Source organism: Solanum pennellii, chromosome 10, assembly GCF_001406875.1.
Source record: "Solanum pennellii chromosome 10, SPENNV200".
Taxonomy (NCBI): domain Eukaryota; kingdom Viridiplantae; phylum Streptophyta; class Magnoliopsida; order Solanales; family Solanaceae; genus Solanum; species Solanum pennellii.
The window spans coordinates 1,819,392-1,887,156 of record NC_028646.1 but is presented as its reverse complement, the minus strand read 5'-3'; the positions used below and the strand labels follow the sequence as shown (position 1 = coordinate 1,887,156).

At 32.6% G+C, this 67,765-nt stretch overlaps 7 protein-coding genes, 1 long non-coding RNA gene and 1 other non-coding gene across 9 annotated transcripts; 6 read left to right on the top strand and 3 right to left on the bottom strand.

Annotated features, from left to right (window-relative positions):
* Window positions 1–9,686: 9,686 nt before the first annotated feature.
* LOC114074466 lies at window positions 9,687–11,579 on the top strand. The gene is made up of 2 exons (XR_003574869.1): window positions 9,687–9,820; window positions 11,534–11,579. It is a non-coding gene; the product is annotated as an uncharacterized LOC114074466 (long non-coding RNA).
* Window positions 11,580–13,112: 1,533 nt separating this feature from the next.
* LOC107002061 lies at window positions 13,113–13,841 on the top strand. The gene is made up of 3 exons (XM_027912189.1): window positions 13,113–13,422; window positions 13,516–13,597; window positions 13,711–13,841. The coding sequence occupies exons 1-2, from the start codon at window positions 13,113–13,115 to the stop codon at window positions 13,593–13,595; spliced, it is 390 nt and encodes a 129-aa protein (XP_027767990.1). The 3' UTR covers window positions 13,596–13,597; window positions 13,711–13,841.
* A 5,211-nt stretch (window positions 13,842–19,052) lies between these two features.
* LOC107002091 lies at window positions 19,053–20,517 on the bottom strand. Its single transcript, XM_027912208.1, has 4 exons — window positions 20,401–20,517; window positions 19,536–20,307; window positions 19,344–19,445; window positions 19,053–19,131 (listed from the first exon to the last, which is right to left on the bottom strand). Exons 1-3 carry the CDS (start codon window positions 20,515–20,517, stop codon window positions 19,360–19,362), a joined length of 975 nt encoding a protein of 324 aa, XP_027768009.1. The 3' UTR covers window positions 19,053–19,131; window positions 19,344–19,359.
* Window positions 20,518–24,346: 3,829 nt separating this feature from the next.
* On the bottom strand, window positions 24,347–27,960 carry LOC107002542 (multiple organellar RNA editing factor 8, chloroplastic/mitochondrial). The gene is made up of 4 exons (XM_015200600.2): window positions 27,547–27,960; window positions 26,248–26,345; window positions 26,059–26,124; window positions 24,347–25,253 (listed from the first exon to the last, which is right to left on the bottom strand). The coding sequence occupies exons 1-4, from the start codon at window positions 27,927–27,929 to the stop codon at window positions 24,595–24,597; spliced, it is 1,206 nt and encodes a 401-aa protein (XP_015056086.1). The 5' UTR covers window positions 27,930–27,960; the 3' UTR covers window positions 24,347–24,594.
* A 411-nt stretch (window positions 27,961–28,371) lies between these two features.
* Window positions 28,372–31,668, bottom strand: LOC107032162. Its single transcript, XM_015233742.2, has 2 exons — window positions 31,354–31,668; window positions 28,372–29,474 (listed from the first exon to the last, which is right to left on the bottom strand). Exons 1-2 carry the CDS (start codon window positions 31,444–31,446, stop codon window positions 28,623–28,625), a joined length of 945 nt encoding a protein of 314 aa, XP_015089228.1. The 5' UTR covers window positions 31,447–31,668; the 3' UTR covers window positions 28,372–28,622.
* Window positions 31,669–32,976: 1,308 nt separating this feature from the next.
* On the top strand, window positions 32,977–38,506 carry LOC107032200 (probable beta-1,3-galactosyltransferase 14). Its single transcript, XM_015233785.2, has 7 exons — window positions 32,977–33,613; window positions 35,117–35,269; window positions 35,343–35,425; window positions 35,545–35,644; window positions 36,482–36,595; window positions 37,361–37,503; window positions 38,164–38,506. Exons 1-7 carry the CDS (start codon window positions 33,249–33,251, stop codon window positions 38,250–38,252), a joined length of 1,047 nt encoding a protein of 348 aa, XP_015089271.1. The 5' UTR covers window positions 32,977–33,248; the 3' UTR covers window positions 38,253–38,506.
* Window positions 38,507–41,327: 2,821 nt separating this feature from the next.
* LOC107001980 (TPR repeat-containing thioredoxin TTL1-like) lies at window positions 41,328–44,851 on the top strand. The gene is made up of 7 exons (XM_015199922.2): window positions 41,328–42,031; window positions 43,082–43,277; window positions 43,349–43,527; window positions 43,599–43,932; window positions 44,010–44,187; window positions 44,264–44,370; window positions 44,463–44,851. Exons 1-7 carry the CDS (start codon window positions 41,655–41,657, stop codon window positions 44,607–44,609), a joined length of 1,518 nt encoding a protein of 505 aa, XP_015055408.1. The 5' UTR covers window positions 41,328–41,654; the 3' UTR covers window positions 44,610–44,851.
* Window positions 44,852–50,815: 5,964 nt separating this feature from the next.
* Window positions 50,816–50,915, top strand: LOC114074554. The gene has a single exon (XR_003574977.1). It is a non-coding gene; the product is annotated as a U6 spliceosomal RNA (small nuclear RNA).
* Window positions 50,916–52,244: 1,329 nt separating this feature from the next.
* LOC107032617 (TPR repeat-containing thioredoxin TTL1-like) lies at window positions 52,245–55,628 on the top strand. The gene is made up of 8 exons (XM_027912452.1): window positions 52,245–52,671; window positions 52,815–53,010; window positions 53,097–53,281; window positions 53,374–53,683; window positions 53,760–53,772; window positions 54,775–54,939; window positions 55,015–55,121; window positions 55,266–55,628. The coding sequence occupies exons 1-8, from the start codon at window positions 52,247–52,249 to the stop codon at window positions 55,410–55,412; spliced, it is 1,548 nt and encodes a 515-aa protein (XP_027768253.1). The 5' UTR covers window positions 52,245–52,246; the 3' UTR covers window positions 55,413–55,628.
* The last annotated feature ends 12,137 nt before the right edge of the window (window positions 55,629–67,765 follow it).

The window sequence follows — 67,765 nt, the reverse complement described above, 5'->3', positions numbered from 1 at the left end:
GGGGGGGGGGGGGGAGTGATGTATTTTAGGATTAAATTTCATAATCAAATAAATCTCGTATAATCCTAAAAGTAAAAGTAGCCTTTTTATGGGTTTAACAAAAAGAAAAATTTCACTACCTGAAAATATTCGTAAGGAATAAATAATATTTTTCCTTCCCAAAAAAAAAAAATTCTTCTACTAATGCATAACTTTTTTTTTTATTGACATACATGTTGAGAAAATAATTCATAAAAAAAAATGAAATTATTGATGCATGTCTTTTTCATAGAAAAGAAAAATTTTGTGATTCAATAGAATCACAAGTGATCATTAATTATCTTTATAGTGGAATAAATTTACAAATAAATATTTAAAAGTATCAAATGAATTTTTTGTGATTATTTCTAGTACAAAATGAGTCAATCATCCACTCTGATATCTTATTAATTAGTAAAATTATTCTTCTATTAATGAATAACTTTAATTTTTTAAGAGTATCACGATTATCCAATAAAAATAACTTGTAAGGTTAAACATATCATCCTACATCATAAATCATAATATTGTATGGCTCTTAATTTACTTTTATAACTAAAATTAAAATAAAAAATTTAAAGTTGACAAGTAATTAACGAGACTTGATCAAGTGGTTCAATATCTTCATCATCAATCGATGGATTAGAAATTCAAATTACGCGGAAAAAAAATGAGAAAATTGTTAATCTTCTTAACTTAAGGACCAGATGAAGAATTAAAAAAGACAAAAAAAGAAGAAGAAGATCTAAAATTAAACTATTTCTTAATATATGAATCTATTATAATAACAAGAACATAATAATAACAATAAATATTTAATATATTTTATTTAAAAAATCTAATAAGAATAAGTGTGTCTCAATATATCCTCAAGTACTCAATAAAAAATTATTTTTAATATATCATCGACTCAAGAATCTACTATGACGCATATAACTTTTAAAGATTGTCTTATTATAAACTCCACAATATTCCACTATATTTAAATAAATAAACGTTGTTTTCTTAAAGGGGAAATGATGCAATTACTAACCAAAAAGTTTTAATTTGATAGGTAATATTAATACAATATATTTTGGTCAATCTTAGTGGGCAATACCAATTTTAGTCCATACATGACCTCTATATTAATTAATTAATGATATGAACAAATAAATATTTTCGATACTAAAATAGTTGTTATATTATATTTTTTAAGAGTTAAATTTTATTAATTTGACTAATATTTTTTTTATATATAATCATATTGACATGAAAAAATTATAACTTGTATTACTTATAAACATAAAAATTTAAAATATTATATTAATTTAATCAAGTTTCAAAAATTAAGCGAATATTGAAAAATAGAAAAGACAATCAATTTGAAATGAAATCAACATGAAACTATTGTTAGGTGTGCAAATTTGGTACAAGACAAACAATAACACATTATATAAAGAGCGTTTCTCAATTGATTTATTCCAATAATATAATATATATATATATATATATATATAAAAAAAAAAATAAAAGTTCATGAATTCTATAATCTTATAAGATACCCTAGTGATTTAATTTTTAGGGTTAGTCCTCTAGGACTTAATCGTTAGACATCGTACTTAATTAATTAGTGCGTGTCTCAATCTTATTTTCATCTCTACCTCCTTTTGCGATTAATGTACCCTAGTGATGCTTAGGGTTAGGTCCACGAGGACTTAGTCGTTTCACGTCATACTTGATTGCATGCCTCATTCTCTCTCGTATAATTTTTCGAGCAGTTTCCATCATCGTTGTCTCCTTTCTCTTCAGAGTAAATAGCCCGAGTGGACGGCTTTCGAAGCGAGGACATGAAAGCAAGATAAGAATGAAGCATAACCAAAACCTAATTGAACTAGCCATTGTTTCTTTGAAGAAAATTAACCTTTTGTTAGGAACTCTTAATAAGGTAATTAATTGCATGAAATGTAAACAATGTTTGGGTTTATATAGACCATTATGATACTAAATTTCATTATATTTAATTAAGGAGGGTCATATTTATCAAGTTGCACAAGTATATATGCGGCGTGAAGAATACCACTTGAAAGAACAACTCAACTTAGTTTTTTATTACTTTCCATTTTGGTGTATTTTGGTAGGTGCAGTTTTACGATTTTTTCATGTTCGATTAGTTAAAATATTTAGAAAATATTCTTGCTAGAAAATAAATTCCATAAAGATGAAGAAATAGACTTTTCTAATGGTCAAGTACGAAAAACAAGTTACACAAGTGACATTCTATACGGATTGTGTCCTCCAAGACCTTCAACACACCTTATTTTCACGTCAAGAGCAAAAAGGGCAAAAGAAAAAAAAATTGAGCCAAATTTCCAAAAGGGCAACAAAAATTGAGGATCAAACCAAAAGGGCAACATCTGAATGGAAGAATAGATGATGTTAAATCGTTGGTTGGAAGTCGCACGCTGACATGCCTTCTTGTAAGGAGCATGTTAGCGTGCACCGTTCAATCAAGGATTTAATGACGTTCATCCTTCCATTTAAATATTGCCTTTTGGTTTGATCCTCAATTTTTATTGCTCTTTTAAAAATTTTGCTCAATTCCCCCGCACAATCTTCACCTCCCACAATATATAGTTATCTAAATTATATACAAATTTATCATATATATATATATATATACACACACAAAACATTTTGAAAAACATTTTTATTTGTACCAAACACTCACTAGCCATTTGAGTATTCAAAAGAAAACAAGTGAATATTTCATGCAACTTTCTATATATATATATACAAAACATTTTGAAAAACATTTTTATTTGTACCAAACACTCACTAGCCATTTGAGTATTCAAAAGAACACAAGTGAATATTTCATGCAACATTATATATATATATATATATATATACAAAACATTTTTGAAAAACATTTTTATTTGTACCAAACACTCACTAGCCATTTGAGTATTCAAAAGAAAACCAGTGAATATTTCATGCAACTTTATATATATATACAAAAAAAAAAGATAAGAAATACATTTATGGTTAGAAAAATATTTTTATTTGTACCAAATACACACTGAAGCCATTTGAATATTCAAAACAAAACAAAAAAGAAATTCAAGTGAATATTCATGCAACTTTTGTGTTTGTATTTGTTTTTGTTTTTATGTGATGGAGTGTGACATACTTTGGTACCGTCTATTATCCATATGATTTGTGATTATACATATTACTAAAGGACATTTACATAAAATTTTAAAGAATTCATATTCACATTATTATTTTATATTATATTATTAATTTATTTATACACATCTAAAATTAATTTAATATGTACCTGCTAATATGTACTCGGTAAGTCTTGTGAAAACGCAAAAAAGATTATATTTGAGTCACATGATTGGCTATCACAATCACTATTTACAATTTCTGAATCAACACTGTTTAAAACTCACCCGATTCTCTCGGGTCACTTAGTGCACATTATCCTCACTAAAATTTAATCTTTAGACATCATGATTCGCTCAACAAATTTATTTTATTACTCATTATTAAGTCACACATTTAAATACAATTTACATCATTTAAAAAAATAATTAGATGAATCTACTTAATAAATATCTATATTAAATGTAGTAAATAGTAGTACATGATCACATGCCAAATTATTTTAATAATGTAAAAATTATATACTTGTCCAAGCCATAATTAACTTATGCTAAGACTTGGACTTTATATTGGCTAGCACACTAATGGAATTACATAACCTTGAAGGGTCAAATGAGTCTTATTATATAGCTTTAGCTCATTTAATTTTCTTCAACAATTATTATTTATTTATTTGGTATCGAATTATTTATTAGCTAAAAGCTAAATTATTCTATTAAAATTGACGTTTGTTTTGTGTTTAGATAAAATATCATCCCCACCACCCACCCATTAGACTATGAGACTATTGGATAACGGATATATATATTTTTGGTAGAGTAATTAAATACATAATTTATGTAAAAAAAAATAAATAATCGAGTATAAGTGTGTGCATATATATATATATACATATATATATATATATCGACCCTCAATTCTACCCTCACAAACAAGATGTTGAGTTAGGAGCCTTTTGCTTGTTAAATTTATTAAATTGTCCTATATAATCGAATAACTAAAATGCGAATAATATAACATAAAAGTTGTTGATTATAAAAGTTACAATTTTTCATAAAAGTCGTAATTTTTTTATAAAAGTTTCATAAATCACAACTTTTCATCAAAGTCACATCTCTTTATAAAAATCACAACTTTTAATAAAAATCACAATTATTCATAAAATCACAACTTTTCATCAGTCATAGCTCTTTATTTTCTATTCAAACGTTTTAACATTCCAACAAAAGTTAGCCCAGCATTGCAAAACACAACAATCAAAAAAAGAAAATCCACTCAATTTTATTATTTTTTTTCATAAAGAAACCTCCCTTTTTCTTCCCAATAAATATTGCTTTCATTGTCATGAAGCCCCATTTGACTTCTTACATTCAATTTTTTTTCCACTTTATTTGACTTATATGTATTCTAAAATATACTCCCTCCGTTCGAAATTGTTTGTCATGATTCATATTTTAGAGTTAAACTATAAAAACTTTGACTAACAATTTAAGATGTATTTTTTCATCTTATTAATATGCAAAAAAAAGTGTAATTTATAGTATTTTTCATATAATTTTAGAATATCTAATTTTTTTGTTTAAAATATCGAATTAATTGTGATCTAATTTACCTTTAAAAATTAGTCAAATTAACTTTCGATAAGCGCAACATGACAAATAATTCTGGACGAATAGAGTACTTTTTACTTTGAAAATTATATTTAAACAAGAATACTTATTTTAAATTTCTTTTATAAAAAGTATAATCAAATATACTTATATATTTAACTCCATCTATATAAATGCCTACCTAATCTCTTCAACCTTATGAGTCAGCAGTCTCCTAATATATAATATTTTCAAATAAAAAAGAATCTTTGTTCCATAAGCCTAATAGTATATAATATTTTCAACCAATAAAATATTTTTGACTCATCATACTGTATTTTGAATGGTATAATGAGCTCATCTAAACATAATAATTTAAAAACACATTTTTATCAATTTTAGTATTTTTGACTCATCATACTATATTTTGAATGGTATAATGAGCTCATCTGAACATAATAATTTAAAAACACATTTTTATTGATTTTAGTATTTTTGACTCATCATACTATATTTTGAATGGTATAATGAGCTCATCTAAACATAATAATTTAAAAACACATTTTTATTAATTTTAGTATATTTGACTCATCATACTATATTTTGAATGGTATAATGAGCTCATCTAAACATAATAATTTAAAAACACATTTTTATTGATTTTAATATTTTTTACTCATCATACTATATTTTGAATGGTATAATGAGCTCATCTGAACATAATAATTTAAAAACACATTTTTATTGATTTTAGTATTTTTGACTCATCATACTATATTTTGAATGGTATAATGAGCTCATCTAAATATAATAATTTAAAAACACATTTTTATTAATTTAATTTGTTTGTCGTCAACACTCTCTCCTTGCATTCTTTCTTATGGGTCCAACATATTAAAAATCTCTTTTCTTAGATAAAATTTTGTATAATATTTCGTTTAGAAAATTTAAATTGATAAAAAATATTTACTTAATTACATCTTCAACATATCGATTATTTAATTATGACCTTTGGGGTTACTCTATTGTCTTCCTTCTGGACTCCACAAGGTTAATTCCACTATGTTTTCTTGTTATTTTATAAATGGAAATATTATCCAACAAACCAAAAAAGTGTTAATTTTGGTATCACTATATTTTGGTCAACCTTATTAGTGCCTACCTCATATAGGTCCACATATGACATAATCCCCACACAAAGATGATATATATATGTGAAAAAAATTATATAGAATTTTTTAAAAGTTTTAATATTAATAAAGAGATCAAGATATTGAATATTGTGTTTTTAAAAAAGCAGAATGATATTCTATGTTCTTGGTGATCAAGTGTATATATCAAAAGAAGATCCTTAATTATCATCATATAATTCGAGCAATACTCTACTAACGAGTAACGACCCTCAAATATAGATAATATTTAACAGCGAAGAATCAAGGAATAAACAGACTGGACTCACAAATGTTCATTAATAAAATCTCTATTTTATAAATTAAAAAAAAAAAAGCTTTTGTTATTTAATTTAAGGAGATTAAATACCTTTATTTATTTATTTGATTCCACCATAACTTTCAAAGTGATGATATAAGATCTTTTAAAGCATATTATAAAGCCAATTATTTTTCTTGATTACACATAGACTTTCCACAAGTATCAAGGGTTTTAAGTATAAATTTTAGTTGACATTTAATCCATTACTAATCCTATATCATGATAATGACAATGCATAATATAAGAAAATCAACTTCATGATGTGGTATTGCATGTCTACTAATTAGTTCCATATATATCCATATGGTATTTTTCTGTATAATAATTACGTAATAACAAAGATTTTTGTAGTACTAATTAATTAATTATCATTTGACTTTCTAAAAGTTTCTTTATCCATATTGTATATATCTAATTTTGCCACTTGATGAAAATCCTACAAAGAAACCTAGTCATCCGTCTATAATTTTTTTATAAATATATTAGTAGTTAACTTTTAACTTATGATTTTTTAGATTATAAATATTTTAAATTTGATCGAAATTTTACTGAAACTAAATAAATATAAATTCAGTCTTCAAACTTAATGATTGTTTCGTTTAAATATTAGAACTAAGAATCGTACCTAAACTCGAACTATATTGTACTCCCTTCGTTTGGAATTGTTTGTCATAGTGCGCTTATTGAAAGTCAATTTGACTGATTTTTAAAGGTAAATTGAATCACTTTAATTCGATATTTTTTTAAAAAAAATAGATATTTTAAAACTATATAAAAGTACTATAAATTTCAATTTTTTTTGCATATTAATATGATGAAAAAATAAATGTTAAAATGTTAGTCAAAGTTTTTGTAGTTTGACTCTAAAAATAGAAACTATGACAAACAATACCGGACGGAGGGAGTATAAATTAAATATATACACTTGCTAAAATAGTACATCATTTTATCATACACTTGCCTTTAAATAGACATCTATAATAAAGTTTTTTTTTTTTTGTAAATTTTCTATAATATAATGGTAGATGTGATTGATTACATGTAGTCATTCTTATACTATTGATTATTCCCCATTCAAAAAAAAAAAATTCTATTTCCGTTAATTCTTCAAAATTAGTGTTTTAGTTATAAAATTTGAAGTTGGATTTTAATTATTTCTTTTTTAAAAATACTTTAATCCGAACTTATTTTTCGAATTTATCTTCATAAATTTAAAATAAAGAATTTTTCATCTCTTGTTACAAAACATACAATCAAACACAATTATATTCTAGTTGAGAAAAATACAATAGAGACTTGAGAATGAAAGATTTCTCATAATTCTTCCTTCGAAACTAACATGTGTCAGTTAGGCCTAAGACCTAATTTCACATGGTATCAGAGAAGGGTCTGTCTCACCCGATGTTGGAGACGGGTGAGTAACGCATAAGAACCTGCCCTTGGAAGGGAAACAACAGCTGGAAACAGCTGGTAATACCCCGTAGGCTGAGGAGCAAAAGGAGGAATCCGCTCAAGGAGGGGTTCGCGTCTGATTAGCTAGTTGGTGAGGCAATAGCTTACCAAGGCGATGATCAGTAGCTGATCCGAGAGGATGATCAGCTACACTGGGACTGAGACACGGCCCAGACTCCTGCGGGGAGGCAGCAGTGGGGAATTTTCCGCAATGAGCGAAAGCCTGACGGAGCAATGCCGCGTGGAGGTAGAAGACCCACGGGTCGTGAACTTCTTTTTCCGGAGAAGAACTTTGAAAACAAAAATGTCTGTTATAGTTGTAATATTTCATTTTAATTGAATAGTTAATATTCAAGCAACAAGAAAAAATTCCCATTTTTTATATTTTTATATAAAGTCAAATAAAATATATGAAATAGAAAATTCGATTAAAAAAAGTCTCATTTCTCTTTCTGCTTTTTGATATTATGCTTACCATCTTGCTGGACTAAAAAAAGAAGCTTTCGAGTATTCCACAATGCATTTTCCGAAAATCAAAATTGCCATTTGCCCACGCACTAGGCGTGAGATGGGGTGTTAAAGAATGACAAAAGTCCCACATCGGTAGTTAATGAGATGGGTGGACTCCTTATATAAGGCTTGGGTAATCCTCCTCCCTTTGGCTAGCTTTTGGGGTGTAAGTTAGGCCTAACACCTAATTTCACTAATTTCACAACATAGAAATGTGATTTGTTGAGTTAGGACAAATATAAAATCGCTCACCAAATATTTCAATATCGATTTATTTTAGATTTATTTTTTTGTTTCAAAAATAGAAATAAATAGACTAAAAAACGATATTTGCATAAGTTAATGACACCAAAAGATTGATGATCATCACTTGCAATTGCAATATATAATAATCTGACTTTATAAATCAATATTAAATAAATCAAAAGTCATTTTAAATTTATGATCAAAACACCTACAAGGTCAAAATTATGGGTGAAAATAATATTCAGATTTTAAAAAAGTTTTGCTTTTTTCAAAATTAATTAATTGAGAATATAATGAATAAAAAAAAATTATCCTTTTTTTATTGTGAAAATGGAGAAATAAAAATAAAAAATTAAACAAATAATTATAAACCGAGGGAGTTATCACATATATCTAATTTACTTTAATGGAAAACTTGTTTCATTAGTAGATAATTTAATCATAATTAAGTAATAAATAGGCATACATAAAAGTCAAAAACACTTATTTTATGTTAATATTGGGAAAAAAAATTCAAACAAAATTAAGAGTGGAAATAATTTTCACGCCAAGATTATTAAAGTATTAAATAGCATAGAAATCTAGAAAATGGACAGAGAATTTAACAGCTACATCACTGTCGGGAAGTGCCATGTCATCTTAAAAGTTGACTGATAATATTTATATAATCAAATTAATATTTTTATTATTACAGAATATAAAAATTATTCTTTGGGATGACTCAGTTTGTTTGGAGGGTGACTGTCCATACGGATGATCCGGGATCGATGACCCCTCAATTTCTTCTGAGTCGAGCATGTCGAATAGGACTTACTTAGTGTGGTTGCCGTTGATGTCATTAGGTTTCAGAAGCCCTAAATGGAGAGCAACCAGTAAAAGTAGTACCTAACACTAATCATTTTGATTATTAAGAAAAAAGATGTGCCCCAAGGTGGAGTAGAAGTGATGGTGTCACGACCCAAAAATGGGCGTGATGGCACTCGTCTTATCCCACCAAGACAAGTCAGCCTAAAATTACAATAAAATGCGGAAAATTTATAAGTTACTTAAAAGTACCCCAAAACCTGGTTGTCACGTGTACAAGCCTCTAAAGTATTACAATTGATTCAAAAGAAAAACTCAAGTCTCTAATGAACTTGTTTCTAGAATAGAACAAGATCATAATTAAGGAGAAGAAAGTCTGCTGCGATGGAAACAGCTACCTGACAAATCTCCAAGAANTTGTTTTAGTTGAGTTTTTTGCACCTTGGTGTGGTCATTGTCAAGCTCTGACACCCGCATGGGAAAAGGCAGCTACCATATTGAAAGGTGTTGCCACGGTTGCAGCTCTTGATGCTGATGCTCACAAATCCCTGGCGCAGGTATTTTTAGTTAATGTTTTCTTAAACATGCATATCCATGTACTTCCTCGGTTATACTATCTTCTGCCTTGTAACCTGAATAAGATCAGATAGGGATATGTGGATGATGAAATGCGATCTTTTAGTGTGATATTTGTTATAGACCAGAGATAACGTGCTGAAAATGGTATGACTCGTGATTTATAACAACCGAAAGAACATGTAAAGATGATTTTTTTGTCATCTTTCTTTGGAAAATGAAAAAGAAGTCAGATGCATGTTGCCTTGTGTCACTGAAATCATTCAACTAAAAATCACTCATATTAGTTGACGTATCATATTGGTGGGACATAGGTATGACCACTTTGTGCAAATTCTTCACTACACACTAAAATTAACTGTACATACTCACCTGGACGACCGTGGAGGCCTGGAACCAAGACAGACCGGAAATGAGCTTTTTGGCAACACGCTTTTGAGAATAGAATAAACTAGAGATGGCTGTGATTGACAAGGTCCATACCCCTATCTTTATCAAGCTAGTTTACGAGAGTTAAACCCCCTTATTTGTATGTTTATATTTGGTCGTACCCAGCAGAGACTTACACTTAAACAAATACATATCCATGCCCTAGATTCATGTAACATCGATAGGTGTTGCTCGACTTATGGCCAATCACTCAGTTTTTGGCTTATAAGCCTTGGAAATTATTTAGGAACTATAATTGAGGCATTTGGTGCAATGTTAACATGCTAAGGAAGTTCCTCGGATGTATAGAATATGGTTGTATATCTAAAATAAAGGTGAGGAGAAAATTAGCTAAACAATTCTATCCAGCTCACTTAGGTTAAATTTGTCAAACATGCTGCTTTTTTGAAATGTGTAAATCTATAAAATCTTTGGCTGATTAGCATGGTTAAAGAAATATTGAAACAATCCAAAAAGTTAAAGAATCACTCAATTTGTGTGCAGTTGCGATGACTTTATCCTCTTTTATTTTGATTTTCACAAAGGCTACTGAAGCTTCTAGGACTTGGTTTCATGTAGTTCCGATACTTACAAGAGAGAATAATTCTAGACTACCAGGAGGATTGTTAACTAATCTAGAATTGCTCCACACTCTAACTTATAGTTTCCCTAGTCTGAGTAAGATTCCGATCTAATAAAATATGGGAAGAAGCTGAGTAGTTCAATGAAATTTGGACGACATGGCTTAGTCTTATTAAAAGGCACTGCCTCATCGCTTAAATCAAGGAAGTAAGGTCTTATTGTCATGCACTTTAGAGAAATTTGTGCTTCAAATAATGGTGCAAAAATCGATTCTTATGTGATTGGTCACTCCTTTCAATATAAGCATTATATTATATTGGATGGCGAGTTATTTTAATCCTCATTACTGTGCGCTTCACTTCAAATAAGCACGTGTCTCACTTCAAGCCCCACGAATCTTGTATTGCACTTTCCGCATATAAAAAACACTGCAGTTTGGTTGGAGTCTTTTGAGTTGGAATTTCTGACCTATTTCTAAACTTAATTTGATCTCTGGACTTATGGCGTTGCTGCTCTCATTTTTCTCATTGTTCTGTGCACGTTTATGCATCTTATCAATTAATATTCTAAATTTAATGATCCCAAGCATCATCAGAGTATCAATAGGTGGACTTTAGAGTTCTGTTTCACACTTCAGGATAAATTCAGATGTGATAAAATTGACACATGTATTCGTGATTTAGGAATATGGAATCAGAGGATTTCCTACCATCAAGGTGTTTGCACCTGGAAAACCTCCTGTTGATTATCAAGGGGCACGTGAGGCTAAGCCAATTGCCGAATATGCATTGCAGCAGGTACTTATCATTGTTTACACTGTTTGAAAGTCAGTCTGTACTAGGGCTTTCTGCTTTCCAACTTTTGTTTATGTTAAACGACTTCATCATCATGTCTTTTTTCTGGCTTTTTACAATTTCATCTCCAGCAAAAGCCCTGTATCTTGACTCAATCAAATAATTCTGCCATTCATTTTCTTAATACCTGATATAATGCATTGCTGGATCCAAATAATTTTCTTATTGCCAATGATAATGCATTGGTAGATCCAAATAAATTTCTTATTGCCAACGATAATGTATTGCTAGATCCAAATAATTTTCTTATTGCCTATGATAATGCATTGCTAGATCCAAATCTAGTGGTTAAGTGTAACGACCCTCTTAGTCGTTTTACAAATTCCAACAATTATTTTTATTTTTTTTCCAATTATTATTAGCAACAAAATAATCCTTTATTAAATCAGAGAATCATATCAGTCACTCTTATAAGTCATAAATTATTTATCAAAACTATTAAAAAGATTAATATAAAAATAATAGTTGGAATTTGTAAAACGACTAAGAGGGTCGTTACAGATGGAATTAGCTGGTAATTGTAGTGGTGAGGAGGTGGTTAGAATAATTTTAAATGAATCGAAATAAGCTGAGATTAGAAATGTCAAAAGTAGGTTAGAGGGCGAGCAAGATGACATTAGGAGAATGGTTGAAGTTAAGGAGACTTCACTTCACAATGCTAACAACAAGCATCGTTTAGTTTTGATTCCTCGTCCTCCTAAAATAACCACCCCGCGATTTGTGGATTTGTAGAGAGTGAGATGAGAATCCCTAAGGTGATCTAATCAATGTTACAACCCTTCGGTTTGTGTAATTGTAGAGTTGGAGAAAAGGATCGATCCCAAAGGTGAATCAACATTACAATAGCTCTAATTATCTTCTTGGGAAAGATAAACTACCGTCTGAAATCTTTAAAAAAAATCACAGAAAATAATTTTGAAATCTAACTATATTTTGAAAATAATTAAATTCATTAAAGTCCAATAAAAAAAAAATTGTACGGATTTCAAAATATTTTAAACTATAATATATATAGTTCTCCGTTAATACCTAGGTGGAAAATATTTTGAAACTGAAAAATATAAAATAAAAAAAAATAAAAGAAAAACAATTGGCACAGAAATCTAGACACCTGGTCGGAAAGAACGAGGTGCCACGTCATCATTTGGTCACTGAAAAAGTAGATAAATAATCAAATTATTATTGCAAAATCATTCAGACAACTTAAAATTCCGGCGCCGACAATCTTCTCCGATAGGCCGGCGATTATCTCCGACCGAACGCCGATCACCTCGGAAACTTCGTTTCCTCCTCCGATCTTCTACTCCGACCCGCAGCTAACTGGTAATCTTCGACGATCACTTCCTTTTTTGATTTTTTTTTTGAAAACCCTAAATTCATAAACTAGGGTTTTTGTTTTTTTCAGGTGATGTCTTCCGAAGACAGACGATTCTCCGGCAAAGTTTATCGCCGTAGAATCCGTAAGGATGTTTCTCCGGCCACTGCCACCGTTGTAACTGCACCAGAGACCGAGCAACCGGAAAAGGTCATTGATGTACCAAATGATCAAACCCTAGAGAGGGAGAAGAGGAGCAGAAAGCCGAATAGGTTTTACAACAACACTGAATATTATCTCGCGAAGGACAAACTGCCGTTTGAAATCTATAAGAAATCAAAGAACCACAAAATCGAGGCGAAAATCAAAGGGTTTGCTACTGGATTGAAACAAGGTACAAGTGGTAAGTGCCTTTTGTACGTACGTTGAATCATCGTCTTAATTTGGTTAGACATAAACATAATCATGTATCCCTTTTGTTTTTACGATTGAATAGGTGAAATGCGTACTGATAGTACTCATGTTGAAGGTGACAAAGAGACGGATAATGGAAACAGCGCTCCAGGATCATCCTAGTGGTAATTACAACAATTCATTATTTACTTTACTAAATCTTTGTTTCCTTAGTCTTGTGTTGTTTCCAAATATACTGAGTTTCTAATCTTTTAACTGTTGTTTTCTTGTTTTGCAGAAGATTTGTGTTACTGAGAGGGGCATTTTGATTTAACCATTATGGAAATTTAAATAAATTGTATAACATAGTTAAGTTGCTTGATAAGACATGTTTATCTATTTTTATTGAATGAAATGTTTGTATGGAGACATATCTTTCTTGATATGTAGTGTGTATGTAACATTTACTTTTCAGTTGGTAGAAATGAGAGTTCATGAGATTCTGGTTTTTGATGAAGTGTACAATATTTTTTTTTTTACCAGTTATGTTGTTCGGACTCTAAAAATATTGCTACATCTATGTCAGTTCTTTAAGAAATACACTGTTTTTTAAAGATCTGACATGTACTCATCGATATTTTTTAAGAGTCCAAGCAACTGGTCTGGATGTCATATCCTTGTGGAGTTGAAGACACTCTAAAAATATTGTTACATCTATGTCAGTTCTTTAAGAAATACACTATTTTTTAAAGATCTGACATGTACTCATCGATATTTTTTAAGAGTCCAAGCAACTGGTCTGGATGTCATATCCTTGTGTAGTTGAGTCTTCAACTCATGTTTGAACTTGGTTTGGTTTTCTTTCTATGCCTTGCTAGTTGCTTGTTTCATAACGATTCAGTATACTTATATGGAGTTGTTCATTGATTTTGCATATCGTAGTATCTTGAATGATGGAGATATATATAATTGCTATATCGTCATTATTTCTTATAGGATCCATTTCGTATGAATTAAGGATATATATGAAACAATCTCTTTACCTTCTAGGATATGAATAATGTTTGTGTACCCACAATCCTCCTTAGACTCCACTCGTTACTTACATTTTAAGGTGTATACGATATTTGCATCTTTAGATACATGTCTATTTTATTTAATGGATACAAGTTAAAAGGAGACATCTTTTAAGACATAAGTTTGCCAATAAAAATGTTGTGTTTATATATCTAAAACCCTATTTCACTTTCGAAGAGCTAAATTTATTGCATCTAAAAATGGTAGTAATATTTCGTTTAGTTCTTGTTAACAAACTTCATTTCCTGATTAACCCTGCGATATATCACCTTATCTTTGTGAATCGATGATCCTTGACCAGAGTAAAAGTGTAAATATCATTTAATCAATGGTTAGCTAAGGTACATTTTCATATAAAAATGTGATATAAACGTATATACAAATAAGTATTTATCTACTTCGAAATGAAAATAACGATACTATTAATTCTGACAATATCATAAAGTAAAAGTATTGATGGTAAAGACCGTTAAGCTTCAATGGCAAATTACTAATACTCTAAACTAGAAGAGGAATCAAATCTACAAATATTTAATCTTAACAAAGGTGATTTGAATTAATAAAAAGAACTAAAATATTATATTCTAAGCTCCTAAGGGTTTTCTTCATCCCAAAAGATTAAAAAATATATATATATTATTTTTACAACCCTCAGATAAATAGGTAAATGATATTTATTATACTAGTATTAATTTTAATACATGAATAACTATTTTCTGATCAACAAATAAACAATTCGTTTATATATAGTTAAGCCTTTAAGAAAAATTAATAATAATCAAAATTCAAGTATATTTTTATACAAGTGCATTTTATAGAGAATAATAATAACTGTACAAATATATTTTGATATAAAATATAAAAATAATTCAATTCATCATGTCCAATTTTTTTTTTTTTAATGGATTCTAAAATTATTTTAGAATAAAAAAAATAAAAAATTATAAATTGCACAAAAATCTAGAAAAATTGACACAAGATCCAAGAATTTCATCCTTGTCAGAAAAGTACAAAAAAATGTCAAGTCATCATAACTTGTCTTAAAATATTTATATAAATAATCAAATTAATATTATTATTACAAAAAAAAAAAATCAGTCAAGTTTAATTCCGCCGCCGATCATCTTTCCTATCTGCCGCCATTTTCTCCGATCAGTTTCATTTCTTCTCCGATCATCTTCTCCGTGCTGCCGGCGGTAATCTCTTCCATTTTCCTCTTCTTACACTTAAATTTTTTTAGGGTTTCCAATTTTGGTGTTTTTTTGTTTTTTCAGGTTATGGATTCGGATGAAAGACGATTCTCCGGCAAAGTTTATAGCCGGAGAAACCGTACACCTTTGAAGAAAGATGTTTCTCCGGCCACTTCTGTCGGTGTAACTGAACCAGAGATCAAGGTAAGAGCTCAGACAGATCTTTTGATTAACAATTGTTTTTCGATTTTTTTTTTGGAAACCCTAAGTTTCCTAATTGGTTTTTTTTTTATATTTTCAGGTTACATTTCCGGTGGCTTCGGAAGAAAGACGATTCTCCGGCAAAGTTTATAGCCGGAAAAACAGCAAAACCTTGAAGAAAGGTGTTTCTCTAGCCACTACCGCCGGTGTAATCATATGTCTCATTGTAATTTACATTATCTAGTTAAGTTGCTTGATGAGACATGTTGAATGAATGTTTGTATGGAGACATTTTTCTTATCAGCTATGTTGTTCGTACTCTAATGTTGTTGTTTTTTTAAGAAATACACTATTTTTGAATGATTCTGCTCTCATTGATATTTTTGAAGAGTCGAAGCAACTAGTCTGGTCATTTATGTCATGTCCTTGTGGAGTTGAGTCTTCAATTCTTGTTTGAACTTAATTGGTTTGGTTTTCTTTGGATGCCTTCTTAGTTGCTTGTCTCATAATGATTCAGTATCCTTATATGGAGTTTGTTCATTGATTTTGCATATCATAGTATCTTGAATGATGAAATATATATAAATAATTGCTATATCGTTATTATTTTTTATAGGATCCGTCTTATATGAAATAAAGATTTATATGAAACGGTCTCTCTACATTTTAGAATATGAATTATGTTTGTGTACACATTATCCTTCCTAGACTCCACTTGTTAAGTCGCCAAGGCATTATCTTACATTTCAACAATTGCACATAGTCTGTATCTTCAGAGACATGTCTATTTTATGAATGGGTAATGTTTCGTGAATCGACGATCGTTGATCAGGGTAAAAGTGTAAATGTCATTTAATCAATGGTTAGCTAAGGTACATTTTCACATAAAATTTTGATATAAATGTATGTACAAGTAAATATTTATATATCTATTTCGAAGTGAAAAATCATGATAACTTTACATGTAATAGCGATACCATAAATTATGGGACTATCATAAAGCGAAAGTATGGATAGTAAAGGCTCGTTAACCTTCATGTTAAACTACTATTACTCTAAACTAGAAGAGGAATTAAATCTACAAATATTTGATCTTAACAAAGGTGATTAGATTTAATAAAAACACTAAAATATTACTCATATTCTAAAATCTTAACGGTTCTCTTCATCCAATTATTCAAAAAAATAAATAAATAAAGGAGATGGAAAACAAATAGAAGAAGTAAATCTTTTTTTGACAATCTGGGAAAAAATAGGTAAACGATAAAAATATCCCTTTAAATTCTCTTTATACGTCACTTTTCATATTAATGAAAGGTATTTTTGTAAGCAAATAACTTATTCCTAAAATTTATAATACATATTATTTTGAAAGCAAAAAAGTGCAAACCAAACAATTAATGAGAAATATCTCGACATAACTTATCTCAGAATAACTAATTTCATCAGACCTTATATTTAAACCAAACAACTCGTAAATGATAAGTAACAATATATAATATTATTTTTATTTTTGACACCTCTTTTATTGCAACCAATCTAATTAGGAAAAAAAGTTGGAAACTTTGTAAAATGCTAATCTAACACAATATTTAAAATGCTGAGCTCATTATGTCGATATTAGTTTTAATACATAAATAACTCATTTCCTAATCAAACAAGTAAACAATTCCTTATTATATAGTTAGCCTTTAAGAAAAATTAATAATAATCAAAATTTTAATATATTTTTATAAAAGTGAAAATTATAGAAAATAATAACTTTACAGATTCCTTTGATATAAAAAAAAATTCTTTAATGTCCAGATCGAAAGCCAAATATTTATTACTTTATCTGTTTCGTGTTGAATCTTTCAACATGCACCTATCAACATTTCATGTCATTCAATGTCCTTGTGGAGTTTAGTCTTCAAACTCATATTTAACAAATTCTTTCGATTCCTTCTCTCGATAGCTTATCTCATGACAATGCATTATCATATATAAGAGTTTATGTACACACTATTTTCTTCCGGGCTTTAACTCAATAAAAAATAAAATATTATTCTTGCGAGACTCTACTTGTGGAAGAGAATAGTGTGTACATAAACCCTTACAAATATTATAACCTGCCCCACCCCACAAAGGTTGTAATCAACACCCGCCCCAATTGAGCCCTATTTTTATTTTGTATCTGTATTAGAGCCCAATAATTAAAAATATTTATACAAATTGAGCACTGTTTTTATTTTGTATTTGTATTAGAGCCCAATAATTAAAAATATTTATATAAATTGAGCACTATTTTTATTTTGTATCTGTATTAGAGCCCAATAATTAGAAATATTTATCCAATATTGCTTCTTGGCGTTAAGATAATCCTTGTAATTTCATCATACCAAATAAAATATTTTATAGAGTTTCGAAGAGGCTCTCAACGTTAAGACTATACATGTTTGTTAGCTTTTTTAGTTGCTTTATGTAAAAATTCTATCACTACCAAATACAGTATTTGGTTATCATTTAACAATACTAACATAAATAAATTTTGTATAAGCTATGAGTCGATTTATATATTATTTTATTGATAGATGAGATTATAACTCATACATGAATAGTTAATCTACGTATATAATAATCCCTCTATTACTAGTACATGCAATTTTACCCTCAAGGGTCGTCAGATTTACACGATAAGGTGGTATATCGCAAAATTATATTAACCATGAATAAAAAAAATCAAGTTTATCAAAGAAATGTTACTACCATTTTTGGATGCAATATATATATATATATATAACTATGAGACAAGCTAACAAGGACATAACATAAATGGTAGGACTACTAATTAAGCTTGGGTTGGTAACTTGGACTCTTAAAAAAAATGTCGATGAATGCATGTCCGATCCTCCAAAAAATATTGTATTCTTTTAAAGAAGATTAAACACAGATACGACAATATTTTTAGAGTCCTAGCAACATAGCTGGTAAGAAAATAGTTGTTGTTTTTTTATTCAAAACATAGAATCTCATCTACCAACTGAAAGTTAAATGTGACATACAAACTACATCAAGACAGGCATATCTCCATACTCCATACAAACATTTCATTCAATAAAAATAGATAACATGTCTCATCAAGCAACTTAACTATATAATGTTACAGGTGCTATAATTTTTCCAATGTAAATTACAATGATACATAAAATTCATTTCCATAAACAAAAGACTGTTTAAATCAAAATGCCCCTCTGATCAGTAACACAAATTTCCTGCAAAAGAAGTTCAAAAGAACAGTTTGAGTGAATGTATTAAAACATTTCTGGAAAATGGTCTAAAATTTCTCGATTTTTCGTATATATGTTAAGATTGGAAACAATAGAACACTAAGGAAACAAACATTCAGTAAAATATTCACAACATTGATACTAACTGACCATAAAGAGAGTAGTAAGTCGAAATATATTAGTTAACGAACACTTACTTCAAATCCTAGCTCCTCATCCACTAGAGGATGATCCTGAATCACTGTTTCCATTATTCGCCTCTCTTACATCTTCAACATGAATGCTTCTACGCGTTTCACCTATTCATCACGAAACAATGAGAGGTGATATATTGCGTATTGTCTAAATGGTTAAGACGATGATTCAACATACGTAAAGAAGGCACTTACCACTTGTACCTTCCTTCAATCCAGCAGCAAACCCTTTGTTCTTCGCCTCCTTTTGGGGTTTTTTCATCGATTTTTTGTAGATTTCAAAAGGAAGTTTGTCGTTCTCAAGAAGGTAATCAGAGCTATAGTAATACCTATTCGGCTTTCTATCCCTCTTCTCCCTCTCAACTATAACATTATTAGCAATAGATGCAAGACTAGGTGGACGAAATGGATGCTTTGGTACATCAACACGTCCCGCTAAATTAGGGCAACGATTTTTCAACTCAAAATCAGCCGTAAATCTTGGAATTCTATAGGAGCTAATGGGACGAGTAGTTTTTAAAACTAAACCGCGATGTTTGCCTGAATTTTGTTGAAGCTTCTCCTTAGCTTCAACCCTCGTCACCATTCCCCTGACTTCGTCAAGCTCGCCCTCAAAAACCCTCCTAGCTTCTCCAATCGCAACAAGCGACCTCGACTTATTTAACCTAACCCTAACCCTATCTTCAGCCCTAGAAATCAATGACCGGTTAGGCTGGCTACCTTCCCCCAACTCCACACCACCTTCAGGCACAAATCCCGAGGTGGAATCAGTAACGAAAAGATCTGCCTGAGGTATTACCTTGGTCGGTTGCTCCGCCTCTAGGGTTTCTGAAACCTTGGTCTCTAGAGTGGTTTCACCGGCGGTAGTGACTAGAGAAACACCTTCCTTCAAGCTGGCTTTACGGTTTCTCCGGCTATAAACTTTGCCAGAGAATCGTCTTTCATCCGAATTAACCGGAAATGTAACCTGAAAAATCAAAAACCCCAATTAGGAAACTTAGGGTTTCCAAAAAAAAATCAAAAAACAATTGTTAATCAAAAGATATATCTGAGTTCTTACCTTGGTCTCTGGTGCAGTCACACCGGCAGCAGTGGCCGGAGAAGCATTTTTCTTCAAAGGTATACGGTTTCTCCGGCTATAAACTTTGCCGGAGAATCGTCTTTCATCGGAATCCATAACCTGAAAAAACAAAAAACCCCAAAATTGAAAACCCTAAAAAAATCAAAAAAAAAATCTAAGTGAAGAAGAGGAGCACGGAAGAGATTACCGCCGCCGCCGCCTCGGAGATGATGATCGGAGATAGAATCGAACTTGTCGGAGACGATCGGCTTCGGGTCGGAGACGAAGATCGGAGAAGTGAAGGAAGTTATCCGAGGTGATCGGTGTTGGATCGGCGAAGAAATGAAGCTGATCGGAGAAAATCGGCGGCAGATCGGAGAAGATGATCGGCGCCGGAATTTAACTTGCCTGAATCTTTTTCTCTTTTTTTTTTTGTAATAATAATAATATAAATTTGATTATTTATACTAATATTTTAAGTCAAGTTATGATGACTTGGCATTTGTACTTTTCCGACAAGGATAAATTCCTCGGGATTTGTGTCTGTTCTAGATTTTTGTGCAATTTATTATTTTTTATTTATTTTATTTTTAAAATCCATAAATTTAAAAAAAAAATTGGACATCAATGAATTTAATTATTTTTATATTTTATATCAAAATATAACTGTAGAGTTATATTATTCTCTATAATTTGCACTAGTATAAAAATTTATTTGAATTTTGATTATTATTAATTTTCTTAAAGGCTAATTATATGTAAACGAATTGTTTACTTGTTGATTAGAAAATGAGTTATTCATTTATTGAAATATTTGTAGATTTAATATTAGTATAATAAGTTTAACTTATATAATATTTTAGTTCTTTTTATTAACTCTAATCACTTTATTTAAGATTCAATATTAGTATATTCAACTTCCTCTTCTAGTTTAGTGTATTAGTACTTTGCCATGAAGCTTAACGGGCTTTTACCATCAATATTTTCGCTTTATGATATTATCGGAATTTATGGTATCGCTGTTACATTTAAAGTTGTCATGATTTTGTACTTCGACGTTTATATCAAAATTTTATGTGAAAATGTACCTTAATTAGGTAGCCATTGATTATATGACTTTTACACTTTTACCCTCAAAGATCGTCGATTCACTAAGATAAGGTGATATATCGCAAGATTATAAATATTAATCATGCAATAAGGAAATCAAGTTTGTTAACGAGAACTAAACGAAACATTACTACCATTTTTGGATGCAATAAATTTAGCTCTTTGAAAACAAACTAGCTAGGGTTTTCGATATATAAACATATCATTATTTTTCAAGAAAAATGATTGGCAAACTTAAAAGATGTCTCCTTTAGTTTATGGATTAAAATAGACATGTCTCTAAAGATGCAGACTATGTGCACTTGTTGAAATGTAAGATAACAACTTCGCGGCTTAACAAGTGGAGTCTAGGGAGAATAATGATTACACAAATCATATTCATATCTTAGAAAGTAGAGAGTCTGTTTCATATAAATCTTTATTTCATATAAGACGATAACTATAAAAAATAATGACGAATTGACGATGTAGCAATTATATTTAATAAATATGATTGAGAGAAACATCTTTATGGTTTCTCCGGCTATAAACTTTGCCGGAGAATCGTCTTTCTTCCTCCGAAGACATAACCTGAAAAAACAAAAACCCTAATTTGTGAATTTTGGGTTTTCAAAAAAAAAATTATTCAAAAAACGGAAGTGATCGATCGTCGAAGATTACCAGCTAGCTGCGGGTCAGAGAAGACCACCGGAGAAAAAATTGAAGCTGTCGGAGGTCGGGTTGGAGAAGACGATCGGAGATCGTAATCGAAATCGAAGTTATCCGAGGTGATCGGCGTTCGGCCGGAGATGGTAGCCGGCCTATCGGAGAAGATTATCGGCGCCGGAATATAAGTTGTCTGAATGATTTTGTAATAATAATAATTTGATTATTTATTTACTTTCACTGACCAAATGATGACGTGGCACTTCGTTCTTTCCGACCAGGTGTCTAGATTTCTGTGCCATTTTTTTTTATTTTTTTTATTTTTTCAGTTTGTAAATACTTTCCTGGTATTAACGGAGTATTATATAAATTATAGTTTAAAATATTTTGAAATCCGTACAAAAAGATTTTTATTGGAAATTAATGGATTTAATTATTTTCAATTATTACTCTACAATTTTCACTTGTATAAAAATATATTAAAATGTTGATTATTACTAATGTTTCTTAAAGGCTAATTACTATATATTAATAGATTATTTATTTATTGATTAGGAAATGAGTTATTTATGTATTAAAATTAATATCTACGTATTGAGCTCAGCATTTTAAATATTGTGTTTGATTAGAATTTTACAAAATTAATTTTAAATGAGCATGTATATAATAATACTCTTTCTGTTAACTTATTTTCCTTATTAGATTGGTTTTAAGTAAAATAGGTATAAAAAACAAAAATAATAATTACAATGTTTTGGTTATCATTTTATAATCCAACATAACTAAATCATTTTCTATTATTTTCTTCTTTTTTTTGTTAACTTGGGCAGCTAAATTGGGCCAGCCTTTTCTTTCTTTTTTACATAAATAAACTAATGGAAACTTACATAAATATTATGATAAAAAAATATATTAAACTAATCCATGTATAATAATCTTTGTATTATTAATACATACAATTATAATTCTAACGATCAATTAAACGACTCCAATGTATATTTTTCTACTTTGGGTTGTCAAAAACTATATACTTATTATGTTTAGATTCTCTTAGTTCTTTTTATTAACTCTAATAACTTTAGTTAAGATTAAATATTTGTAGATTTAATTCCTCTTCTAGTTTAGAGTATTAGTAGTTTGTTATGAAGCTTAATCGGCCTTTATTATCAACACTGCGCTTTATGATATTGTCGGAATCTGTGATATATATCGTTGTTACATTTAAAGTTGTCGATGAATACTTACTTGTATATACGTTTATATCAACATTTTATGTGAAAATGTACCTTAGCTAACCATTGATTAAATGATTTTTACACTTTTACCCTCATGAATAGTCGATTCACGAAAATTAATCATGTGATATATCCCAGGATTATAATAATTAATCATGCATGCGATATGGAAATCAAGTTTGTTAATGAGAACTAAACGAAATATTATTACCATTTTTGGATGCCATAAGTTTAGCACTTCGAAAGAAAGCTAGGTTCATTGGATTCACGTGAACCCATGGTCCGATCCCCCTCCCCGAGATCATATAAAATAGTGTTATATTTTTTAACAAAATATTGAAATATAGATATGTGAAGCCACGAAGTATCACATAATACGATTATGTCTGGGTGCACATCTCTCTGCGAGGTCAGAAATTTAAATTTTATATTTATCTTGTTCTATTTTTCTTTCTAAATGTCGAACTAATCAAATTTATATTATAGATCAATTTTTTAATAACAATGCATCCATCATCTCAAAATCCTGAATACGCCTTTGAGTCTAGGAAGGATAATGAGTACACAAACCATATTTATATCCTAAAAAGTAGAGACTGTCTCAAAAATCACTGTTTGCATTATCCACCGATTAAGTAGAACACTGAATCCTGAATCGTTATTGACTTCATTATTGAACACTTTGTTTATATACTTAACTAGTATTTTCTCATATATTTTTTTTCTCAAAAGACAAATGTTTATTTGTTACATAAATTTTAAAAAAATGAAGTAAAAGATAATTGATAATGAAAACATATAATAAATACTTTAATTAAAAAAAAAACGGAAATTTTATGAAGAGTAATAACGATTTTTTACCCATAATTTTGATCTCATAGACTTCAAATGACTTTGAAATTTATGAATTCGAAATATAAGATCATATTATACATTACAACATTGTCACCTTGTCATAATCGTGCAAAGACACAAACAGTACCTGCAATGATGCCTTAACAATTCACCATATGAAATTATAACATTCATCGATAAACTGAAAGGATGTTGAAATAGTAGCATTGCAATGAAAATACTATCAGGCATGCATATCTTATTGCACATTCAACTACTAAGAGCAACAAACATCCTATTCAACCGCGATTATGACTTCGGTGCAGTAAAATTTTAGAAATACAAATTTCATACGTATCTACAGCGCGGCCTATTGATAATTTGGATCTCTTCCAGGCATGTTTTGATTCTGATGAAGGTTTCCACCAGGCGTATTAGGAGCATAGTTCTGACTTGGAGGGGGCATATTTGGGTTCTGATAATGGTTTCCACCAGATGCATAGTTCTGGTTTGGTCCTGGACCTGTTTGGTAAGGCATGCCGCCCCCATTGTTTGGTCCACCATTATATTGATTGTTTGGTGCTCCACCATAGTTATTGGGAGGTGCTCCACCATAGTTTCTGGGAGGCCCCCCACCATAGTTAGGCGGTGGCCCTCCCATGCCAGGCTGGTGCATCCCACCCATGTTGGGCTGCTGCTGGTGGTGCATACCTCCCATGTTAGGTTGCTGCTGCTGCATTCCACCCATGTTAGGTTGCTGCTGCTGCATTCCACCCATGTTAGGTTGCTGCTGCTGCTGCATTCCACCCATGTTAGGGGGTGGAGCATTTCTCATATTGGGAGGTCCACCACCCATATTGGATCCAGGGTTCTGCATCTCTCTTCTTCTCTCAAAATTTCTGGATCTATCAAAGTTACGAGGTCGGTCATTACGTCTGTTTCTCTCATTAGCTCGGGCATTGTTCCTCACCCACTCCTCGTGGTATTTCGGGTCATATGGTACAGCCTGCCCATTAATAAAAGGTTCTCCTGCAACATGCACCACATAAGTCATACAATACTGGTGTACCAGAAGAGGACATAATTATATCAGAACAGGGCAAGATAGACATGTATGAAAGTTCGTTCTTCATGCAAATGCCAAGGTTGAATTTCTCATAAATTTTTCTTGTACCATCATTGCTCACAAAATAAATTTATCATATGTATTAAATCATAAATGAATTAACTGTTCAGAATCGACCATTTCATATTTTCTACTGTATTTCTCCAATAATCTCCTTGTCTCAATTTATTCGACATTTTCTATCTTGGGACATTCCTTGACATACTTCAACTAATAACAGTACTTCATGTTAACTTTGACAAACTTCAAGGATTTAATTTCTTTTCCTTTTTTTTTTTTTGACACTAGTAACATTGACAAGGATTCAATTTCTTTTAACTGCAGAGAACTACAGTATTCCTGATCAAATTTTTGCTACTATTTTGGAATTCCATTAGCTAGTACTTTAACTCCTCATTAAGAGGATGGCATATACTAATCAAACAGACATTTTAATATCTCCACGCCACTTAAACTATGTTGCACAAAATAGGATTACCCAAAAGTTACATATGTAAAGGAAAGGGGCAGGAAAGCAAATCCAGCAGATCGGAAGTGAATTCACGCAGAGAAACATAATTGAAGAAAGAAATCACTTCAAAGTCGATTAGCCAGGAGCAAGTACCTAGAGTTTTGTTATTGATCACATACTACTCACTTGATGTTTTTTTTTAAAGATCATATAAATTCACAAGAATTGTGTGACAAAAAATACTAGTCACTACCTACCTCCATAATCTTTATTTTTAACATCCAGGTAGGAATCAGGAAGCACCCATCTAACCTTTGGCAATTCTGCACATGGATGAAGGAAAGAATGCTTAGTTTCACCTCGTTACCATTAAAAAATACTTGGATAAGATCAAGATACAACCAAAAAATATTAATGCAAAAGAAGGATGCTAAAAATGCATCAACCTTTGAGCTTGTAAGAAAGTTCTTCGGATACAAGAGCTCCAAATGCAAAGTAATGTCTTGTCGAGACAGAGTAGATCTTCATTCTTGCTTCCTCCTCACTGCAAGGTGTATTAATCATATAAATCCTCCACGGTAATTAACTAAACTTCTTCAAAAGTATTTCAAAAGCCCACGAACTCATACAGTCTGTGAGTCTCCCATCAGCAAATGACCCACTTTTATTATACAGGAAGATTGCTTAAAACTATTTTTAAAGAAAACAACAACTAGTTGGGATTAGCTACATGAATTCTCAATATCCAGTCCGATCAATTTGAACCCTATTTCATAAAAACACTAAATCTAAAACTAATTAAGAGATTCTCAACATTATCTCCAGACATACAAACTCGACCCTTTTACTTTCTTAATATTTCAATTTCTGACCAATTAATCATTACATAAGTTAGCTGCTCGCATAGGGGAATATGCAGCCCAATCAAATGATTGGGAGCTGCCAATATATCTCATGGTTTAGAAAAATGTATTGTTCAGGATTATTAACTATCAAAAGGATTCATACTGCAGATACAAACTAGCTAGAGATTGAGAAGTGGCTTGATTGATGATCCAATGATTTCAGAGAAAAAACAGAACTGCAGATCATTACAGGCATGTTGATTAAACTATTTAGAGTGACACACAAACAACTAAGCCTCAATCACAAGCTATAGTTAGGGGTAGCTCTATGACTCCTCAATATCCATTCTGCTCCGTTTAACATGTTCTATACATACACTCAATAATTTGTCTTCTAAAACCAACTAAGTGGATCACATTTGGATGGCTACCTGATCTTTCAACTTGGTAATGAGGATTCAATTTCCCACCTTGTAATGCCCTCTCTTGTTTCCCCTTCCCCTACCCATGATGTAATAAAAAATATTTTTTAAAACGAACAGTTAAGGATTCCCAAGTTCTCTACTTTTTCTACAGACACAAATTCATATGTCCTTCTCTCCATTTCTGATCAACTAAACATCACAACACACTAGCAGTCCTCACAAGCTAATATGCCTTAAATCTCTAACAAATTTGTGTCGGCAATTTGAATGCATAGTACTATAGACAACAACAACAGTAACAAGTCTAATCCCACAGGTGGAGCATGAGAAGCTTAGAGTGTACGGTACCCGGACCTTAGCCTTAACCCTCAGCTTAGATAAAGCTTTTTAGAAATGAAAGCAGTAACTACAGAGCAATATGTACAACTAATTGATGCAAACAACAAAACAAAATACAAAAAATTTCAATTCGAACCTTCCGACAATCGTAGCAAGAGTTTTGATGTAACTATCAATAATCTCATCTCTTGTAGGATCACCTTCAGGCTTCTCCATCACAACAAGCCAGTGCTCAAAATCACATCCATCAAGCAAAATCGTCTCCTTCGGTGGACGATTAGACCAGTTCGGGTTCGGGTCATTCAACGACGACGACGTTTGACGAGTCGCGAAACCTCTCAACGACGTCGCCGCCGTTAACGTTGCCGGAGTAAAGGTTCGAAGATTCGCTGCGACGGCGATGAGAGGACGAAAACGGAGGAGAGAGAAAGAAGATGGAAGAGGTGTAGAGAGAGAAAGAGTAGTGTATGAGCGAGAGAGAGTAGTGAGTAGAGAACGAGTAAGATAACGAGTCGCCATTTCTGCCAAAAACCCTAAAGAAGAAAGTGAAGGAGGTGAAAGGGTTTTATATAAGAGTGAGCCAAATGGGGTTTATCAAAAGACACGTGTATCATTCCTATTTGCTATAATTTCATTTTCCAAAATGTCATCAAAACTATTTTTCTTCGTCCAATTTATATGACACACTTTAATTTTATATTCGTTAGATTGCTCGTATAGTTCCTTAATTTTTGTAACTATATGGTATATTCCAACAGTAAGATTGTTCTTTCCCTTGACTAAATGTTTTGGATTCGAGCTAGATATGGAGAAAATTTTATCAGAAACACTACCCTTAAATGGATCATGTAGTACGTAATCTAAACTTAGCAGGGAGTTTCAATGCAGGCTCCAAACGACGAACGAAAACCAAAATCCAAAAAGAAACATTGATTGTGCTCTTTTAGCCATTTGATAACAATAGTGTGTCGAACAAATATATGTTTATTTATAATTATTGTAGTACAACTTTTCATTTCCTGTTTGAACTTTCAATAAGTAGAGTACTACAACATAAGGTCATGGATAATCAGAGCTTGGTCAAGTAACCTTTGACATAAAAAACAAGTATTCATGAGAAGACCTTGCGCGGTTGTTAAACGACATCTCCCTTGTTCTTGAGTAAGTGTTGTGATCCTCCACCAGCAGATTGTGTTGATTACTTACAGTTGGTCAAACATCAGTGCTATAGCGCAAGGGGAAGCGACGGTGCAACATCCTTTGCAGCCATCTCCTACGCGGCTCTGGGTTTAAACAGATGAAACACTCTCGTTCTTCTGGATCCCTTACGAGATCCAAAGCATCTAAATACATTGCACTTGATTGTGGTATATCCTCCATCTCATTCAAGCACTTAACAACAGAAGATATAGAGAGATCGGGAGTAGTAACAGCTACACAAGTCTTGTTATCCGTGCTAGTAGGCTTTGAAACTCCTCCGTTTGTGAGTTCAACGAGTTTACCTACACAAGCCTTCAACTCAGTCATCCATGGTTCTGAAATAGGATGGGACTTCACAGCAGGTTGTTGAGGAAGTTTTGAAAATACAGGCATTGATGCTTGGCTGACATAATCACTTTCTGATGCAGTGCATGTTTGACGTTCAATATCATCTAACCCTATTGGCAACAAGTCATCATGAGCGTCAATTGACTGTTCAAAAGATGCTTGACCTAGTTCTTGATCAAACTTCCAAGGGCTAATACCAACTTTTCGGTCTATGCTACCACCTATATAGCTGAAAATTGATGGTGAGTTCTCCTTTTTGACTTTCTTAAATGCTGGGCATATTCCTTCACTTATATGACGAAGCAAATGAGTTGTTCCACTTCGGGTTGAAGAAGTGAAAATTTTGTGGCAATGATTACACTTGCATTTGTCACAAGTTCCATCCTCCTTTATTAGCTTTGTAAAGTGTTGCCAAACTCTAGATCTTAATCTTCCTTCTCTTTTTCGCTTCTCGCCTGTGCTTGCTTCAGTCAGACTGGTTAGATCTACAATACCCTCAGGAATAGCATCTGCCATCTAAATAAAAGCAAACACTTCACAAATATGAATCAACGAAGGAAATCCAACGCAGCTGATGCACGTTAAACATTTACATGAAATCACACAAGTTACTTAATTTCAAAAGTGTATGTCCAAACTTTGAGCTTATATGTCTGAATCTGAATGTCGACAACATGTATGAAATTCGTATAACAAAATATTAGCAACAACAGGTGATCTTTGGCAAAATACTATGGAAAAGAGCCTCAAGGAAGATCTTATAATTCAACACCATAAACAAGAAACTGAAGTAGCAGACACATTTTAAGTGGCTACATGATAGCATAACCATATGACCAACCATTGCCTTTTTGAGAATCATTGTATCGCACCTCTTTAAGCACTAATAGACTATAATCGGGTACTTCAAAGAGTTAGGCTTAAAGTTTTGCTAAGCAAGGATCGAGCTTGGCAAATCACTAGCTGCAATACATTGCATTCTTTTGTATTTCTCAGAGATCATGGGAGCTTTAGTACACCAGGGGGTGCCTTTTAAGTCTTCGTCAGCAATGTAATCCGATTAATAGACTGATTGATGACATCTAAATAATGCTAAGATTCAGAAATGCTTCGGTATACCAGCTCAGCAAGATGGAAATCCTAAAGAAACATAGCATATCAAATGTGTAATATAGTAGCTTCTAAGAAAAACCATTCGGCATCTAATATTTCCATCATTCCATTTAAGAGTCTGGGAATCTTCTTAGTAGAGTGCTCTTAGACCATTTAGTCTTCTTTCCAGCTTGAATAGAGATTAGTTGCGCAAGTGTGCTTCAGATACCCGATGGTTAAACCAAAAAAATTCAACTTTTTTCACTCCCATGCTACGACAAAAGTGACTATTCGAATTTAATTTTTTAAATCTACAACCTCCTTTTTCAATCGAACCAAATAAGATCATCGAAGAATCCCAAATTATTTTACCACACCTTGTCAAGCACTAAATAGACTATAATCAGGTACTTCAAAGAGTTACACTTAAAAGTTTTGTCTAAGCAAGGATCAAGCTTGGCAAATCACTAGCTACAACACATTGCATTCTTTTGTATTTCTCAGAGATTGTGGGAGCTTTAGTACACCGGGCTGCCCTTTTAATCTTAGTCATCAGCAGCGCAATCCAATTAATAGACTGATTGATGCATGTCTGAATAATGCTAAGATTTTAAATTCTTCAGTATACATTAGTCCCACGGCTCAGCAAGATGGAAATCCTAAAGAAACATACTGTATCAAAGTAGCTTCTAAGAAAAAACATTTGGCATCTAATGTTTCCGTCATTATCATTTCAGAGTCTGGGAATCAAGAACTTCTTAGTAGAGTGCACTTCACCCATTTAGTCTTTCCAGCGCGAATAGAGATCAGTCGGGCAAGTGTGCTTCAGATACCAGATGGTTAGACCAAAAAAATTTAACTTTTTTCACTCCCGTGCTTCGACAAAAGTGACTATTCGAACTTAATATTTAAATCTACAACCTCCTTTTTCAATGGAACCCCGAATAAGCTCATCGAAGAATCCCAAATTCATCACTAGAAGCTCCAAAACTAGCTGAATTCTACTTTAAGCTAAGTTTCCATGAATCATCAGTGTACTAACTATCAGCAAGGACAAAGATTGATTCAATCAAACAAACTCAAGAGATACACTAAGCATAAAAACAACTTTATTAATCAACATCAACTCAAGCAGAGATACAGAACTTCTCGTCTTCAAAATGAAGATCCATTAGTGTATTTGTGCAAAGAAATTCATTAAAAATGTATAAATATTAGATTTAGAACTCAGTTTTCATCACTTGAAGTTGTCATTCTAAAACACAAAAAGCTCCGAGCAACAGTGACGAAGAGGAGTACTTACCGGCGGAGTGAGAGGTAAATCAACCGGAGTAAATTGAAGGCGGCGTTGGTCAACGGCGACGGGCGGCGAACTGTGAGGGTTTGGAGACGCCATTAGAAGCAAAAGTGAAAGTGAATTATTGGTCGTGGAGACCCAAAAGGGGATCGAAGAACGGAAACGGGCCTAAATGGGCTCGGAGAGAATGCATGTTTGGGCCTGACATCAAACTTCGGGCTTGAAAATTCTTTGTTCATCTAATCTAGTCGGAAATAGTCTCTCGGGGTTATATCGAATATGTAATTGTTATAAATAATTTTTTAAATTTTTGCGTATCTACCGACCATGGTTGGCATTTGAGCATGTTGATTGAAAATTGTGTACGAAGTAAATTTTTTTAATAGATTTGTAATGAAAGAATCATATGTCGTAATATCAATTTCAAAACAAGTCTAAAATTTACATATGTTGAAGAAATGAGGAACTAAGCCCATATATGATCGGAAATTTTGGCTAAGACAAAATTGATTCAAATATTTCTTAAACCAACTTCTACCCCTTCTCAACACTACAACGATCAACCTCTCACACCTTATATTAGGATATCTAAATCTCTTCTTTTCATTTGCACGAGCCATCGCAATTATTAATTTTTTTATTCTGATATATCCATACATTCAACTCAACATCTTGATCATCTATGTCACTCTTAACTTATAATATGAAAATTTTTGTTTGATCAACACACCACCCGATAAGACATAAGTCATATAATAATCATTCCATAAAATTTACCTTTTGTCCTTATTTCACATGGCAGATGATGTAAGTCTCCATTTCATCCACCTTACGACAATCTTTATCAGTCTCCTATTACCTTCGATTACTGAGGGTACCTAAAACTTTCGTTTTTAAGGGTGACATATGTGTCGAGTCTCACATCTACATATACCATATGAGACATATTATTGAATTTAAGGCTAGGTATAAAATATTAAAAATTGAATTGTTGAATTAAATTCATTTTTTCTTATCATTTGATATTCGGTAACTCGTATTTGACATAGTATTTGTGGATAAAATTTTGATATGGTATTTTGAGTTACGTATAAAATATCAGTACCATTTAATGTTCGGTATTTTGCGAATATCAAATTATTAACTTAATGAAGGTCATATATCAACACATCTATTACACATTAGTACTAGTCCAAAGAAAAAGTTAAAGAATAAGCCCAAATAATCCAACTACATATGTCTTTTACTTGTACGAATTTGTTTTTCTTGATGTCTCCTTATTTATTGTTCTTCTGTTATATGCTGCTTCCATATAAAAAAAAATATAGTAATAATTGAAAAAATACCCGATTGAAGTTTAATTTACCGTTTATCAAATTACCAAATCAAAATTAAAAAAAAAGAAGATAATTGATCTCTATTTTTAAATACAAATTATCGAATTATCAAATTCGAAATTTAAAAACCCAAACCGAAATGTCCACACCTAATCGAACTTGCATTCTTTGAATCCTATCTTAAAATTTTTTGACTCCAAAATTTATCTTCATACTTTAAATCTCACCTTAACTCCACCTCGTGTCTCATCAATAAATACGACTATATCATTAACTCTTTACAATAAAATTTTTTCATTATATTCTTCGAGAATTTAGAGACGGATCTAGGGTGGCAAGAACGAGTTAACGAAAACCTAATAACTAAAAGAAATTTGCTTATGCTTTTGTAACCTCCAACTAACACTAGAGGTTACAAGTAACAACCATTCCAACAAACTGTCAGCTCAATATACATTTTGATGAGTATTCAGTTCAATTCAGTAGAAATCTGGGGCAATCAGTTTGTGTAATTCGATTCTTGAATCTTTTTTTCAGATTTTCAACAACCCCATTTGCGTAGAAATGCCTTCAAACCCAAAAATTTTCACTGCTAGATCATCCTATTCGTACTTTTACCATTCCCGTAGATCGAAAATCTTGATTCTATGTTGTCTAATTGGTTTTGCTGGGTTTCTGTTCGGGTTTATTGCGATTTCAAGGAGGGGTTTTGGTAACAGCTGTAAATATGCTGAACCCAGATCTGTTTCAGTTGCTTGGGATAGGAATGTGATGAGTAGGGAAGAAAATGGGTTTGGGGTTACTGGTGGAGGGTATAAGAGGCATAAAGTAATGGGTTTTGTTGGAATTCAGACTGGGTTTGGATCGGTTGCTCGCCGGAGATCGTTGCGCCGGACTTGGTTTCCATCTGATCACAATGGGCTTCAAAAGTATATCTTTTTTTTCTATCTATATGTAAATACTCTTTTATCTCTGTTGAGGATATTGTGTAAGATTTAAGTTTCAGATCATTTTTCCTCGATAGCCGTGGTATCTAGACTAGCTTGCACGCACCTAGACTAATTCTGTAGGGTTGAACAGATGGAATGATTTTAGTTTCAGATCATAGATTGCTGGACAACAACAATATATCCCGTGTAATCTCACGAGTAGGGTCAAGGGAGGGTAGGAATGTACTAGACCTTATCTCTACTTTGGCGGGATAGAGAGGGGAGATCTTAAATTGCTCTTGGATCCTAATAGAGGATAATTGATTCTCATATGCTAGGCTCAACTAATTTGGATTGAGGTGTAGTTGATTTTTGACTGATTTATAGATTTTAACTCTCTCTACTCCAGCTTTAGTTTTGAAAGTGAAAAGTAGCTTCATTTGCTTTTATAATACAAAAAGGGGGGTTCTTTGAGTTTACGCAGCTTTAGGGGACAAAGTTGAAGTAGGAATATTTACAGAATGTGGGTTAATAGTGTGTAAGATTTAAGTTTCAGTTCATATTTATTGATAACTGTGGTATCTGGACCAATTTGTGCTCACGTAGACTAATTCTACGGGGTTGGACAATGGGAAGATTTTAGTTTCAGATCTTAAATTGCACTTGGATCTTAGTTGAGCAGAATCGATTCATATATGCCAACCCCAACTAGCTTGAATTGAGGTGTAGTTGATTGACTGATTGATAGAGTTCAACTTCAGTTTTGAAAGTGAAAACTAGCTTCGATTCCTTTTTGAGAACAAAAAGTCAGGTTCTTTGAGTTAATGTAGCTTTAGGGACGAAGTTGCAGTAGTAATAATTACAGCGTAAGGGCTATTATTGTTGTTATAAAATGAAAAGTACGTCTTAAACTGTTTTTGGACGATGTGGTGGGACTACTTAATGTATTGTTTGTTGCCTTCCTAACCATAATGAAGATATATTTTGAATAATATCATGTTCTCACCACTAATATGGTATCATGGAAGACACCCAATATGGGTGTGGTTTCCATAAATTTGATTAAAAAAATTAATTATTTCATGTTCCCTGAATCATTTGTCACATGCTTGCTTGATCTGACTGTCCTGAAACTTGACCAGCAAGAACTTACTGGAAAACGACCAATATGTTGTAGATTATTAGCTTATATAATGCACGCGAAAATGGAATGTGAATGGAATGTGACTAAATGCTTTCTGCAAAGTCGTTAAGTTTAAGGACAAAGGAGAACGGAAGAACTTACTGGCTGGAAGATAATCATTCAGGCACTTCTTAAGCAGAAGTTGTTGTTTTTCTAACGAACAACTTCAAACTTGTATCTCTTCCGCTGTAGTTTTTATTTTTAAAAGGTTCACTTGTTTTTGCGATAACCATGTGTATTGGCCTGCAAATTACTTTTATGTGTAGTTGTACTACCCTAAATTTGTGAATTTTGCTGAACCAGCTGAATGAATTTTGCAGGTTAGAAGAAGCCACTGGCTTGGCTTTTAGATTTGTTATTGGCAGAACAAGTGATAAATCCAAGATGTCAGCACTTAAGAAAGAGGTAGCAGAATATGATGATTTTGTACTATTGGACATTGAAGAAGAGTACAGTAAGCTCCCATACAAAACGTTAGTTCTGACATTTATTATTCATTAGTTTCTTCTGTTTGTGATTTACACTTACACCAAGATGCTTTTACAGATTAGCCTTTTTCAAGGCTGCCTATGCACTTTATGATTCCGAGTTCTATGTTAAAGCTGATGATGACATATATTTACGGCCAGGTAGCCTGAATTCTGATGCTTTGTTATTATTATTGTTCTTTAATTGAGGTACTCTGTTATGATTTCTATGCTACTGTAACTTTTTATGATCTCATGTTGCTTTGATATTCCGTAAACAGATCGCCTTTCATTACTCTTGGCCAAAGAGCGTTCTCACTCACAAACATACCTTGGATGCATGAAAAAGGGTCCAGTTTTCACTGACCCCAAGCTCAAATGGTCAGTCTGATTCTGATAGGAGTTTCCTATATACTTATATAATTGGCAACATAATTTTTTCAAGTTTATTTGCTAATGTATGAAAAGAATTCCAAGTTGATTATCCTAAATTTTACTTGGCAGGACTACTAAGAAAGGGGGGGGGGGGAGGGGGGGTTCAAATATGATATTTTTATAGACCTGATTCATACTGGATGTCATTAAGATTGCAACTTACTCTCTATATTTCTAGTGATAAAGAGTGAAATATCAAAATGTGCTAAATGTCCCCAGGCTTAGTCAAGTGGCAAAGGTTGAGGTACTTGTGATGTAGGTCACAGGTTCAACCCCTACGCCATGCTAACTAAGCCTGTTAGTTAAGCGGAGAAGAGTAGGGAGGTGGACCCATTACAAGTTTCAAATGTTGCGGTTGGTCCAACAGATTTGGCTGAGAGAGATTTCTCGGTCATCAAAAATGAGAAGATCAATATGTGCTAAATTGGAGGAGAACCAAAACAGAAAAAGAAAACGAAAGCAAGGCACAAATTTTATGGTGGAAATTAAGTAATGCATAATAATAACACGGCAATACATTGTATTTTTATAATTATGTATCTTGTCCTCTTATTTATTTATTTTGAGAACACAATGGTCATTAGCAACCAACCAAAAGAATGATCATTAGCAGCTTATGCTTGTTTATATATGCCATGAAGCTTGTGATAATGTTGAGGAAAAGAAGATGTAGATAAATACATACCAATGACTAAATGTAAAGAAAAATTGTGCTTCCAATTTCAGGATTATTCTTGTTCTTATCTTCAGCATTGTCTCATTGAATCTGTTCAACTGCTACAGGTATGAACCACTTTCATCTATTCTGGGGAAGGAGTATTTTTTGCATGCTTATGGTCCTATTTATGCTCTTTCTGCTGATGTTGTTGCAAGTTTGGTTGCCCTGAGGAACAACAGGCAAGTGTGTGCTTTTATTAAATATTTATGTCTCTCATCTGTTCTGAAGTGATTTATTTGCCACCCTACAAAGTGTGTATCGTCTATAACAGTTAGGTGGAAGTGTTTGTTGTGAATGATGTAAGACTTAATTCAAGAACATCTGCTAACTATTCATGTAATTCTGCTTCTGTTTTTCTCCAACTTGAGTAATAGTTATTATTTTCTGTCCTTGTTGAGTAAGTAGGTCTTGAAATTAGCTTGCCGTGCAGGTAACATGAAACTTCAAAATGCTGTAGTTAGAATGCGTTCTGATCATAAGGCAACAGTCTGAGTATACAAAATTTTAAATGATGTGACCAATGGAGTAGCTTGTTTCATCTAAGCTAAGGTTACTAATTGGAAGTCAATCATTGTTAATATATAAGGAAAAAGGAGGATGTGTTGGCAACATCTTTGACATGATGAGCTGATTTTTATGTAAAACTAGAATTATCATAGATAGACATTTTTCAGTAGATTTCAGCAACTAGAAATTGCTCTTATAATTCTTCAAGTTGATAACGTCTATTGGCATTTGGAAGATTAAAAGTCTAGACTAAACACAAGATCTTTACGGTAAAAAGCTGGCTAAATCCTTTCACATTACAGTTTTTAAATTTTGCTTCACGTCACAGTGTTTCTGGGATTCATTTTCTGTATTTTATTGAGCCTTTTGTGTCTGTTTCTTTTGAAGTCGAAGGAGTGATAGCTCATTAGTTCTCTCCTTTTTCTGTGAATTCTCAGTTTCCGAATGTTTAGCAATGAGGATGTTACCATTGGAGCCTGGATGCTTGCAATGAATGTCGATCATGAGAATAATAAGCAACTATGTCAACCAGAGTGTACAGAATCATCTATTGCTGTGTGGGATATTCCAAAGTGTTCAGGTCTGTCCCTCAGTTTTTCATTAAGAGCAACACTCATAGGTGCTCTCGTGGTGTGTAAATTTGTGTTGACGAAATAGAAAATAGTGTTTTTGCTTGCGGATGAAAAATTGTTTGATTTTGTGTGTATTTCCTACACGTGGTTCATTGCACATATGGTGAAGTTGAAGAGGAGTCATCGAGCTGTGGAAACAGCCTCTTGCAGAAATGCAGGGTAAGACTGTGAACTATTGACCCTTGTGGTCCGGCCTTCCTCAGACCCCGTCCATAGCGGGAGCTTAATGCACCTGACTGCCCTTTTTTATTATTAGCTTATGAAATATATTAGTGATGGTAAGGGTAACAATCTTGTGACGTGATTATGTTCCAAGCCTAACAAATACACTGCCTAGTTGTTTGTTAATGCATTTTCACAGTTGTTTCTTCTTTCGTCATTGATCTCTGTCTTCTGCTTGCATGTCGTCTCATCCCAAAATTCTATGAATCATCTGAGATGCTCCAAATTCGTTGAGTATGGTTAATGGTATCAAGTGCGATTAACGCTCCATTGAACCAGCTAGATGTCATTGAAAACTGTTTGATAATATTTCAGACACTGACAGTATTTCTCCTTGATTCTTTTCAACTATCTAATACCCGCGTTTTATTCATTTTATCCTCTAGGTCTGTGTAATCCCGAGAAGAAAATGTTGGAACTCCATGCAAACGATGTCTGCTCAAAGAGTCCAACTCTACCATCAGAAGATGATTGATGGTCTTGATCGATCAACTGGAAGTCACATGTGCATTTTGTAAGCCAGTCATTCATGAGATATATAGATACAAGAAATATAATATTTTTTTTCCATTGATGTTGCACAAAACTTAAATAGAGTGACACTGATACTGATAGATGATTCATATAGCCGAATTCAACTTGCTTGGGATTGAGACATAGTTGTTGTTGTACCATTGTTGCACAAGGCGATCGGAACTTTGATAGTAAAGGAGATTTTTCAATTTGCAACTCTCTTGAGTTTGGTTTGTGAATATAGTCAATGATTTTTTAGTGATACGTGACCCCGACTTGGTTTTGATCAAAACTTTTCATGGACGTTTGTAATGACCTAATTACTGGCGTGAGTTGGTCCCGAGTGTTAAATAGATTAATTTCAAGTTCAAACGAGTTCAAATGCGGGAAAAACTAAATTTACCAATGTTCTTATGCTTAATAGTCCCATGAATTTTTTGTCATACAGAATTCCGAATTTTTTTGCCCAAAATTTTTCATGAAAGTCTGTTACGATGCGATTAATGGTGTGAGTTGGTCCGGAGGGGCAAACAACCGCATATTCTAGTTCAAACGAGTCACAATGCAGGATAAATCAAATTTATCGATTTTTGTGTGCTATATATACTCCATGAATTTTTGCTGATACGTGATCCCGACTTGTTTTTGACTTAAATTTTTCAAGGACGTCCGTTACGACCTTATCTATTAGCATGAGTTGATCCTAAGGGGCAAATAGACATATTTTCAAATTCAAACAAGACATAATGCAGGATAAACTAAATATATCAATTTTTGTGTTTTATTGTCCATGAATTTTCGATGATACTTGATCCTGACTTGTTTTTGAAAAATTTTCATAGAAGTCAATTATGATCATTGAATGGCGTGTATTGTTTCTGAGAGGTAAACAGACGCATTTTCAAGTTCAAATAAGCAATACGGAAAAAATCAAAGTTATCGATTATTTGTGTATAGTCCATGAAATTTGGTGATACGTGATTCCGACTTTATTTTGCCAAAATTTTTCATGAACGTCAGTTATGACCTTATTAATGACGTGAGTTGGTCATGAGGGGAAATCAAATGTATTTCAAGTTTAAACTAGTCTCAAAGCGGAAAAAATATAAATTACCATTTTTGTTTGCTATAGTCCACGGATTTTTGGGGATACATCAGCACAACTTATTTTTGGCTAAAAATTTTCATGGAAGTCCATTACAACTTTATTAATGGTGTGAGTTGGTCCCGAAGAGCAAAAAAATGCATTTTCAAGTTCAAATGAGTCTCAAAACGCTAAAAACCAAATTTACCTATTTTTTGTGTTATAGTCCATGAATTTTTTGTGATATGTGATCCCGACTAATTTTTGACCCGAATTTTTCATGGATGTCTGTTACGACCTTATTAACGGCGTGAGTTGTTTCCAAGGGCAAAAAGAATGCATTTTAAGTTTAAACGAGCCCAAAGCGAAAAAACCAAATTTACAATTTTCATTTTAGTCTACGGATTTTCGATGATACATCATCCCTGCTCTGCAATGTACTGAAGATATTAATTTACTCAAAAACATGAGGTTGGTGGGTCGAGCTCATTCTCTTGGAAACGAGTTATTTAAATGCGGAAGATATATAGAAGCTTGTAGTGCTTAAGGGGAAGGGCTGTCGCGTGATTCTTTAGATTCGATTTTCTACTGCGAAAATCATAAATTTGATCGTATACAATGCATTATAGCTGGAAAGATGGGCTGATGCTGTGAGAGATTAATAATTCACTTTCGATAAGCGCAACATGACAAACAATATCGGACGGAGGGAGTACTTGTTATTTCAAATCAGTGCACAAATAAAATTATTTTTCCTTTTTGATCCTCGAGAGTTAATAGTTTTGAAAGTGTGCATTTGATCAATATAGGAAACTAAGTTAATAAAAAAACAAAGCAAGAACGAAAAGTTGAGGATATTACAAAGAAAGTTTTCATGCTCTGAATAGAAAAAAAGGCATAATACATATATTGGACCCTAAACTTGTCTTTAAATTTTAACTTTGATCTCAAACTTTCATAATGCAAAAATAAACACTTTAACTATCATATCTTTTAATAAATAAAAACGCGAGTCCTACCTGGCAAAATGTGTGAAATGCACGCATTCTACGCGAGTGAGGGGTAATTTTCGAGGCCCACAATGGTAAAAAAATGCTGAAATGACAATTTTACCCTTAATGAATCTCTTTTATAATTTTTTTTAGTTTCTAAATGATGTGTAAAATATTTTTTTTAAAAAAAAGACGTGTAAAATGTTTAATTAGTTGACAGTCACTGATTGACTCACTAATACACGTGGAAGCGTTTGCATTTCACGCACTTCAGCTTCAAAAATTGCGTGTTTATTTATTGAAAGATAGGATAGTTAAAGTGACTATTTGTACATTATGAAAGTTTGAGGTTAAAGTTAAATTTTGAAGCCAAATTTAGAGTCTAATATATGTATTATGCCAAAAGAAAATTTTGTTATTGTTAGCGACAACATATCAATATAAAACTGTTCAATGTACATCAAATTTACTCTCTTTTTTCCGCTGCTATGTTTTCTTTCTTGATTATCAATTTTCATTATTTTTTTTTGGTTATCGTCACTTGCAACTTCTAACTCTCTTATCTTCTCATGTTGAATTGTGCAATTTTTATAAATTCAATTTTTTATCGTGAGTTTCCATTTTTGTAAGTTTGGTTTATAAATAGAATTAAGAAATGATTTATGAAATTGATTTCTATTTTAAAGTAATGAATGACCTTTAATATCATAACTTTTCAAATTCTTCAATTATGAAATTTACGATTACGATCAAAAATAATATCAGTATAATCATATATAAGAAAATAATAATTTAATGAAACTCAAATTGTACCATTACGTAATTAAAATATTTATATTCAATCAAATTTTAATTTAACAAAGGGACAAAATGGTAATTCAACTTTTACGAAGCTGTTTAATAAAGAACTTCTTTTCTTCTTCATTTCTTCTTTCTTCTTCTTCTTCATCTTCAACAACAAGCTCTCTGTAAATGGCTTGTTTCTCTCTCTAGAAAAATCTCACATTCATTCTTTGTTTCCACCATTGAAATCACGAGAACCCCATTTTTCCCCCCATTTTCTTGTTGATGATTGCTTTACAGTTTTGAATTCTCTAACATTGTAAGCTGTTTCAGTCAATTTTTCAATCAGAGAAAAACCCAGTTCAAGTTTGAAGCTCTACATTGTTCAAAAATCACATTCTAGTAGAAGAGGAGATTAATGGGGTTTTAGAGAAATTCTGTTTTCCCCCATTTTCGTCGATTGATTTACTTACAGTTTTGAATTCTGTACCATTGTAATATTTCAATGTCGGGTTCTAGAAGAAAGAGGGGGGGTGGTAGGTCTTCAGCTGATGAGGAATGTAGTACTCGGGGAGGATCGGCATCGGTATCTGGTTACAGTTCGAGTAGTTCTGCTACTGTTTATCCGGTGCAGTTGAGTCCGGCAGTGTTGAATAAGATAGGGAATGATTGTTTGGTGAATAGAGATTATAATGAAGCTTTGAGATATTATGAAGAAGCTATTGCAATTACTCCGGACGATTGTAAATTACATTGTAATAGAGCTGGTGCGTTGATTGGTCTGATGCGATATCCGGAAGCAATGGCGGAATTTGAATTAGCTATTAATTTGGCTCCAAGACGTTATCAACCACGCCACGATTTCGGACTTTGGTTACTTTCGTAAGTGATATACAGTCACTCTGCTTTGTTTTTTGCTAATGTAAAACTTTCTTGATTGTTATTTGCATACAAATGTCAAACTGGATGCAGGATATGTGTTGATCAACTATTTTCTGTTTCGTTGTTTTCTTGTTCGATTGTTCTCCGAGAAGTCCCCCTCTTTGTTACTTTGCTAATGTAAAACTGGATGCAGGATATGTGTTGATCAACTATTTTCTGTTTCGTTGTTTTCTTGTTCGATTGTTCTCCGAGAAGTCCCCCTCTTTGTTACTTTGCTAATGTAAAACAGGATGCAGAGATATGTGTTGATCAACTATTTTCTGTTTCGTTGTTTTCTTGTTCGATTGTTTTCCGAGAAGTCTTTCTTTTCGCCTCTTTGTTACTTTCGTAAGGCTTTGATTATCTTTGTTGGCTTTGTTATTTGCTAATGTTAAACTGGATGCAGGATATGCGTTGATCAACTATTTTCTGTTTTGTTGTTTTCTTGTTCGATTGTTCTCGAGAAGTCTTTCTTTTCCCCCTCTTTGTTACTTTGCTAATGTAAATCTGGATGCGGGATATGTGTTGATCAACTATTTTCTGTTTCGTTGTTTTCTTGTTCGATTGTTCTCCGAAAGTCTTTCTTTCCCCCCCTCTTTGTTACTTTGGTAAGCCTTTGATTATCTTTGCTGGCCTTGTTATTTGCTAATGTAAAACTGGATACAGGATATGTGTTGATCAACTATTTTCTGTTTCGTTGTTTTCGTGTTCGATTGTTCAAGTCTTTCTTTTCCCCCTCTTTGTTGCTTTGTTAATGTAGAACTGGATGCAGGATATGTGTTGATTGTGTTTTGCCCTCTAATTCCTGTAAAAAGTGCAGTTTAGGACAAGGTTGAAAATGCAAGGGAGCACTTATTTTCTGAATTCGTTGTTTTCTTGTTCGATTGTTCTCCGAGAAGTCTTTCTTTTCCCCCTCTTTGTTACTTTGGTAAGCCTTTGATTATCTTTGCTCATGTAAAACTGGATATGTCTTGATTGTGTTTTGCCCTCTAATTCCTGTAAATCATTCAGTTTAGGACAGGTTGAAAATGCAACGGATCACTTATATTCCCTAGGTCATAAACCAGATGAAGCAACGTCGCAGAAGTTGGAGGCAGTGAAGGAACATATCAACAAATGCACTGAAGCCCGGATAGTTGAAGATTGGGCGACTATGAAAATAGAATCTAAGGCAGCATTTACTTCTGGAGCTGATTCATCTCCTCAGGTAAAAGAAAGCATCTCTTTGTATTTAGTGGTTACGTACATTCTGTGACTGACGAATGAAAATTCATATAGCTATTTGCATGTCGAGCGGAAGCTCATTTGAAGCTAAACGACTTAGAGTATGCTGAAACGTGGATTTATATAGCTAGGATGCATAAGCCATTCACAGCACGAGAGTCAAAAATTTTTGGAATGGTCTCTGAAGCATACGTATTCTTTGTCCAAGCTCAGATTCACAGCAGTGTTGGAAAGTGAGTATTGCACGTAGTAGTATATAGAAATAAAAGAGGTTCAGCCATATTATGATCATAAATATCTGCAGGTTTGCTGCTGCGGTTACTGCCATTGAAAAAGCTGCACAAATTGATAATCAAAATGCTGAAGTTACTGATGAACTCGAAAACATTAGGCTGGTGGTTGAAGCTCATAAACATGGCGACGAGCATTTTTGTTCCGAAAGATATGAACAAGCTTGTACTTCTTATGGGGAAGGGCTCTGGGTTGATTCTTCAAATCCAGTTCTCTACTACAATAGAGCAAATTGCTGGTCTAAACTTGGAGAGTGGGAAAAATCTCTGGCTGATAGCAACCGTGCTCTCCTATACTGGCCACAATATGCTAAAGCTCTACACCTAAGAGCTGCCTCAAATATCAAGGTGCGACATAAATTGATTCATTTCACTTACTTTTTCTTGATAAAATCATAAATTTGATCGTAAGCGATGCATTACAGCTGAAAAGATGGGCTGATGCCGTGAGAGATTATGAGATTCTGCGGCAGGAACTTCCACGTGACCAAGAAGTTGCTGCAAATTTATCCCATGCCCGAGCTGAGTTACGCAGAGAAGCTCCAGAGGGGAAGGTGGAGTTGGTTTCAGATGTTGAGAAGTTCCAGGCTGTGATTGCATCTGGTAGGCTTTAAAAATCCTGCATCAGTCAGTATGTAACTCGATCAGTAGTAACTCGATCAACTATGTACTCATGTAGGTGAATCTGTGGTCTATTTTAATGAATTAACCAACCCAGAATGCGCATGGATGTCCTCGGTCATGGATACCTTGAGCGCCAAATATCCTTCAGTAATTTTTCTCAAGGTAAACAATCATAGGCAACACGTTGTGCTTTTCAGGCAGACGGGAAATCATGAAGTAAACTCATACTAATTTATATTTGGTCTTTTCTGAAGGTGGTCGTGGAACAGAGCCGAGCTGCAGCAGAGAACATTACAACACTACCTAGGTTTAGGCTTTACAAGGATGGTAGTCGAGTAGGTACCGCAACTTTAGATGTGTTGGAGATCATGATTAAGGACAACCTCATCGATCCCATCTAGAAAGGATTTTACCCTCGTGTATTCGTTCATTTCATTCCCTATCGCGGATACTCTTCCATTTTAGAAGCATCAGTGAAGATTACAGAGTTAGAAAGTTGCTGTTGCTGGTTGGAGTTAGATGAAGATCATAACATGTATACATTTTTCCCTATTCATTTGTACGTTATGCGACTTGTGAAATTACATTGGATGTATTCTTGTTGTTGATGATCAACTCTACTATATCTTCTTCGACTGTGTTACTCTATCTTGGATTCGTGGCAAACGAGTGACATTAGGGAGAGGAAACCAAAGTATTAGTTTTGGAGAGTACGAGCAACATAGATTGTTATTTGTATAAACGTAATCCGAATTATAGAGCTTGACTACATTACTAACCTTTAAATCCTAGACATCCACGTCTTTTTATCTTGGAGAATGTCCTTGATAAACTACATTCTCGATTACAGACGAATTCAGAATTTTAACTTTACAATGTTTGGATTCGGAAATCCAAGTTAGACAACAACAACAGAAATAGGACCATTTATATAAAACACTTAATAATGTTCAATTGGCATTTGGAAAATTCTCTTTCTTTGTGTAACTTTTAATGTAATATACCCTTTCTTTCGTTTTAATTTATTTGATGCACTTTAATTAAACTCACAATTTTAAAAAATGTGAAAAGATTTTACAATATTTTCAGACTAACTGAATTTTAAATCCAAAAATATTCCTTTATTCTCTAATGCTCATTAGTTAATCACTTAAATATACCACATTTAAAAAAAATATTATTCCATAAATCTCAACCCATTTTAGTTGACACTACAACAAAGAAACTATTAGTGGCAAAAGATTTTTCTTTTAACGACAATAATTATTGCTGCAAAAAAACTTTTTAAAAAGAATAAATCCTTTCATGTTTTGATAACATTTTAATTTTAATTTTTTATGTGAAATGTTTAAAACCACAAGATTAAAGAATAATACTCTCTCTGTCCACTTTTATTTGTCATGTTGCGCTTTTCGAAAGTTAATTTAACTAATTTTTAAAGTTAAATTAGATCACAATAACTCGATATTTTTTTTTAAAAAAATAGATATTCTAAAACTATATGAAAAGTATTACAAATTGTAATTTTTTGCATATTAATTTGATGAAAAAATACATCTTAAAATATTAGTCAAAGTTTTTATAATTTGACTTTAAAAATAAAAATCATGACAAATAATACTGAACGAATGAAATATTACATTGTTCGACATAATTTTAATTTGTGATAATAAGATTCAATTATTTTTCTCTTAAATTTTACGATGATCAAACTAAATTACTCTTTTTAAAACGTAGAGAATATTAATATTGTAAAAGAAATTGAGTTGCATGAACACGTGAAAAGTGTACGTAACAGTGAGATAAAACAAAAACAATTAAATATACTAAACTTTATGTATTTAATAATATATCTAAAGTTGCTATGATTTTCTGTGAAGTAAAAGAGCCAATCAACAGTTTTTGTCATACGAAAATCCGACAAACTAATGATTGATTACTAAATATATATGTTTATTAATACTCGCTCCATCCGATATTATTTGTCACGATTTTTATTTTTTGAGTTAAATTATGAAAATTTTGATTAATATTTTAAATCATATTAATATGTAAAAAATTGTAATTATAGTACTTTTCATATAGTTTTAGAATATCTATTTTTTTATTTAAAATATCGAATTAATGTGATCTGATTTAACTTTAAAAAATTAATCAAATTGACTTTCGAAAGCGCAACTTGACAAACAATATCAAACGGAGTGAGCACTTGTTATTTCAAATCAGTGCACAAATAAAATTATTTTTCCTATTTTACCCTTGAGAGTTATTACCTTTGAAAATATGCATTTAATCAATATAAGAAAACTAAGTTATTAATTCATGTTTATTGATCACCTTAATCAATAAAATAAATTAATTCTTTTTTATGTATTGAAAATATGACGTCTAGAGAACAATATACAAGGATATAATGATAAATTTATTTAGTTTCTTAAAAAAACGTGAAGCCTAATAATAATGATGGCGCCTAAATGGGAACGAAGTAAGTAAAAAAATTAATCCAAAATAGACAACGACAAATTTGTTAAAGAACATTTAATTTGTAGTCAGGGGCGGACCCACCCTATGCCGTGCGGGTGCATGTGCATCCGGTAACTTCCAAAAAAAATCATTTGTATATATGTATATCTATTTTGAAAAACTGGTAGAAAGTAAGATATAACCTAATTATTTGTCAGTATTTCAAGTTGTTACATTAATAATTACTCTTCAATTAACTATAATTAGAAAGTTTTTTTTAAAAAAATTCCATTAATTAATTTCAACTTTATATATTCTTCATCCTATGAAAAATATTTTTTCCCTTTGCATCACGGCCTTTCTAACTAAGGAATAAATTTCAATTATTGTTTGAAAATAATTTTTCAAAAAATCGTCATTGATTAACTTACAAAGAGTAAAAAAAAAAAAAAATTAGTATATTTCTTTTGCTTTAATTATCTTACTATTTTTATGGTTCATTTAATTTGTGTAAACATAAAAACATTTACTACAAACCAAATGATCCGTGATGACAAAAACATTTACTATATAGAGTATAATTATGGGCAATTAAGAGTATAATACTAGTTTTTGATAGATTAAGTAATTAAGAACACTCCTTATTATATTATTGTGCGATTTAATTAGTAAATTAAATGGACAATTATTATTAAACGGAAAAAGTAATATTTTATGATTTTATCCTATGCATCATGAATCTTTGTTGTTATCCACTAGAAAAAAAAACAAAAAAGATTCTTTTTTTACTTCCAATGCAAAATTTTAATTAGTGGAATTAGTTCTTTTTGTTTGATTATTTCACTATTTTATTGTTAATATTTAAGTTTAGTTTTTATCAGTGCTTTGTTTGCTTTTGTGTTCTCTAAATGTGTTTTTGAAAATGTTTCTCTTGAGTTGAGGTAATGAGAACAAAAAATGATATATTAGTGTAATTTTATAGAGTGAGGTGTAGAAAAGATTTAATTTGTAGCTATATTATCTTTATTTCAGAGGTAAAAATGTTATTTTTAATAGACGTTAATTTTCTTTTGAGTATTGAGCGAGGATTTATCAAAAATAATTTTTTTTACCTCAAATAAGATATGAATAATATCTGTTTATACTTTATATTTCACGTATATTTTAATTATATATTCACACGCTGAGTATGTTATTATTGTAATTTATGTTGTTTCTAGTTGTTGTAACATATGCATAGGTCATCAAAAAGTTCCTCTAGGCAACATAGTTCATATATGTGGAAATTTACGATGATGTCACACACCGTATTGATGTAGGTTGGATGAAATATATGCTCATATCCAGAGTCTTATGAGATAAAATAGTGTCGTGAAAACTTATAGAAGTTTTTATAGGATGGTTGTTAGACCAATTATGTTGTAGCAGAGTGTTAGCTAGTTAAGAACTCTCATGTTCAAAAGGCGAAAGTTGTAGAAATAAAGATGATGAGATGGATACGTAGATATACTAGGAGAGAGAGAATTAGAAATGAAGTTACCCTAGAGAACATGATAGTTGCTTTACTGAAGGAAAAGATGTGAGAAGCGAGATTGATTTATCTCGAACACGTAAAGAGAGGAGATACATAAATACTTCAGAGCGCAGGGTACAAATAATGGTAATAGCCTAGTAGGTAGTGAAATATGGTCTCGTTTATCTCTATACTATTAATCCTAGTATTATTCATGTAGTTTCTTGTTCCTCAATTTCTATTATTATTTTCCAAATTTGTTCTTCAATTATCTTTTAATTATATTTTTATTTACCGTGTGTAATGCTTTGTAATTCTTAATAATTTTTACTAGCTTCTTCATTTTTGTTACATCCTTTAATCCAATATATTTTTATTTGTATTTATTGAGCCGATGTTCTATTAGAAATACCTAGATTTTTTGGTTAAAAATAAGGTTTGCGTATAGTACCTTCTCTATATTTCATTTTGTGAAATTACATTAAGTGTGTTATTATTATTGTAACGTTTAATTAGAAAAATAATTATTTACTTTTTAAGGAAAATAAAAAATCTTCTTACTATTTGTGACACAAAGATATTATATTGGGCGGGGCCCAGCATAAAAGTCTATGTGGATGCCACATAACTATGTGGGCCCAAAACAAAATGGTGAAGTGTAATTTGTGATATATTTTCATTTCAAAATGTTTATTGTAATCGCAAAATATACCATCGCTTATTTATTTTAATTTATTTGTCTTAATTTGACTGGATTTTCTTGTATTTATGAGTTAAACGAAATTAGCGTTTGATTACAGATTTTGAATCTAAATTTGAAAAATTATCTTTAGAAATATGTTTGACCATGATCTTTGATTGAATTTGAAATTTAATAATTCAAATTTCAATTTGACCAAGAAATCAAATAGAAATTCGATGAGGTTTTAAAATTTTTCCTCAAATATCTGTTTGACCATAAAATTTGAACGATTTTAAAAATTTATATTCAAATATTTGTTTGACCATGATTTGAACAGACTAAAATTATTGTCTTCAAAATATTTCAAGTTACCATTTTTTTAAAAATACGATTAATACTTATTAACACTTATAAAAATTAATACTTAACAAAATGCTCATTAAAAATACTAATAATAAACTAATTATATTTCAATTATAAGTATACACTCAATATCAACTAATATTTTATGACTTTTACGTCTAAAACACTCTAAAAACGAATCTCATCATTTATTTACGGTATTTTTTTTTTCTCTTTTTGGTGCCAATTTTAAGTGTGAATACTTTTTTATTTTCTTTATATTTATTTTCAATATTTTATGGCTATGGTAAAACAGAATTAGTTCTAATAAACGTGAGGTGGTTTATAAGGAACATATTGGACTACTAAAAATATACGGTGTAGCGAATGAGGCTACTTCTCTAAGAGTCACGGCTAAGATTTTTTTTTCGGTAGGGAACATTTACTAGTTGATACGAATCGTGATTAGTCGAGCTCTAATATGAATATCGATCGAATAAAACAAATCAAACTTATATCAGTATGTGGTATCTTATTAGATGCAACGACCAAGATTCATTTCGTAATTTAAAATACCTGTATCACCATATATGTTAAACTCATAGAATATATTGTTTTGATAGCTTGAACTTTCTAATCTTTTGATCACAGAACAACAACTTGATATAAGTCGATTAATATTTAATACTAAAATAATATTTTTTACACACGCCATTAATTAATAATCAAAGATTTTTAACACATGCCATTAGTATATAATACTTAAACTTAATAAATGCATGTTCTCAATAAATAAATTAAACTAAAAAACATATGATATACTTAGGGAGCTAATGTTTAAATCATACGTATTTATTTTTATGATTTAACTCGAATATCAATTTGTAGAATTTTGTTATTTTTTATATGAATATAAATATGTAGCTACTTTTTTTTAAAAAAATATATATTTTCCTGTCAAGACAAATAAAACAAAACAATAATACTTCTTTGTCTTTTAAAAGTTTGGATGGACTATATAATTTCTTTTATCATCATATTTTGTTATTTACTTAGTTTATCACGCCTTACTAATATTTATGTTTGTAATAATTCAATATTTGTTGTAATATGTCTCAACAATAATCATATTATGAAAATGAATTATAAATTGATTTAGTTAAATATTACAATCATCGTTTGTCGTATCTCTTCTTCTTCTCTCCTTTTAAAGGAAAAAATGATAATTATATTCTGAAAATATCGTAAATGGTATGCACATACCTTCCTTCATACTTAATTCTGACGTCGGTGCCATGCCATCCAAAAACTATCTCATATATGTCATTCATCCTAACAGAAGACTAAATAGAACACGTGCATGTCACAATCTTATCTGTCGATCCAATATTTAATAAATATTGGATCGGTGGATATGATTATGACACATGTATATCTGTTAGTATAAAATGTATATGTGTGCTAGTTTTTGAACGTCAGGGTCACTAATGTCCCAGAAGTATGACGGATAATATTTATATGTCATTTACGTTAGCTCAGGGTATATTTGTTCCTTTTCCTATTTTTTTAAAATAAAAATCTATTTCCATTGATAATATGAGCAAATCTATACAAGGGGACAATCCGGTAAAATTAGAACGATACGGGGAAGATTAGCATGATCCCTGTGCAAGGATCACACGCACTATACAAGTGTACATAGTTATTCGTAATAAAGGAATTAAACAAATCAAATGTAAATTTTCAAATCGGCTATATGAATCACCATTCATCATAAATAGAGTAAATAAATTCTCACTGACTATATTTGACTATTTAACACAGTATAATTTAAAGTCATCTACGTCATATCTCGACAATAACCATAATAATTGTATTCATCATGATCAGTTAGTTTTATCCTGACTATCAGTTTGTCGCTACGCTTCTTCTTTACTCAGATTTAATTGGAACCAATAATGTGAAGACTTTTTTCACTCAGATTTTGTAACCGGTTATCTGAAGACAACTGTCGTCCTATCGCGACCCTCCTCTCATTACTCAAACTTGAAACCGTCCATGTGAACAAAAACCATCAGTCATCTTATTACTGTCACTCAGATTATTATGATCTTATCGCAATCCTTTTTAGTCTTTACTGAAATTTTGAATAGAGTCACATGAAATTAACTATCATCTTATCGCGACTCTTATAAAAAAATATGAACAAGCTTACACAGACAGTGAGACAAATGAAAACTTAATTAATTAATAATTAGTTTTAAAAAATATATTTTAAAATTAAAATCATAATAATTAAAAAAAAATTAGTTTAATACATGTTGTAGTATATAAATAGTACCTCCTTTCTCCTTCTTCTTCAACAATTCTCTGTAACAGTATACAGAGAGCTCTGTTAACCGCTCTCTGTAAACCGCTTGTTTCTCTCTCTAGAAAAAAGCTGACATTCGTTCTTTGTTTCTACCATTGAAATCACGAGATCCCCATCTTTCTTTTGCCCCAAGTTTTTTCGTCTTCAGAGCCATTTTTTTTCTCCATTTTGTCGTTGTTGATGATTGATTTGCAGTTTTGAATTCTCTAACATTGTAAGTTGTTTTAGTTTCAATTATAGAAAAACCCAGTTCAAAATTGAAGTTCTANTACCATTGAAATCACGAGATCCCCATCTTTCTTTTGCCCCAAGTTTTTTCGTCTTCAGAGCCATTTTTTTCCTCCATTTTGTCGTTGTTGATGATTGATTTGCAGTTTTGAATACTCTAACATTGTAAGTTGTTTTAGTTTCAATTATAGAAAAACCCAGTTCAAAATTGAAGTTCTAAAGGGATATATGTATATATATTTGTTCAAAAATCATCTTAGCTTGTTGAATTGTATATGTATAGAAGAAGAAGAGGAGATTATTTATGGGGTTTTAGAGAAATTCTGTTTGAACCCTTTTTTTTCTCCGTCCTTGTTCTTCTTCTTCTTCAAAGCGATTTTTTCCATTTTGTTGTTATTGATAGTTTTCAGTTTTCTAACATTTTTAGGTTCAAGAAATAATGTCGGGTTCCAAAAAGAAGAGTGATTCTGAAAAGGGTTCAAGCTCTTTACCTGATCAGATGAAAAATAAGGAAGGCGATCCTCGAATGCCGAAACTGGGTTCTAGTAATACAAGGAGCACTTCGGGTTCATCTCCATCGGGATCAGGTCGAAGTGTGAGTTCTTCGAGTTCCACTGTTTTAGAAAATGAATTTGCAAAAAATGGATATATCTGTTTAGACGATGGCAAGTATGAGGAAGCTTTGCAATCTTTTAATAGTGGTATAGCTCTTTTTCCAAAGAACAGCACATTACATTGTAGTAGAGCTGCTGCATTCTGTGGTTTAAATCGATACAAAGACGCTTTAAAGGATTATCATGAATCAATTCGCATAGCAACAAATTGTGTTCAACCACGCCAGAGACTTGGATTACTGTTGCTTAGGTAAGTGATATAAAATCACGTGAATCGTATCCTTGAAGGCTTGGATTGTTAATCTGTACTAGGGAATTAAATGCACTTTTTTGTTCAATTGTGCTGAATTTTACTGTTTGCTTATTATTTTCTAATTTTTGTAAAACTTACAGCTTAGGAGAAGTTGAAACTGCGCGAAGTCATTTAGTTTTTCAGGGAAATAGACCTGATGAGGTCACTTCACTGAAACTGAAAGAAGTGACCAAACATATCAGAAGATGCACTGAAGCAAGGAAACGTCAAGATTGGTGTGCGATGTTAAAAGAAGCCATGGAAGCTACTACTTCTGGAGCTGTGGTGTCTTCTAAGGTAAAGCTATATTTAGTGGTCACGTTCTGTGACGAATAGGGAACCGAAAATTTCATGGTTCTGAATTGCTAACATATATTTCACAGCTCTTTGCATGTCAAACGGAAGCTCATTTGAAGCTACGCCAAGTAAATGAGGCTCGATTCTGCCTATTGAAAGCTTGGAAGTATGATCCGTCTGCCGCAACATATAACAAATCCAAAATATTTGGATTTTCCTCAGAGGCTTACATATTCTATGTAGTCGCTCTGTATAATGTAGCTCTCGGCCAGTGAGTTCACCACTCGTTAAAACTGCATAGGTTGTAATATAAAAATAAAGAGTTCAGCAAAATTGTAATTGTAAATGAACCGATTTCTGCAGGTTTGATACAGCGCGTAGTGCTATTGGAAAAGCTTCACAGCTTGATCCTGAAAATGCTGAAGTGTTTGCTTTACGCGAAATTACTTCTGGTATCACTTTATTCCGTGCTGGAAGATATGAAGAAGCGTGTAGTGTTTATGATGAAGCACTCGCGACTGATTCAATGAATTCATTTCTGTACTGCGCTAGAGCAGCTTGCTGGTCTAAACTTGGAGAGTGGGAAAAATCTCTGGCTGATAGTAATCAGGCTCTCTCAATCCTGCCTGATAATATTAAAGCTCTTTCAAGAAGAGCTATGTCAAATTTAAAGGTAACCGTTATATCTTATAAGTCATATTACAGTTGTTTAAGTGACCTAATTATTTCATTTTTATAAATGTTTTTAGCTGGAAAGATGGGAGTATGCTGTGATTGATTATAAGAGTCTGTGGCAGAAATACCCAGATGATAGTGATATTGCAGACTTTTTAGCATATGCCCAAGATGAATTAAGGAAGTCTCGCAGAAAAGACAAGGTGGAGTTGGTTTCAGATCTTGACAAGTTCAGGGCTGTAATTAAATCTGGTAGGCTTTCCTGCATCAGTCAGTGTGTTAACCTTTCGTATATCATTTTTAATATAACTCAACAACTGTTGAAAACTGCAGATGTATCAGTCATACTTTTTAAAGAAATATCAAACGAAGAATGCAGTGAGATGTTGTCTTTCGTGGATTCATTAAGCAAGAAGTACTATAAGTCAGTAAAGTTTCTGAAGGTAAACAGGCAAACGTCAAGCTTTGCAGACAGACGGGAAAGGGGGGACGGGTTGGCTGCTGAATTTAATTAAAACATTTAAGACTCTAAGCTGCTACTATTATATTATTCCAAAGATTTTACATGCATAACAGGGCAATAGCAAAAACTCAACTTGAATTAATATATTTTCTTGTCATTGGTACTAAAGGTGGACGTGGAGCTAAGCGCAGCAATCGCTTTATCAGAGGGAATTTCAACAGTTCCAACAATTATGCTTTACAAGAACGGTAGCTCTGAGATGCTGTTGCCTACCTCAGCTACAGAAGTATTGGACTCCGTGATTAAGAACTCCGTGGTAGCTCCCAACTAGAATACATCTAACGTTTTTTCGGTCTACATAGGGAAAGGATTTCACATATTGGTTCTTTCATTCCCTATCTCCTATACTTTTGCATTTAGAAGCATTAGTGAAGATTATAGAGTTAAAAAGTTGCTGTACTGATTGGAATTAGATAAAAATTATAACATGTTTACATTGGATTGTCATTTTTCCTATTCATTTGTCTTGCTTCTTCTATGCTTCAAACAGACAAGTACGTTACGCGACTTGTGAAATTACATTGGATTTATTCTTGTTGTTGATGATCAACTCTACTATATCCTATCTTCGACTGTGAGAGATTTTGAGATTCTGCAGGAGGAACTTCCATGTGACGAAGAGGTTGCTGCAAATTTATCCCATGCCCGAGTTGAGTTACACAGAGAAGCTCCAGATGGGAAGGTGGAGTTGGTTTCAGATGTTGAGAAGTTCCAGGCTGTGATTGCATCTGGTAGGCTTTAATTTCCTGCATCAGTCAGTATGTAACTCGATCAGTAGTAACTCGATCAACTATGTACTCATGTAGGTGAATCTGTGGTCTATTTTAATGAATTATCCAACCCAGAATGCGCATGGATGTCCTCGGTCATGGATACCTTGAGCGCCAAATATCCTTCAGTAATTTTTCTCAAGGTAAACAATCATAGGCAACACATTGTGCTTTTCAGGCAGACGGGAACACCTACACTCTAAGCTGCAGTATTATATTTCTTACAATGCACAACAGGGAAATCATGAAGTAAACTCATACTAATTTATATTTGGTCTTTTCTGAAGGTGGTCGTGGAACAAAGCCGAGCTGCAGCAGAGAACATTACAACACTACCTAGGTTTAGGCTTTACAAGGATGGTAGTCGTGTGGGTACCGCAACTTTAGATGTGTTGGAGATCATGATTAAGGACAACCTCATCGATCCCATCTAGAAAGGATTTTACCCTCGTGTATTCGTTCATTTCATTCCCTATCTCCGATATACTCTTCCATTTTAGAAGCATTAGTGAAGAATGAAGATTATAGAGTTAGAAAGTTGCTGTTGCTGGTTGGAGTTAGATGAAGATCATAACATGTATGCATTTTTCCCTATTCATTTGTACGTTATGCGACTTGTGAAATTACATTGGATGTATTCTTGTTGTTGATGATCAACTCTACTATATCTTCTTCGACTGTGTTACTCTATCTTGGATTCGTGGCAAACGAGTGACATTAGGGAGAGGAAATCAAAGTATTAGTTTTGGAGAGTACGAGCAACATAGATTGTTATTTGGATAAACGTAATCCGAATTATAGAGCTTGACTACATTACTAACCTTTAAATCCTAGACATCCACATCTTTTTATCTTGGAGAATGTCCTTGATAAAATACATTCTCGATTACAGACGAATTCAGGATTTTAACTTTACAATGTTCGGATTCGGAAATCCAAGTTAGACAACAACAACAGAAATAGGACCATTTATATAAAAACACTTTAATAAATCTCAACCCATTTTAGTTGACACTACAACAAAGGAACTATTAGTGGCAAAAGATTTTTCTTTTAACGGCAATAATTATTGGTAATATTTTAATTTTAATTTTTTTACATTGAATGTTTAAAATCACAAGATTAAAGAATAAAACTCTCTTTGTCCACTTTTATTTGTTATGTTGCGTTTTTCGAAAGTTGATTTAATTAATTTTTAAAGTTAAATTAGATCACAATAATTCGATTATTTTTTTTAAAAAAAATTAGATATTCTAAAACTATATGAAAAGTGTTATAAATTGCAATTTTTTGCATATTAATATGACGAAAAAATACATCTTAAAATGTTAGTCAAAATTTTTATAATTTGACTCTAAAAATAAAAACCATTACACATAATACTGAACAAATGAAGTATTACATGTTTGACATAATTTTAATTTGTGATAATAAGATTTAATTTTTTCCCCTCAAATTCTACGACAATCAAACTAAATTACTCTTTGTAAAACGCACATAATATTAATATTGTAAAAGAAATTGAGTTGCATGAACACGTGAAAAGTGTACGTAAGAGTGAGATAAAACAAAAACAATTAAATATACTAAACTTTATGTATTTAATAATATATATAAAGTTGCTATGATTTTCCGTGAAGTAAAAGAGCCAATCAACAAGTCTTTGTCGTACGAAAATCTGACAAACTAATGATTGAATCATTGTGTGTGGGCTTTCCGAATAAACTTTTACGAATGATATAAATATATATTTTTTTAAATAGTTGGACGAAGTTTTTTCGTCGAAAATTTATATATAATGATTTCCAATAAGCAAAAATTATATTTTTTCCGTTTGAGAAAAATGACTCTATTTTCTTTTTTGTCTATTTTAAAAAGAATGATCCATTTTCTTTTTCGGCAACATTTTAACTTTAGCTTTCTAGATGACATGTTTAAAACCACAAGATTAAAAGGTATGTTGGTACATTTGACATAACTTTAAATTAGATTTACAAGATTAAAAAATTTTCTTTCTTTTCTTAAACTTCATTCCAAGTCAAACTAGATCAATTTTTTTGAAACGAAGGGAGTATTCTTTATATTCCTATTTACATCTCGTTCTTACTAAATAAATATGTTCATTAATACTTGTTATTTCAAATCAGTGCACAAATAATATTACTTTTCCTATTTGACCCTTGAGAGTTATTAGCTTTGAAAGTGTGCATTTAACCAATATAAAAAAATTAAGTTATCAATTTATGTTCATTTATTAAAAATATGACGTTTGAGTACAAAATTATTCCAAAATAGACAACGGCACATTTGTTAAAGAGTAGTATTTAATTTGTTGTAATATACTTTATTTTTAGCAAAATATAAATTTTAATTTCTTTCCAAAACTCATTTATCCTTTTGCCAAAGTAAAGCATATGGCAATGTTGCCATAATTTTTTTCTTCGAAACATAAAATCTATCGTCGCTATTCTTTGGATCTAAACTTTCGCAATATACATATATATATATATATATATATATATATATATATGAAGAAACCTTACCCCAGAACAAGAACCAGGTTCTTGTAAGTTGCTTTTAAGTAAAGACACAAACACTTATTGAATTAAAAACCTTCCTCACTCAAGGAAGGAAAAACCTCGTTTTATTAATTCAACTATAATATTTTGTGATTAACTCAATAATCAAAAGTCTTATCTCTACCACCTCTCTCGATTGACTCTAATCGATCTCTCCAAAAGGCCAAACCCACCTTTTGTTACAACTCTCACTAACACTCAACCCTACAAAGAGCCAAACCCACCATTTGTACAATAAACTGTAAATTACAATCAAGAACAAAACAAGAAAACAATTCTACACGTTAAAAACCTTCTCACTCAAGAATGTTTTAAACGTAGCAAACCTATCAATCTTGAAGACTTCAGTTTGATGAATAATTCTCCCTTTTCTCTCTATGTGAAGTCGTAGGATTCTTCATCAGCATCGTCCTCTTCTTATAGAGTTTCTTTTGCCTTGTACAATCCTTTAATATATTATTTTTGGCTTTGACAAATAACTCTATTTTCTTAATTACTTGGCTGACCCATTTTACTCTTGGACTCGAGCTTGGCTTCTTTTTGCTGCGTACATTTGCTACTGTTCTTTGCGCTTTTTGGCTTTCATCAAAACATGAATTATAGATTCTATCATATTCTATCATATTCCCCCTTTTTGATGAAGACAAACAAATCGTTCTGTGTGATGCATGCGCAAATACTCTTCCCCCTTTTGACAAATCAAAAAGAATCCAACAGCGGCTAAAACAAACCCAATCAACATCCATAGCAACAAATAAGCCCAGCCAGTTGAGCATAATAAAATGTTCTGGCAACAAAACAAAGAGTAGCAACACAGAGTTAAAACAACTAAGAGAACCAGGTTCAAACAAGATGCTTTTTCAATGTGAAGGTTGACCAGGCTTAGTTGAAGAAGAAGCCAGCATATCCAGAACTCTGTCAACTCTTGCATTGTTAGCAAGTTGCTGCTGCACCAATTGATCCTTCAGCATGTGTATTTCAGCATTTGAAGTGTCAAGCTCAGCACGTAACTTCTGGTTTTCTGACTCAAGAGTGGAATTCTTTTCTTCAGCTACCTTAAGTTCCCTGAGTAACTGAGCAACAGGACCAGATGTACGTGGAGACGCAGTTGCAACCTGCTCCGACTCCATGGGAATGCCACAATCAGCAAGGATGGTTTGAGTGAACATATCTGCACGAGTTAAAATCCTGCCTTCTCCCAGAGGTACTTCAAATGCATCAAACACTCTAGTTAACAGGTTTCCAAAAGCTAACTGATGAGAACCTAGTTTAGGATCCACAATTCTAGCAAGATGTTTGATAATCAGTGTGGGCCAGTCAATGCGTTCTTTGCACTCAAGAGCATTCATAAGTCTCATGTCTCTTATGGAGGAAATGTGACGTTGGTGACCTCTAGGCAGTATCACCTTATGAACTATCTCGAAAAGAAGCTTATGCAAAGATCGCATAATGCCCTTTAAAACAGTTTGTGCCCTAGAATTGACTCGTCCTTGAGAGAATTTGGCTGGCAGGCTAGAATATTCATCAAAACCCCAATTGTACTCATTAATCCCCACAGATGGTATATGCAAGATTTCCCCAAGTTTTGTTGCATCAAACACAATGTCAACCCCCTTTACACTAGACGATACCACATCTCCTTCTAGGATCACCAAGTTTGTATAGAAATCTACTACTTCCTGTTCATAAATCAAATTGGGTTCAAGGAATAACTCCTACCCCTGAAACCTTAGTAGTTCACAAACCTGCTTCACTATATCCATTGAAAGTATATCAGGGTGAAAGGTTCTACCCCTAAGCACTGTTTTGGTTTGGAAGTACTTTTTCTTTCCCACTTTGAGAAATTTATCTGCATTTCTTTTTGCAGATTTTGATTTTGATTGAGGAGTTGCAGAATGTTTACCCTCAGACACATCATCAGTTTCAAAGTCAAGATTCATAGGAGAAACGGATGAATAAACAGGAGACTTACCCAATCGTCGACGCTTCACACCAGAAGTTGCATCATCAGTTGGTTTGACCACATTCGCACTCCTTGTTTCTGGCATGTGTGGACGAACCTGTTTAACTGCAATGTGCTTTCTTGGCCGCCTTGGTTTTTTAGGATGAAGGGTACTCAAAAGAATATCATCATTGAGTGAAGATGGTGGTGGATTTTGAGTAGTGGTTTGGTGATATGGGGAAGAAGGGGGGGTTATTTGGGACAGTGGTTGTGGGAGTTTCTGGGTTTGGTGATAATGGGTTTCTTGGACTGGTGATAATGGGGTTTCTTGGACTAGGGATAAAGGGGTTTCTTGGACTGGTGATAATGGGGTTTCTTGGACTGGGGATAATGGGGTTTCTTGGACTGGTGGTGGTGGAGATTCTATGATGGGTGGTGGTGGAGAGTCGGCAACTACAGGTGGAGATGCTACTTTAACTGGTGGTGGTGGAGATGTAGCTTTTGGTGGTGGAGATGTAGGCAGATCTGATTTGGGTGAGGATGTAGATGGTTTGGTTGGGAGTTGGCTTTCTTCCCCTTGACTAAGCATAGTATCAACAACCGTGTTCTCTTTCCCCTGAGAAAATGCACTATCAGACGAGTTTTCATCATCAGAGTAAGCAACGAGTGGATTAACCATGGTGATGGAAGGGATTTCTTTTTCCTTTTTCTGAAGAATGAAGATGAGAGAAAGTTGGTTGCTTGTTTAGAGAGGGTGCTTTATTGGGAACGGTTTTGATGTTGTATTCGAGGGGTTTGAGTAATTATGGGGGATTGACATCGAGGAGACGTGTGCGGTGACGGTTGCACCTGCTTTTCAGAGACGTGACATGGGAGAGAGAAGATGAAATTGTTTCCCCCCCCTTTTTTTTGACAGTTAAATGTAAAGAAAATAAAGAACCAACTTGACTGAACCTGGTTTATATCTCCTTAGAACTTGGTTGGACAGAGGTCAATCTAAAAAGATGAGCCCTAACTCAAGTCTATTTTTCTGAAATGACTCTCTTCCTAGTGCCTTGGTGAAAATGTCAGCAACTTGATTCTCAGTTTTGCAGAACTCCATTACTATGTTTCCTTTTTCAACATTATCACGAAGAAAGTGATGTCTAACATCTATGTGTTTGATGCGTTTGTGTTGAACTGGGTTTTTGGCCATGTTCATAGCACTTGTGTTATCACATAGAATAGAAAAACAACCTGTTTCTATACCAAAGTCTTTAAGCTGCTGTTTTATCCAAAGAAGTTGGGCACAACATGAAGCAGCTGCAACATACTCAGCCTCTGCAGTAGATAGAGCCACTGAATTTTGTTTTCTAGTTGCCCAAGATATTAAACATGGTCCTAAAAAGTGTGTCATCCTAGAGGTACTTTTTCTATCAACCATATGTCCTGCATAATCTGCGTCAGCAAATCCCTTTAGATCAAAAGAATCACCAGTTGGATACCAGAGAACCAGGTTTATTGTGCCTTTTAAATATCTCAAGATTCTTTTGACAGCTTTTAGATGTGATTCCTTGGGACAAGACTGAAACCTTGCACATAGACCAACACTGAACACTATATCAGGTCTACAGGCAGTGAAGTATAGGAGTGATCCAATCATACCTCTATATCTAGTGTCATTAACTGGTGAACCTGGTTCATCTTTATCAAGCTTTGTTGTTGTCCCAATGGGTGTGTCATTTGACTTAGCTTCATTCATATCATACTTCTTCAGTAATTCCTTGATGTACTTTTGTTGATGAATTGATGTTCCAACTGGAGTTTGCTTAATTTGGAGTCCCAAAAAGAATTTAACTCTCCCATCATACTCATCTCAAACTCACTATTCATTAGTTGAGCAAATTCTACTCCTAGTGAGTCATTGGTTCCTCCAAATATGATATCATCTACATATACTTGAACTATGAACAGATCTTTACCTTGTTTTCGAAGAAACAGTGTATTATCAATTTTTCCTCTTGTATATCCATGTGTGAGAAGAAAGGTAGACAATCGATCATACCATGCTCTAGGTGCTTGTTTTAGCCCATAGAGTGCTTTGTCCCGTTTATATACATGATCAGGATACATGGTATTCTCAAAGCCTGGGGGTTGTTTTACATACACCTCTTCTTGTAGGTAACCATTTAAGAAGGCACTTTTGACATCCATTTGGTAGAGTTTGAACTCCATGTGAGCAGCATATGCGACCAATATTCTAATTGCCTCAATTCTTGCTACTGGTGCAAAGGTTTCATCATAGTCTATACCTTCTTCTTGGTTGTATCCCTATACAACTAACCTAGCTTTGTTGCGCACTATTTGTCCTTGCTCATTGAGCTTGTTTCTAAACACCCACCTAGTTCCTATTACCGTACTGTTTTGAGGTTTTGGAACCAGGTTCCACACTCTGCTTCTTTCAAACTGGTTGAGTTCTTCTTGCATAGCACTAATCCAATCAGAGTCTAGCAGTGCTTCCTTTATATTTTTAGGCTCAATGAGGGACACATAGGCAGAAAATGCGCACATACTACGTAATTTGGATCTTGTAGATATGCCTGAGTTAAGAGGAGTAAGAATGTTTTGCAAAGGGTGAGAGCTTTGATGTTTCCAACTGTGAGTTGGAATACTTACTGGTTCTTGAGGTGCAGACGAACCAGTTTCATTAGTATACTTATCTCCTATTTCAGATGTTTTATCGGAGGGTATGGGTTCTTTTTCCCATATTTTTGGTTCTGATGGCTTGGGGCAGGTTCCCTCATTTTGTTCATCCTCTGAATTTCCTTCAACTTCACTAGTATGTTCATTAAAGACAACATGGACACTTTCTTCTACACGGTTTGTTCTTTTATTCAGTACCTTGTAGGCCTTGCTTTGTGATGAATAGCCCAGAAAAATTCCTTCATCACTCTTGGCATCAAATTTTCCCAAATTGTCTTTGTCATTGTTGTGTATAAAGCATACACACCCAAAGGCCCTAAGATGTGCTAGATTTGGTTTTCTTCCTTTTAGCCGCTCATATGGTGTTTTGTTTAACACTGATCTGATCATACATCTGTTTATTAGATAGCATCCTGTGTTTACTACTTCAGCCCAATAGAATTTTGGAAGTTTGCTTGAGATTAACATTGTTCTTGCAATGTCTTCCAGTGTTCTATTTTTCCTCTCAACAACACCATTTTGTTGTGGTGTTCTAGGTGCTGAGAAGTTATGCTAAATCCCATTTGTAGTACAAAATTGTAGGAATTGTGAGTTCTCAAACTCCAGCCCATGATCAGATCTAATGCTGATTATTTCTTTGTTAAATTTCTTCTGAACCAGCTTTGCAAAGATTTCAAACATAGTAAATGTCTCATTCTTTGTTGCAAGAAACAATGTCCAAGTGAATCTTGAGTAGTCATCAACTATTACAAACACATATCTTTTTCCACCCCTGCTTTGTACACGCATTGGTCCATACAAATCCATGTGAAGCAGTTCTAGTGGCTTGGTAGTACTTACTGTCAACTTTGGTTTGAAGGATGACCTAACCTGTTTTCCTTGAATGCAGGTTCCACATACTTGGTTGTCCCTGAAACTTTTGGTTGGCAGTCCCCTAACCAGGTCTTTAGATATGAGCTTGTTTATAGTTGTCATGCTAATGTGTCCCATTCTTTTGTGCCATAGCATGGAGCAATCAGAGACTACACTTAGACATTTAAGAGTATCTTCCTTGGAGTCAACAATCTTGGCTTTCTACACATTCTTGTGTCTCTTTCCTAGTAGAACCAGGTTCCCAGTCACTGAGTTTGTTACTCTGCATTCCTTTTCTGTAAAGAGAATGTTGTTTCCTTTATCACATATTTGAGATACGCTCAATAGATTATGTTGTAGGCCATTCACATAATATACATTCTCAATTGCATGAGTATCCATTGATCCAACCTTTCCAATTCCCTGAATTTCGCCACTTTTTCCATTACCAAAGGCAGCGTTTCCTCCTTTGATGTTCTTGAGTGAGAGGAAGCTTCTTTTATCTCCAGTCATGTGTCTAGAACATGCACTATCCAAGTACCATTGTTGCTGCTTCCTCTTCACTGATCCCTGCAATTTAATTTTGGGGATTAGATTTTGGTACCCAAATCCACTTTGATTTATGCTTAGGGAATGGGTGGATAAGATTTCTTCTGGCCCATCTAGGAAGAGATTTGACTGTAGGAATTTGTTTTTGCTCATTGGGTTTCTCATGATGAGGTTTTCTCAAAGACTTCAAGTTTTTGTTATGAGCAGTTTGTTTTTTTGACAATCATGGCTTTTATGCCCTACCAGCCCACAGTGCATGCATAGACAATCTATGTTGGGATTTTTTACTTGAGAGCTGGTTCTATCAAAACCTATCCCATGTTTCTCAGATGTGCGATTCTTGTGAATGTTGTCAAGCAGTATGGAAGACCTGGTCCATCTCATTCCATTTTCTGCTTCAGTTTTAGTCACAAGAATCTCTTTGAAGAGTGCTTCATTCCTTTTAGTTACCAAGTCTAGGTTTTTACTTAGTTCAGTATTCTTGGATAAAAGATGAAGATTCTGGTTTTCAAGAATCTTGTTTTCTTCTCTTAGTGATGCATAGTCTTCCATTATCAATTCCCTTTTTGAGTCTATGGTTTTATATGCATCAATGAGAGTGTAGAGTAGGGATTCTAGCTCCCTTTTTGAGTATGAGCTTAGATTGTCTTGTATGTGATGAAGACTAACCTTTTCATTCATATCTTCTTCTTCTTTATCTTCTTCAGAATCTGATCCAGCCATGAGTGCTAGTATGGTTTCTTGTGATCTGCAGGTTTTCTTTTCTTCCTTGGTTTCCACTGCTACAAGAGCAAGAAAGTCATAATCATCTTCTTGTTCTAGTGCAAGAAGGGACTGGTTTTCTGTCTCATCACCCTCAGACTCTTCATCAGATGAATTCCCCATTGCTACGACATATCTGCCTCTTGAGTTGTCATTCTTCTGTTTGAGGAGACAAACTTATCCTTTTTGATGTCTTTGCCCTTCTCAAAGTTTGCCTTTTTCTTCTCTAAGGCCCAAAGTGGACAGAATTTGATGAAGTGATCTCGGCTCCCACACTTATGACAAACCTGGTCTTTAGTGTTTTCAGATGGTTTTTGAGAAGCTTTCTTTTGAAAGGCCTGCCCTCTCTTTAGCATTCTGGTGAACCTTTTGGTTATGAGGGCAATATTTTCATCTTCAAAATCATCTGATGTAGTAGCCTTTAGAACCAGGTTCCTTTCCTTTCTTTTTCCTCCAATTTCCTTTTCTTGGTTTTTCTTGAGTTCGTATGTGATGAGATTACCAATTAACTCATCCATGGCCAGTGAGTCTAGGTCACGGGCTTCAGTGATAGCCTCGACTTTGCTTTCCCAAGTTTCAGGAAGGACACTCAAGAGTTTCCTTACTGCCTTTCCATTAGGAACTATCTCTCCTAAAGAGTGCATCTCATTAATGATGGAGGTGAACCTGGTGTGCATGTCTTGAATAGTCTCCCCTTCTGCCATCCTAAACAGCTCGTATTGCCTGTTCAAGTTATCAATTTTAGACTTCTTGACTTGCGTTATTCCCTCATGAGCGGTTTGTAGTGTTTCCCATATGGCTTTGGCGTCTTGACAAGACGAGATTCGATTGTATTCGTCTGGTCATATGCCACAGATCAGAATTTTCTTGGCTTTGGCATTGTTTTGAATTGCAAGCTTGTCTTCAGCATTCCATTCTTTTCTTTCCTGTGGGATTTTGGTGATTCCATCAGTTGCGGTTTTCATAGGTATGGTTGGGCCATCTAGAATTACTCCCCATAGATCAGGGTTTTCGCCAATAAGATGGTCCATCATACGATTTTTCCACCATCCATAATATTTGCCATTGAACAGTGGTGGTCGTGTTTGTGAAGCTCCTTCTTGTGGGGTAGGTGGTGCTGCCATTGAGTCTTTTCAAGGTGTGAATCTTTTATCGAAAAGACCTGCTCTGATACCAATTGAAGAAACCTTACCCCAGAACAAGAACCATTCTTGTAAGTTGCTTTTAAGTAAAGACACAAACACTTATTGAATTAAAAACCTTCCTCACTCAAGGAAGGAAAAACCTCGTTTTATTAATTCAACTATAAGATTTTGTGATTACAACTCAATAATCAAAAGTATTATCTCTACCACCTCTCTCGATTGACTCCAATCGATCTCCCCAAAAGGCCAAACTCACCTTTTGTTACAACTCTCACTAACACTCAACCCTACAAAGAGCCAAACCCACCATTTGTACAATAAACTGTAAATTACAATCAAGAACAAAACAAGAAAACAGTTCTACACGTTAAAAACCTTCTCACTCAAGAATGTTTTAAACGTAGCAAACCTATCAATCTTGAAGACTTCAGTTTGATGAATAATTCTCCCTTTTCTCTCTATGTGAAGTTGTAGGATTCTTCATCAGCATCGTCCTCTTCTTATAGAGTTTCTTTTGCCTTGTACAATCCTTTAATATATTATTTTTGGCTTTGACAAATAACTCTATTTTCTTGATTACTTGGCTGACCCATTTTACTCTTGGACTCGAGCTTGGCTTCTTTTTGCTGCGTACATTTGCTACTGTTCTTTGCGCTTTTTGGCTTTCATCAAAACATAAATTATCGATTCTATCATATTCTATCAATATATATATATATATATATATATATATATATTATTTGTCTCTATTTACTAGAGTTTTTATCAGACATACCTATTAACAAAATAATAATTGACACGGTGAATTTATCATTTTATCCCTATTAATTGATAAAATTCTAAAATCAATTTACTTATTAAAGATGTTCTATATTTTTCAAAAACATTATATCTCTAAATAAATTGGGGATATAATAAATAAAAAATATTAATTTTTCTTAATTTGTCAAAAATGACAAGTAAAAGGTTAAAATTGAACTAGTAAAAAAAGACAGAGGGAGTACTAAACGATCAGATCGACAATTAAAAGTGAGATATACGACAATATTGCCATGTTGAATTTTTTTATTTATGACAAAGAAACCTACAATCACGATCCTTTGAGGTCCACTCTTATATAATAGGATGAAAATTACACAAAAGAGCATCATGTGAAATTCTTTCATATTAATTAACACTTCTCTCATCTCAATTTAGGTAATTGTATGACATTGAACTTAAAGTTTAGGAGTTTACTTTTATATGGCTTATTAGGCATTATGTAACATTGATACTCGTTGTGAGTATTTTAAGCTATTTTACTATAATGAAACGATTAATTTTTTTTATAAAAAAAAACACATTAAATTTTGTGTGATCCAACTATAATCACTTTTTTGTACAATCAAAAATATTTATATTCTCTTGATAGTTCTCGTGAGTGCTTTGACCAAGACAAAACCTAATTATTTGTTTGTAATTACTCTTTAATTCACTATAATTAGAAAGTTCTAAACAATTTTAATTTCCTCTAATTTATTTCTATTTTATATATTCTTCCTCCTATGAAAAATATTTTGTCCCTTTGCATCACGACCTTCCTAAATAGGGAATAAATTTCAATTTTTGTTTGAAGATACTTTCAAAAAGTCATCATTGATTAACTCACAAAGAGTAAAAAAAAGATCAGTATATTTCTTTTGCTTTAATTATCTTACTCTTTTTATGGTTCATTTAATTTGTGTAAAGATAAAAACATTTATTATATAGAGTATAATTATGGGCTGATTAAGAGTATAATACTAGTGTTTGATAGATTAACATTCCTTATTATATTATTGTGCAATTTAATTAGTTGATTAAGTGGAAAATTATTATTAAACGGAAGAAGTAGTATTTTATGAATTTGTCCTTTGCATCATGAACCTTTGTTGTTATCCACTAGAAAGAAAAAAAATGCTATTGAAAATGTTTATTTAATTAGTGCAATTAGTTCTATTTATTTGATTATTTCACTATTTTATTGTTAATATTTAAGTTTAGTTTTTATCCGTGCTTTGTTTGCTTTTGTGTTCTCTAAATGTGTTTTTGAAAATGTTTCTCTTGAGTTTGAGGTAATGAGGACAAAAACGATAAATTAGTGTAATTTACAAAGTTAGGTATAGAAAAGATTTAATGTATGCCTACATTATCTTTATTTTAGAGGTAAAAATGTTATTTTCAATAGACTTCAGTTTTTTTAGTATTGAGTGGGGATTTATCAGAAACAATTTTTTTTTATCTCACATAAGATATGA

Excerpts from the sequence above, each read along its gene's own strand:
- LOC107002061 (XM_027912189.1), top strand. The coding sequence starts at position 13,113 with ATGTCTTCCGAAGACAGACGATTCTCCGGCAAAGTTTATCGCCGTAGA. Across the intron at positions 13,423-13,515 it reads ATTGAAACAAGGTACAAGTG|GTGAAATGCGTACTGATAGT; the intron begins GTAAGTGCCTTT and ends ACGATTGAATAG.
- LOC107032617 (XM_027912452.1), top strand. The coding sequence starts at position 52,247 with ATGTCGGGTTCCAAAAAGAAGAGTGATTCTGAAAAGGGTTCAAGCTCT. Across the intron at positions 52,672-52,814 it reads CTTGGATTACTGTTGCTTAG|CTTAGGAGAAGTTGAAACTG; the intron begins GTAAGTGATATA and ends TAAAACTTACAG. Across the intron at positions 53,282-53,373 it reads TATAATGTAGCTCTCGGCCA|GTTTGATACAGCGCGTAGTG; the intron begins GTGAGTTCACCA and ends CGATTTCTGCAG.
- LOC107002091 (XM_027912208.1), bottom strand. The coding sequence starts at position 20,517 with ATGGATTCCGATGAAAGACGATTCTCCGGCAAAGTTTATAGCCGGAGA. Across the intron at positions 20,308-20,400 it reads TGACTGCACCAGAGACCAAG|GTTACATTTCCGGTTAATTC; the intron begins GTAAGAACTCAG and ends TTGATTTTTCAG. Across the intron at positions 19,446-19,535 it reads ATTGAAGGAAGGTACAAGTG|GTGAAACGCGTAGAAGCATT; the intron begins GTAAGTGCCTTC and ends CGTGATGAATAG.
- LOC107032200 (XM_015233785.2), top strand. The coding sequence starts at position 33,249 with ATGCCTTCAAACCCAAAAATTTTCACTGCTAGATCATCCTATTCGTAC. Across the intron at positions 35,645-36,481 it reads ACTGACCCCAAGCTCAAATG|GTATGAACCACTTTCATCTA; the intron begins GTCAGTCTGATT and ends CAACTGCTACAG. Across the intron at positions 37,504-38,163 it reads GGATATTCCAAAGTGTTCAG|GTCTGTGTAATCCCGAGAAG; the intron begins GTCTGTCCCTCA and ends TTTATCCTCTAG.
- LOC107001980 (XM_015199922.2), top strand. The coding sequence starts at position 41,655 with ATGTCGGGTTCTAGAAGAAAGAGGGGGGGTGGTAGGTCTTCAGCTGAT. Across the intron at positions 43,278-43,348 it reads GAGCTGATTCATCTCCTCAG|CTATTTGCATGTCGAGCGGA; the intron begins GTAAAAGAAAGC and ends AAATTCATATAG. Across the intron at positions 44,188-44,263 it reads CCAGGCTGTGATTGCATCTG|GTGAATCTGTGGTCTATTTT; the intron begins GTAGGCTTTAAA and ends GTACTCATGTAG.
- LOC107032162 (XM_015233742.2), bottom strand. The coding sequence starts at position 31,446 with ATGGCGTCTCCAAACCCTCACAGTTCGCCGCCCGTCGCCGTTGACCAA. Across the intron at positions 29,475-31,353 it reads ATTTACCTCTCACTCCGCCG|ATGGCAGATGCTATTCCTGA; the intron begins GTAAGTACTCCT and ends GCTTTTATTTAG.
- LOC107002542 (XM_015200600.2), bottom strand. The coding sequence starts at position 27,929 with ATGGCGACTCGTTATCTTACTCGTTCTCTACTCACTACTCTCTCTCGC. Across the intron at positions 26,125-26,247 it reads ACTTTCTTACAAGCTCAAAG|AATTGCCAAAGGTTAGATGG; the intron begins GTTGATGCATTT and ends ATCCATGTGCAG. Across the intron at positions 25,254-26,058 it reads TAAAAATAAAGATTATGGAG|GAGAACCTTTTATTAATGGG; the intron begins GTAGGTAGTGAC and ends TGCATGTTGCAG.